General features: G+C 41.5%; 1 long non-coding RNA gene across 2 annotated transcripts; it reads right to left on the bottom strand.

The window, feature by feature from the left end:
* Positions 1-35,970: 35,970 nt before the first annotated feature.
* Positions 35,971-68,006, bottom strand: LOC142492003 (uncharacterized). 2 transcript variants are annotated; one of them, XR_012800653.1, is made up of 3 exons: positions 67,855-68,006; positions 49,606-49,683; positions 35,971-37,065 (listed from the first exon to the last, which is right to left on the bottom strand). It is a non-coding gene; the product is annotated as an uncharacterized LOC142492003 (long non-coding RNA). The 2 variants fall into 2 exon arrangements; XR_012800652.1 differs by lacking the exon at positions 35,971-37,065 and adding an exon at positions 47,744-47,810.
* Positions 68,007-72,089: the final 4,083 nt, after the last annotated feature.

Genomic DNA, 72,089 nt, shown 5'->3' with positions numbered 1-72,089 from the left:
TGACAAAGACCAACCTTTTTTAGCTTATTTATTGTTAATCACTTTTCACAGTAAGATTGTATATCATACATCTTGTTCAAAAAGTGTTATGCTGATTCAGAACCCCCCCCCCCTTTTTTCCCTTCTTTTCACATCGTGGACTTCTGATGACGAAGATATCCTCCCCCACTGCATGACAGATAAAGATGGATATGAATGGATGAAAACGGAAGATCAACTACCCCCTTTATGCCTGCAGGACCGCAGGGAGACTGGCTCACGCGTGCACAATGACTCACAAGTAGTCTGCGCTTTTTGCGTTCCAAAATTATAGAAGGGTGAAGAGAATCGAGCGGATAACTACCGCACATGCGCGAACCTGAAACGCAAGCGTTCCAACTGCTAAGGACCCGGATTGATGACGTCAGCAAGATGGATGCCAGGATACACAGAAATAATGAGAATGTAAACTCCACGAGGATTGCTAACAGCTGTTGGGGTTATCTAACAAGAGATGCAGCCTGGACATTGGCTAGAAGGACTGAATCAGCACATGAATTCCATCAGCACTAATTGAACAGGTTGCATTGTGGGGGTTTGGGGCACTATTTATATGTTGTTACAAGGGAATGTACTTATGCCATTGTCACTTGATAAAGACCATTATGGTCGAAACGTCGTGTTGGCTCAATAAATGAGTTTGATTTGCTAAATCCGTTGTGCCCTATGTTCCTTTGTTCATCTGTTCAGGACTGATTGCAGGCTTTCGTGCAAACACTGGAGCACCGGTAACTGTATCATTATTTTTCTTTTTGAGGTGTGCAGCATTTCTCTTATATTGTCTGGCCTTTCTTGGCCTGTGACATCCTCTCCATCAGCAAGCCTCTCGTCCAATAGAATCTTCCTCCATCTCATAAACATTCGCATAATTTTCAGGTCTGTAGCTGTGAATGCGCAGGTCATTGCCCTCCTTTAAATACCTATGTGATGATGTCAGGTGACTTGATGAAGTGCAACGTGTTACATTAACATATCCAAGTTGTTCACTCCCAACGTGTATCCAGTACCAATTAAAAGGATTATTTATGTGTGTTCACCAGGCAATCATGATATTTGAGAATGATGTAACGTTAATCTTTGTACAACCATTTATTGGCAAGTATTTCTGGAATGTGTAATGCATGTACCACTTCAGAACGCAACACTCAGTCATCTAATTAGGATACAACCATGACATTGACCTTGAGAAACTATGTTGCAACGTGTAATTTGGCATGTTATTGTCACCTGTTCACATGAACTAATTGTAATTTGCAGATGCATAATTTAATGCCATCAGGATACTTGCTATTGATTCAGTTTCAATCGTGTAAAAATGAGTAACTATTATAGATGTGTGTATAAGTTAGCATGAAGTGATTCTAATGCATCGTGTACAATGTAAACATGCAATGTTATTGAGTGTCCAATTGCGGACGTCATCAAAAGAGGGAGGTCACAAAGTACATGTAAACATGAAAACAAACAGCTACATTTACATTTGATCATGCGTTACACATTCAAAGCATTCTGTAATGTATACCAACATTACTATACGCTGGATCTGTTAGATGTGTGAAATCTGTTACATCATATAATACACTGGCGACACACTTTATTCGAGCTCGGCTAGTCCCACGAATTCGGGTATACCCGGGTGTATTGAGGTTTGTGACTGTTTTCTGCCCGAGTGCATTGAGGTATTTTCCAAGCAGGGATTGAAGCATTTTATTCCCGCTGGCTGCAATACTGCACAGTATATATATATATACTGCATTGCAATTCATGAATTTATGCCATCTGGTAGACACGCGAAGCATTGCAGCCTATTAAATCCTAATCATTATCATTTAACAGATTAGCCGCCTGTCAGCCAGGCATGAACCCAGGCTGGGAAGGCAAATGCAATGGGGCTTGTCAGAGGTGAGGAGCAGCGCATTCCAGGTATCTGCCAGGTACATACTGGGTATTTGCTCGAATAAAGTGTGTCGGTGCAGTAATTTGAAGCACACTTAAGTAACATGTTTCATATTATGTGACCTGTTCCTTTAAGAGTTGAGTATAGGATTTTCCATTGACACATCATAACATTAAGACTAATGTGACACGCAAATCATCATAACATATAAAAGTACAAAGTTATGCCAATAATAAACGTAAGCGCTGACATGATGAAGTGAATGACCTCGACACTGTAATGCCAAGCACATTTTTTATTATGAGCAATAGAACGTAAACAGTCCTATAATGTTATAAGTCCCCGCTCCATTGACTCCATTGATGTAGAGATGAGGTTTTTTTTCTAAGTGACGTCCCGGCAACCTTGCCGATCCTTCTCCCCTCCAACTTGCCAACTTTAGTTGGCGGGACCAATTGCCGATGAAATCTCCATTTCTGAGTGCCGATCAGCACCGATAAGCTGATCGGGGCTACTTGAATACAGCCGATTTCAAAAAGTGGCGATAAGTGCCGATAAGTGGGTTATTGGCAGCCGCATGCCGATAAATTTTTATCGGCAAGAAAAACTGCCGATTTTGAGCACTTATCGGCGCTTACTGAATCTCAAATCCAATTTTGGCGGGAAAATGCCGATAAAAGCCTTATCGGCGCTTACTGCATGAGGCCCTATGTCCCTTAGTACGCCTGTCTGCCTATTCTTTTTCTGTCTGTGAGCTCCCTTCCAGGAGCTCACGTGTATAGGGGGTGTGTGGAGTCCCTCAGACTGACGGCAGCAAGAGGGACCATATTTACAGACAGCGTTAGCGCGGAGTGACTTTTCTGCTCATTGGTACTGAAGAAGTTACAATAATGTATCAATTTAGGCTTTTCATATTAAAAACTAAATGCGCAGTGTCTGGTGTTCTATTATCCTGAGAGTTCCGAGATGAGTGCACCACTGCAGTCCGTGTTCCAAAAACCCGACATAACGTACGCTTATTTAATATGGGCCGCGATTAATGCAACAGATGATAAGATGGCAACAGTTGGTCAAATTTATCAGTATTTTATCGAAAACTATGACTTTTACAAATTTTCACCAGATGCTCATGTGTGGAAGCGTGCAATAAGGAAAAAGTTATGTATCGATCTGTGTTTTTTTTCGTATTGATCCCGCACACGGTGTTAAAGGAAGGTATTGGTGTGTAGCACCTGATTTTTCCCGTATCTTTGATCATGGAGACTTCAAAAGGTGAAAGGTCATGTTAAAACCAACTAAGAAACGTCAGTCGCAGGCAAGCAATGCACCAGCGCCAGCATTGGCTTCCAATAACGTTCCGACCGTCAGTGAAAACCTGGTGACCGGCAACCCATGCTGTCTGTCCCCGCCCGGAAACCTGCAGCCTGAGCCGGATTTCGCGTACAGATTCCAGCAAGCTTGCATGTACCAAAGCGATTTCCAGCCTCATCAGCTGTCAACTACAGGTGTAGTAGTCCCGCTGTCACCTGTCAACTACGTGTATAATCAAGAATACGGGACTGGCAGTGGCTCGGCGCCAGCTGATTGGCAAAGTTTATGGTGAGTAATGTTGCCGTATTTTAATCTTTTTTTGAAATATCAATATCAATGCACAGTCAAGCGATTCTCCTGTAAGCAATATCATTGGCTGAACAGCTTCTACAATAGATACTGAACAATTGGTGGAAAGCTAGGTGCATGCGCATTGGAACCTTCTTGAAACTCATATGCGTGTCATCACATCGACAGTAGGCGCATGCGCATGTGAACAGGAGACGCCCCCCGAGAAAATTATTGGTGGGACTGACTGTGGGAACTTCTTTAGGGGACTGACTGACCATTACAGTAAAACTTGTACTTTTATTTGTCCTCAGAAAAGAAAACTTTGTCATCTCATGTGGAAAACGGCAAATGGAGGGATTTTGATGGATAATATCGCTTTGTGTAACGATGCCTGCACATTGCTGAATCGGATTTAAAAATCCACGTACCGGAGTTTAGTGGCCGTTATTATTGATTAGGATAGAATAACTGAGAGCTTCATAGAAAAACTGAAACAGTATGTTGTTGTTTTCAGACTGTATACAATACTTTTTTTTATATACATACAGTATAATAAACCCGAAAAATAAAAAGTATGCATTTATTCTACATGTACAGTATTCCAGTACATACAGTATGTGTATTCTATACCCGTACAGCATGTATTGTTTTAATACTCTTGTGAAGTACTGAGCATGTCTAAAGTATACACTAGAGTACTGTACAGTATTCCTGGACAGTACTGTACTGTATGTTCTAGAAACACTGTACTGTATGTTGTTAAGTATAAAAGGAGACAATGGAACAATTTAAAACAAATCAACGTTTTCTTTTATTGGTGGACTAAGTACAAAAACATTTATGGAGTAAGTAAAAACATTTATTTAAAAATACAATTTAAAAACATTTAAGTGTACAGCAATTCAAAACATTTACAGGTGTATGATATACTGCTAGTAAAAATATTTATGTACAGTATGAATACAATTTCAAACTATTCAATTTCCTTTATTGAAGTGCAGAAAGTCAAAACATTTACAGTAGGATGGTGTGCTGAACAACAAGTTAGGCCTGCACATCTCCAGTCCTCAAGGGCCGCAATCAGGCCCGGTTTTCTGAAAAAACGGGCCTGTTTGCGGCCCTCAAGGTCAGGAGTTGTGCAGGTCTTGTGTAAGTAAAAAATTTATTTATTGATATGATACAATTTAAAACAAGCAACATTTCCTTTATTGAAGTACAGAAAGTCAAAACATTTAAAGCACAGGTGTACAGTATTGTGTTAGTAAAAACATTTCTTTATTGATACGATACAATTTAAAACAAGCAACATTTCCTTTATGGAAGTACAGAAAGTGAAAACATTTACAGCACAGGTGTACAGTATGGTGTTAGTAAAAACATTTATTTATGAATACAATTAAGTTAAGTTATTAAGAATACAATTTATGAATACAGTAAGACAGGCCTGCACAACTCCAGTCCTCGAGGGCCGCAAACAGGCCCGGTTTTCTGAAAACCGGGCCTGTTTGCGGCCCTCGAGGTCAGGAGTTGTGCAGGTCTTGTGTAATTAAAACCATTTCTTTATTAATACAATTTAAAACAAGCAACAAGTCAAAAATTAAACAACATTTGAACAGTCTCGCGAATTCGATCTCCACCAGATTGTCCTCCCAGGGCCGATGCCTTGTATGACGCAAAATGCCATTAATGGAGTCTTGCATGATTTTCATTACAGGATCTGTAATTAAAAAATAGCGCCGCAATCCCTCCACAATAGTCCTTCTTAAATTTTCAGGAAGCACCCTTTTTTCCTGATTTCCTTCGTAGTTTACATTGTTGGTCCACCCGCCGTACACCAAGTAGGACACGTGGTGCCTGAAAATTAACATGCCATACTTCTGGGGTAAACCAGCATTACCCTATACTTCTCCCTGAGCGGCTGGGGCAGCTCGCGCAGGATGACGTCTCAATGCAAGCGTATGTGGGTTGGATTCTGGGAGCGGGTGTGCTTCTGGGAGCGGGTTCCTCCTGTCTTGGTCGCCGTGTTGTCTCCTGGCGTGGTCTTGACGGGGTTGTCATGTCATCCTCGTCAACACCATACATGTACACATATTCTTCTGGTGGAGGTGGTGTTCTTGGTGATGGAAGGCAGTCGAAGGTCCCATTCATCCCATCCATGCCACCCTCCTGCTCCGGCGTCGGAGATACAGGGGCATGAACTCCGAGCAAATTATGTTTCCCCGCTGTGTCAGTCTCTATCTTATCCATCCGTTGATCCATCTTCTCCATCCGTTGATCCATCTTCTCCATCCGTTGATCCATCTTCTCCCTCGTTGATCCATATTTAGCATGGTCTCTAAAAGCAGATCTGTCTTTACCAGCATAGTAGAGTTCCCGGGGATATCGACACTTAACCCATTCAACATGCGGTCTAACGAGCTGGATCTTGTGCATGGGGTCCTGTGGACATCTGGGTGGATGGGTGCTAAGGAGGATGAGATGGGGGTTCCCTGGAGAGAAGCGGCAGCGTTGTCGAAGAGGGATGGAGGAGGTGACCGGTGGATTTCCGGGAGAGACGCGGCAGCGTCGTCGAAGAGGGATGGAGAAAGTGACGTGTGGATTTCCGGGAGAGAAGCGGCAGAGTCGTCTAAGCGTAATGGAGAAAGTGACCTGTAGATTTCCGGGAGAGCAGCGACAGCGGCATTGAAGAGTAGTGGAGAAGATGGGCTGTGGGTTTCCAGGAGAGCAGCGGAAGAGTCGTCTAAGCGTAATGGAAGAAGTGGCCTGCAGTTTCGATGGTTTGGCTGCCATTTGTTTTGCTTTTAGTGTACATCACCGAATTTCTTCTTGACATAATAAGGCTTAAGTGTATTAAAACCCTTAGCCTTTGGGGTCAGCAGAACATTTTCTTTATTAGCCTTAGCCTTTCGCTTTGGCCTTGGCTTGGAAATGGCTTCTGCCTTTCGCTTTTTCTGCACCACAGGCACGGCAGAGGCGAGTGGGTTCCTGCGTCCGTAGAATCGGGGTTGTTCCATGGCACAATGCAGTATCTGGACAAGGGAAAGTTCAGATACAGATCATCGAGTGGTGGGCTATGCAAAGTGTGTCACCTTTTATGCATGGAGACGAGGTACAGGTGTTAAAAGTGGGCGTACTCTAATGTGAGTCATTAACGTATAAATACACCATCCATTTTGTGGATTCACTACACATTGAATACACATCGACTAAACATCGAATATACATTCTTGTGCTTGTATTTCTTTTTTCTCGCAGATTTGCCTGTTAAAAAGATTTCAAAGGATCTCAGTATGAGAATTAAGGATATGTACACGAGCGGACAACGAATTGCAGATATCCAACGCTGGTTAGGTGCTTCTAGCCTCATTGTACCAGCAACCACCGTGAGCTATCATGCACACGGAAAAAACAAAAACGCACGATGATACCAACGGTAACTAACGCGTAAGTATATTATACTGTGTATATATCTATTATTGTTTATATTGCTGAATATTAATATAACTATATATTATACTGTAGATCTATCTATTATTATAGTTATCGTTGTATATTTATATAACTATAAAATACAGTAAATCTATCTATTATTGTTTAAATCGCAGTATATTTATAAAACTATAAAATACAGTAAATCTATCTAATATTGTTTATATCGCAGTATATTTATAAAACTATAAAATACAGTAAATATATCTATTATTGTATACTGTAAATGATGTGCTGTACTTTTGGCCTACTGCACTGTAACTTACAGGATTGTTGTTTTTCTTTACACTGTAGGGAGACAACTCTTCTGGTCGACAAAATAAGTGAAGAGAATGATGACAAGAGTGCCTTAAGGGTCAAAGTCACTCTGCTGTAAAATCACAATCTCACTGTATCCGAGACCAGCATAAAGAAGATGAGACGCAGAATTGGATGGAAATATGGACGTGTGAGGTTAGTACTGGACAGTACAGGAGGTTAAAGTGTTGTTTAAGAAACTGTACTGTACATATAAAATTATTCCTTGTCATTACAGAGCGTACCCTATGATAAGGGACGTCAACAAGATCAAGTGAGTGTTCCAGGCCCAGGCATGGATCGACAGTGGAGAAACTGTCCAGGATTGCATCTTCACTGACGAGTTGTAAGGATCTGCGCCGTGGGTATACCCACTTCCAGTGCCTCCTTTCCATGTCTCCGTGCCGCCCAGGCTCCCCGGCGGCATGCCTCACTCCTCGCGGCCCTCCCCACGGCCGCTCCCGCACTTCCGGGTCGCGTGCGTCACCCTTACGGGCGCGCGCGGACCCAGGCTTCCATTTACTGGTGCGGGGCGCCTGACTCCGCCTCCTCAGGTGCAGCACGCGCCTCACATGCTCCCCTGCCCCTGCTCCATCAGGCCCGCCCCACTGGCCCTTCTCCCCTATCAGGGCCTTCTCCGGGCCTCTCCTCTGCTCCTCCCCTTGCTCTGATAGGCCCCAGCTTTCGAAGCACTTCTCCCCTATCAGGTCCTCCCTCGGGCCGCTCCTCAGTTCCTCCCCTTCCTCTGATAGCTTCTGTACCTTATTGCTGTCTGCTGTTGCCTGGCACCTTTTTGTCTTTCAGTTCCTGTTCCTTTCCCTGGATATTCTGCTGACCTCCCTGGATCTTGACCTTTGGCTTTGGACTTCGATTATGCTGCTCTCTGGAACCTCTTGGATTTGGCTTTGGACTTACTACCCTGCAGACTTCTATATCCCCTGGACACGGCTTACGGACACTCTACTAAGCTGCTCTCTCCACTCCATGACCCAGGCTTATGGACACTCTACAACGCTGCTCTCTCCATCCCACGACCATTGGCTCACGGACTTTACCTTTCTACGCTGGAGTTGTAAAGTACGGTACCCTTTCTATTTTTGTTACCTGGATCAACTACGCTACTTCCACCCTCCAGCCGTGCCCCCGTTTACTGCTAGGTGTGTGGTATTACTCCTTTCCACCTCAGTCCCGGGGGCTCGTTTGGCTTGTGGGCAGGCCGAGCGTTACATTATGCAGAGCCCATCAGACCTAGGCCCCCCTGAGGTGGAAGATACCCTATACTATCTCCAAACATTTTACCTTTTTGGACAACCAGGTTACCGCTCTTAACCAACAGGTTGTTACCTTAACCTCTCAGATTCCCCAGGTTAATGTCTCCAGTTCTGTTATCCCTCCCACTGTCTCCCGTTTAGGAACAGGTTCTTCTGAGTTGCGTATCCCTATGCCTAGTAATCAAAACGCTGGAGACCTGCTTGCATGCCGTGGATTTTTAAATCAGTGCGAGATACAATTCGAACTGTCACCCTCTCGCTTCCCCACGGATCGTACCAAGGTAGCTTATGTTTTTTCCCTTCACACCGGGGACGCCCTGGCCTGGGCTTCACCAATCTGGGAGCTGAAACCTGAACTCACTTACAACTTCCCTAACTTTAAAAGAGAATTTCATTTAGTTTTTGACACCCCTTGACATAGTGATATGGCTGCTTCCTCCTTCTTCCACATTTTGCAGGGTCGGAGATCAGTGGCACGTTACGCTCTGGAGATCCGGACTATCGCGGCTGAGACTGATTGGAACGATGGAGCACTTTCCGTGCCTTTCTGGCAGGGACTTTCGGAATCCTTAAAGGAAGAGCTGGCGGCTCGTGAGAGGCCATCCTCACTGGAGGCCTTAATCGCTTTGTGCATCAGAGTGGATCAAAGACTTCTGGAGAGGCGGGCTGAACGTCAACGTCCTCATACTTCTGTTTCCATGACTTATAATTCCAGGTCTCCTGCTCTTGTTCTACCAGTATTGGACGCCCTGGAACCCATGCAACTGGGCAGTCATCAACTTCCTTCTTTGGAGCAAATACGTCGGAGAAACGAGGGCCTGTGCTTCTATTGTGGATACCCTGGTCACATCCTGCCGCGTTGTCCCTTGAGGCCGGTAAACGCCAACGCCCAGTGAGGTATGAGGGGATTTCACTGGGTACCATCTCTTCTTTTCCCTCTCCCGCACAGGGTCTTCCCAAATGCATCTTACTGCCTGTCCTCCTTAAGTACGCCAGCATTCAAAACACCTCTCTGGCCTTCCTCGATTATGGATCCGGAGGGAATTTCATAAATCAGGCTTTTGCTATCCAGCACAACTTTCCACTCCGGGAGAAGGCCTTTCCGGTCGGATTGGAGGCTATCGATGGTCGACCTATGCAAGGGGTCCCTTTTTATACACCATATAACTCACAAATAACCAATCACAACTTTCAAAATTGGCGCCAAAATCGGCCGTGCGCCGGTCTGACATCATGCGTTACAGCCCTGCCTGTCACGTCCATAAGGAACTGGATCGCGCATGCTCGGGCAGCACCTCCTCACAGATGCCAGACCGCGCTTTGTAACCCGGCAAGACTAGCATGGTTTCGACTGGGTGGTGGGAGGAGGGAGTCTCCACCCCCAGGGGAGGGCCTAGGCGCGCCGATGTGGCCAAATGAAAGCACAACAGCCTAACAGAGACCGGGCTGCTGTGCTCATCTATCCAGCCCAATCGGCAAAGCAACCAGGGGACCAACCCCACAAAGGGGCGCACCCCCCCCCCCAAAAAAACAAACCCACATATAAATCCCAACAGGATTAATAAAAAATGGCCATTATGTAAATGAAACACATACACAAAGGGGAACTATCCCCAAAACGAAATACAATAACTATAGCATAATATATGCTCATAAACAAAAATAAAAAGTAATGAATGGTCACTACTCCTTCGCATCAACACACGCTTGTAAGGTTAAAAAATAACTTTTATTAACAAAAACGAATGGACATCGTAAAAGGGACCACTCTGACGCGTTTCATCCCGCCATGGGACTTTATCAAAGAGTACAATCTCTTGATAACAACCACATATATATAGCAATAGCCAGATGATGATTGGATGGCTAGAAGTAGACACAGCAGATACAAATAATCACATTAAGGTGGAATCATATGCAATTAATCTCAAACTCAAAGAATGATATGAGTGAGAAAAAAACAAACAATTACATATCTATATACATGCAAACACAGTTTAAAAACAATATTTTAAAAAAACAGATCAGATGTCCAACATAAAATACAAATAAATAAACAATTGATCATGGATGTATACTCAATGGGATGAATGTGAAACAACATAAATCTAAATAGATCCTCTAAATATAATTAACCATTTGCTCAATATGAACAAAATGACATCATATATAGATTATAATAATACTCTTATCACCACTCTCTATTCCTTCAATCGTGCAGGAAATGTTTTAATTCCCAATCGGAATTAATTCCAAAGGGATGGAGAGTGGCGAGAGTATATATCCAGTACATTTCTTTTTTATTTAATGAATTCTCCCTATTACCACCCCTGGGGTGACGGGGTATATGCTCAATTGCAGAAAAGGAGAAATTCCCAATTCCACCACTGGGGCATTGGGAGAAATGCCTGGATACAGGATGGATGAGATCTTTCTTTTTAATTAAACGTGCATGTTCAGCTATGCGTAGTTTTAAAGATCTAATCGTGCGGCCTACATATCTCTGGCCGCACGCACATTTGAGTACATACACAACATAGCTTGTATTACAGTTCAAAAACTCTTTAATGTAATGTTTTTTAACACCGTCTGAACCAGTAATGAACTTAGTAGGAGCAGCATATTGACAAATAGAACAATTTGCACAACTATAGAAGCCTTTTGGGATCGTTGTAATAGATGAACGACCTGACTTAGAGTCAAAAAGACTGGGTGAAAGATGAGCGGCCAAAGTTTTTGCTTTACGAAAAGTAAATCTAGGGCCTTTCATTAGTGAAGAACCAATATCTTCATCTAATAACAATGTATGCCAGTGTTTTGAAATGATACTTGAAATTTGTGATGATTGTGAACTATAAGTGGTTATAAAAAATGGGCTCTGAGAATCATCATTATATGATAGCTTTTTTTAATTAAACCTTGAACCAGTCTTATTGATCAGAGCATCTCTATCAATGGAGTCAGCTTTCTCAAAAGCTGCTTTGACATCCTTAATCGAATAGCCCCTGGCTATAAACCTGTCAAACATTTCTTTGGATCTTAACAGGAAAATATCATTACTGGAGCAAAGTCTCTTCAGTCTCATAAACTGAGATCCAGGAATATTCCTAATCAATGAACGGGGGTAACAACTCCGTGCATTGAGAAGCATATTCCTGGAATTCTCCTTACGGTAAATATCGGTCTGGATGTTCATATCACTATCAATGTACAGAGTCAACATAAACAAATTAGAAAATGACGGTGCAAAACTTGTGCCCATAGCGGTACCCAATTTTTGTATATAAAACCGTGAATCAAATAAAAAATAATTTGATATAATATAAAATAACCTAATGTAGGATTCTCAATGTTATTAGTGTTAAGGAATGTGAATTTCTCCATTGTCCACATCCCGTGATTCCGGTATTCCACCATCTCCCAAAGATCCACAAATCGCTACTTGATCCTCCGGGGCAACCCATAGTGGCGAGTATTGGATCTTTGGGAGATGGGTTATCACGGTATGTGGACAAATTTTTGCAGCCCCTGGTACTTCAACTTCCCTCCTACATCAGGGATACAGCGGATCTCATTCTCAATCTCAAATGGCAGAAAGAATACAGGTGGGTCACACTTGATGTGACCTCCCTGTATTCCATTATTGAGCACAAGCACGGTCTTAAAGCTGTAGAACACTTTTTAGATTTATCCACTTTATCAATTTCACATTGCACGTTTATACAAGAATCAATATTATTTTTACTCACGCACAATTATTTTTTATTTGATTCACGGTTTTATTTACAAAAATTGGGTACCGCTATGGGCACAAGTTTTGCACCGTCATTTGCTAATTTGTTTATGGGTTTTTGGGAGTCACATTTTATTTATCACATTAATAATCCTTTTCGTCAATATATCGTCTTTTTTAAGAGATATATTGACAATCTGATTTTGATTTGGAAGGGGGATGAGCACTCTTTATTGTCTTTTAATAAATATCTCAACACAAATGATTACAACATTAAATTCACTTTTGAGCACAATATTAATTTTATTAACTATTTAGACTTGACTCTGTACATTGATAGTGATATGAACATCCAGACTGATATTTACCGTAAGGAGAATTCCAGGAATATGCTTCTCAATGCACGGAGTTGTCAACCCTGTTCATTGATTAGGAATATTCCTGGATCTCAGTTTATGAGACTGAAGAGACTTTGCTCCAGTAATGATATTTTCCTGTTAAGATCCAAAGAAATGTTTGACAGGTTTATAGCCAGGGGCTATTAGATTAAGGATGTCAAAGCAGCTTTTGAGAAAGCTGACTCCATTGATAGAGATGCTCTGATCAATAAGACTGGTTCAAGGTTTAATAAAAAAAAGCTATCATATAATGATGATTCTCAGAGCCCATTTTTTATAACCACTTATAGTTCACAATCATCACAAATTTCAAGTATCATTTCAAAACACTGGCATACATTGTTATTAGATGAAGATATTGGTTCTTCACTAATGAAAGGCCCTAGATTTACTTTTCGTAAAGCAAAAACTTTGGCCGCTCATCTTTCACCCAGTCTTTTTGACTCTAAGTCAGGTCGTTCATCTATTACAACGATCCCAAAAGGCTTCTATAGTTGTGCAAATTGTTCTATTTGTCAATATGCTGCTCCTACTAAGTTCATTACTGGTTCAAACGGTGTTAAAAAACATTACATTAAAGAGTTTTTGAACTGTAATACAAGCTATGTTGTGTATGTACTCAAATGTGCGTGCGGCCAGAGATATGTAGGCCGCACGATTAGATCTTTAAAACTATGCATAGCTGAACATGCACGTTTAATTAAAAAGAAAGATCTCATCCATCCTGTATCCAGGCATTTCTCCCAATGCCCCAGTGGTGGAATTGGGAATTTCTCCTTTTCTGCAATTAAGCATATACCCCGTCACCCCAGGGGTGGTAACAGGGAGAATTAATTAAATAAAAAAGAAATGTACTGGATATATACTCTCGCCACTCTCCATCCCTTTGGAATTAATTCCGATTGGGAATTAAAACATTTCCTACACGATTGAAGGAATGGAGAGTGGTGATAGGAGTATTATTATAATCTATATATGACGTCATTTTGTTCATATTGAGCAAATGGTTAATTATATTTAGAGGATCTATTTAGATTTATGTTGTTTTACATTCATCCCATTGAGTATACATCCATGATCAATTGTTTATTTATTTGTATTTTATGTTGGACATCTGATCTGTTTTTTTAAAATATTGTTTTTAAACTGTGTTTGCATGTATATAGATATGTAATTGTTTTTTTTTTCTCACTCATATCATTCTTTGAGTTTGAGATTAATTGCATATGATTCCACCTTAATGTGATTATTTGTATCTGCTGTGTCTACTTCTAGCCATCCAATCATCATCTGGCTATTGCTATATATATGTGGTTGTTATCAAGAGATTGTACTCTTTGATAAAGTCCCATGGCGGGATGAAACGCGTCAGAGTTGTCTCTTTTACGATGTCCATTCGTTTTTGTTAATAAAAGTTATTTTTTAACCTTACAAGCATGTGTTGATGCGAAGGAGTAGTGACCATTCATTACTTTTTATTTTTGCCTACATCTGATATGGAGCACACAGAGGTCCCAACATGCTAGCAGGTGTTTCCACTTTCCAGCAGAGGCGGTATCCCGAAGATCTGTGCGCCGGAGCACACTGCATGCTGTCTCCCCGGAGGTAACTCAGCTGTTGGAGTCAGAGACGCGGAGTTGGAAGTACTACATGCCGCAGCGCATGGTGACCGGGTCAGCAGACGAGCGCAGCTGAGTGACGTCATGTCCATCGACGGACCGGGGAGCTGGCTTCACCGCCAGACAGCAGAGCAGTAACGGTATCCGCTAGAGCCTTGCGCAGGAGCGCCTTCCCTTCTCAGGATCAGCTACAGTTTCCCGATGCCGACGGCAGCACGCCTACAAGTTACAGGTTACGGGTGCTAACAGCATGTAGCTCAGCTATTGGGGTGGCAGGGTACTTACCGGTTAATGGCAGCATCTATTTGGGTCATTAGGTTGCAGATTGATGTGCTGGAGGTCAGATTATGTTTGCACCCTCAGTACCCAATTGATATTCAGCCCCCGGTCGGTACATTATACCTCATTGCCACCCCATATCTATATACTGTTATATTGCTTATTTTGCCTGCATTGGGACCCCTTCCTTCGTTGTGCCTGAACATTGGCTAAATATATGCCTATATACCTACACATGATTGCTAGCATTGGAATACCGGAGGTCATACTCCATTTTTTTCTATGCTCATAAACAGCTTAGCCAAGGTCCCATTGCCCCATCCCTCCAAATTAAACAACTACAATTTTATTTCACATAAGCAAACATACATCGGTCCGTTAACATCTCCTAGCATCTAAGAAAACATATCATATTTCTGGAGGAAAACGGACCTAATAATGACACAAACAAGTTAAAAAACTTGAAGTGGAATATATAAAACTATATAATTATTCCACTCTCATTCATAAATCACCCATATGGGGTAAATAGAAGGAAAAATAGGCATGATTACAAATGTATCTTAGATTATATCTCAAGATCTATTAATAGTAGTAAAATAAACTAGCAGGTGTTCAGAACATTTTTTCAAAACATTTTTTCAAAGCATGTAACTGATAAGAGATATATATGAATATGTATAAACCAAGAGGAAAAAAGAGGGGGATGGGGGGGGTTGTGGGGAGGGGAAAGAAGAGGGAGGGGAGGGGGGAAGGAAGGGAAAGAAGAGAAGGAAAAAAGGGGACGGAAGGAAAAAGAAATCCTCTTACGGATAATTGCAACTCATATCACATTTATTCAGCATATATATTGGTTTGTGAAACACTGTTTCCCCCCTCCTTCACAACAAAAGCACTATCCTACGACAAAGACGCATATCAGAATATATATATATATATAACCAATGATGACAACTATAGAAGATAGAAGCTGAAAAATGAAAAAACAACTATATCCCTTATTTTCTTATTATAAAACTACTTATCTAGAGACTTACTGTCTCAAAAAATGACTGAGATTCCATTCAATGTTAAAACCGCAGGGAGCCCGTGTCTTAAGCATAAAAATCCAATAAGCTTCCCTGCGGTCCAACAAATTGAGCCTGTCTCCTCCCCTCTCCTGTGAGAACACTCTCTCAATACCTTTAATCGTCAATGCTTTGGTCCCCCCTTCCCTACAGTCCGTAAAGTGTTTGGACACCGGGTGAGAACAATCCTGTTTTTTGATCAATTTAAGGTGTTCCATGATCCTGACTTTCAGAGCTCGTGATGTTCTTCCTACATTGTTTGCCCCACAATGACATGTTAACAGATATATAACATATTGTGTGTTGCAGTTAATAAAGGAAGTAATAGGGAATGACTTAGTTGATTGGGAACCTGAGAATTGGGAAGAAGGTAGCATAAAGCGACATACTGTATGCCACAACTTCCACATCTAAAGGAACCCTTTGTACAAAAAGTATTAGAAATTCTCACCATGGGGGAGGCTACATAACTGGGGGAGACATAAGAAGCAATGGTTTTGGCCTTTCTATATACAAAACGAGGCCCTTGTTTGACACATTTATCTAAACTATGGTCCATTTTTAAAATGTCCCAATGTTTATGTATAATTTTTTGTACTTGTCTACTACATTAATTATATTGTGTGATCATTAAAGGTGTATCATCTTGAGTTATGTCTTTCTGTCTGTTGTCCTTAACCAAAGTTTTCTCTTTAGTATTAACTTTTGGGCGCACATTTTTCTTCCCTATAAATTGTCCCTTCGAAGGTGTATATCCCAACGTAGGGAGTAGGGACTGTCTGTCCAGTGTTCTTACTTCCTCTAGTGTTTGCTGTAACTCAGGATCATAATAACCTCTCTACTGAAAACACCTGGCCAACTCCCCTGACTGACGGACAAAACCCTCTTCAGTAGAGCAGTTCCTCCTCAGTCTGAGGAATTGGCCTTTGGGGATACCTTTAATGACCGCTTTAGGATGGCAGCTGTACGCCCTGAGCAGCATATTTCTAGAATTAGGTTTTCTGTAGACATCTGTTTGGATGTCTCTGTTAAAATCAATACAGAGTAATAGGTCCAGATAATGTATGTGGTGCCAGTTGAAATTAAAAGTGAATATTAAATTATTAGGATTTTGATTAATAAAATCAAAAAATAAGTGCAAAGTGGATAAATCACCTTCCCAAATCATAACCAAGTCGTCAATATAACGTTTATAGAATGTGATATGTTTTCTAAACGGATTAGTGCTACTAAAAATAAACTGTGACTCCCACCACCCCATAAACAAATTAGCATACGTGGGTGCAAATCTTGTGCCCAAGGCTGTCCCCTGCTGCTGTAAATAAAGTTTGTGATCAAACAAAAAATAATTGTGCGTGAGTAAAAAATGAATCGAATCTAATATAAAAGTGGTATGAAACAAATTATTATCTGGACCTTCCAAAAAGTGGCGAACAGCTGCCAATCCTTTTTTCATGTTTAATGACCGAATATAAAGAAGTGACATCAAGGGTGACCCACAAAGATTGTGGGCCCCACCTGACCCCCTTCAATTGAGTCATTAAATCCCCCGAGTCCAGCAGAAATGAAGGAAGACCCCTTACAAATGGTTGCAGATATTTATCAATGTATTTAGAAAGTCCATCTCCCAAAGATCCAATAGAAGAGACAATTGGTCTCTCCGGAGGGTCGACCAATGTCTTATGGATCTTTGGGAGATGTAGAACACTGGAATTCTAGGCTGCGGGTTCCATAAGAACACAATTTCGTCTTTACTAAGGACATTAGTAATTTTTCCTAACTCAATCAGATCTTTAAATGATTTTAAAAAGGTGTCAGTAGGGTCACCTGGTAGCTCAGAGTAGGTTGTAGCATCCTCAAGTTGGCGGTATGCTTCCTTGAGGTAGCTAGCCCTACTCTGAACCACCACCGCCCCACCTTTATCCGCATTTTTTATTACAATCAAAGATTTTTTTTGTAATGAATACATAGCTTGTCTTTCACTCTGACTTAAATTGTTCTCAACCTCTTGTGAAAAAGAGAACCCTTCTGCCAACATCCGCAGATCTCTGATCACCAGATTTTCAAAAGTCGTTAGGTAAGGACTTTTAACAAACTGGGGGTAAAAGATTGACCCTCTTTTGAGGTTAGATTTCCAGGTACTGAATTCTGGGATATCAACCCCAGAGGGCTGATCTCCCAATTCCTCCAATAATTCATTGAGATCACTAATATCCTGAAAAAAACACGCCTCTCTATAGGTGCCATCTTGACCCCTTTCATCAACTCCATCATTCTCCCCCAGGGAAGGCTCAGTAATGCAAAAATTAGGTTCTTCACTCAATAGTGAGGGAACAGTGTAATTATCATTTCTTCGGTCTGCCTCAGTTGATAAAGCACGTTTCTGAAAAAAGGATTTTAGTGTTAATTTGCGTACGAATGTATGTACACCTATGGCAGTATTAATGGTTGCTTTGCCGATTGGGCTGGATAGATGAGCACAGCAGCCCGGTCTCTGTTAGGCTGTTGTGCTTTCATTTGGCCACATCGGCGCGCCTAGGCCCTCCCCTGGGGGTGGAGACTCCCTCCTCCCCCCACCCAGTCGTCACCATGCTAGTCTTGCCAGGATACACAGCGCGGTCTGGCGTCTGTGAGGAGGTGCTGCCCGAGCATGCGCGATCCAGTTCCTTATGGACGTGACACGCAGGGCTGACACACATGACGTCAGACCGGCGCACGGCCGATTTTGGCGCCAATTTTGAATGTTGGGATTGGTTATTTGTGAGTTATATGGTGTATAAAAAGGGACCCCTTGCCCCTAACCCCCATACTCCTTGATTAAGGACCCTTATGGTCCGAAACGCGTAGGAGTTCTTTGTCTCACCCTATTGGGGTCATGTTTTTTGAGTGTTGCTGAATAAATAGATTTTTATACTTTCCCACCACCTGACTCCCTGGCAGTGCACTGTTTTTGCTTTCTTTTTCTCTCGCTGAGTTACTTCCTTGGGCAGAATTTGCGATTAACTCTCTCAAGAATGAGTCCACTCAAGAATCACCATTTTTTGTAAACTACGGATTTCATCATGCCCGTCTTCCCATGCATTCTTCCAAGTTCGGAGTTCATGCAGCAGATGATAGGGTATCCACCTTACAGGGGTAATGGAGGAGGATTCAAACAGTTTTACAGGAGTCCGTGCTAAGGCAGAAGAGACAAGCAGTTAGGCTTCGTCGGGAGTCCCATAAGTTCGTACCTGGAGAGAAGGTCTGGCTTTCTTCTAAAAATATCAAACTGAAGGCCCCAACCCCTAAACTGTCTCCCAGGTTTCTGGGTCCTTTCTCTAATCTGAGACAAATTAATCATGTGGCCTATCAGCTTCGTTTACCTACCTCTATGAAAATTTCACCAGTCTTCCATGTTTCACTCTTGAAACCGTTTATCCAAGGCAAACGATTCGCTCATCCTTCTCTTCGGCCTCCTCCCCCCATTGTACCAGGACAACAGGAGTTCGAAATCCAGTCCATCATTGACTCTCGCATCTCCAGGGGCAAGCTCCAATTTTTGGTCCACTGGAAGGGATACGGACCTCAGGATCGTTCTTGGGTCTCGCATGCGGATCTTCACGCCCCGGCTCTACTCAAACGATTCCATCAAAAATTTCCCCTCAGAACTTGGATGGCTCGTACGGAGTCCGACCCTCGAGGGGGGGGTACTGTAAGGATCCGTGCTGTGGATACACCCGCATCCAGTGCCTCCTTACCTTGTCTCCGTGCCGCCAAGGCTCCCTGGTGGTGTGCCTCACTCCTCGCGGCCCTCCCCACGACCGCTCCCGCACTTCCGGGTTGCGCGTGTCACCCTTACGGGCGCGCGCAGACCCAGGCTTCCATTTACTGGCGCCGGGTGCCTGACTCTGCCTCCTCAGGTGCAGCGTGCACCTCACACGCTCCCCTGCCCCTGCTACATCAGACCCGCCCCCCAGGCCCTTCTCCCCTATCAGGTCCTTCTCCGGACTGCTCCTCCACTCCTCCCCTTGCTCTGATAGGCTCCAGCTTCCAAAGCACTTCTCCCCTATCAGGTCCTCCCTCGGGCCGCTCCTCCATTGCTCCCCTTCTTCTGATAGGTCCCAGACACCTATTTAGTCTCCCCTCACCATTACCACCTTGCTCTGCATAGCTTCTGTACATTGGTGCTGTCTGCTGTTGCCTGGCCCTTTTTGTCTTTCAGTTCCTGTTCCTGTCCCTGGATATTCTGCTGACCTCACTGGATCTTGACGTTTGGCTTTGGACTTCGTTTACGCTGCTCTCTGGAACCCCTTGGATTTGGCTTTGGACTTACTACCCTGCAGACTTCTATATCCCCTGGACACGGCTTACGGACACTCTACTATGCTGCTCTCTCCACTCCACGACCCAGGTTTATGGACACTCTACTACGCTGCTCTCTCCATCCCACGACCATTGGCTTACGGACTTTACCTTTCTACGCTGGAGTTGTAAAGTACATTACCCTTTCTATTCTTGTTACCTGGATCACCTACGCTACTTCCACACTTTGGCCATGCCCCCTTTTACTGCTAAGTGTGTGGTATTACTCCTTTCCACCTCAGTCCCGGGGTCTCATCTGGCTTGTGGGCAGGCCGAGCGTTACACGAGTCTACTGTATCGCTGGAGAGATTTGCCACCTTTGCATTCCACAAAAATGGTCGCATATCTATGAAGCCGCGTCCAAAACACCCAGTGAAGATGCATGTGTGGGGTGCCATCTCTAGGCGTGGACAAGGATGCATTGTCATCTTTGAAGGTAAAATAAGTCACACACTTTTGCCTTATGCACTGTACTGTACTAGTGTGCAGTATTTTGAGCACTTTTCTTATCTTGTTATTGGAATCATGAATAAAGCTTTTTTTCCAAGAACAAATTGTGCCTGAGATTGTGGAATACATCACACGTGAGTTCGCAGATGGTCACCGTTTCTATCAGGACAACGATCCGAAGCACACCGCTTCAACAGCGCATATTCTTGAGCGCGGTATCAACTGGGTGAAGACGCCAGTGGAGTAAGTGCGGTAACTGTGTCTCATTTTTTCCCACTGTTTACTGTGTATCTCTTTAACTAATTCTCCTTTTTTTCCCCTCCAATGACAGATCGCCAGACTTCAATCCAATTGAAATGGTATGGCATCAGCTGAAGGATCATATCCGAAAAGTCGTGCAACCCTCCAAGAAGGATGAGTTGGCGTAAGGCATAATGAGTTTTTGGAACGATGTACTCACCGTGGAACGATGCAATAAATATATTGACCATATTGCGACTGTGTTGCCCATTGTGATCGCGCGTAATGGGCAAGCATCAGGAAGGTAGTATGGTACAGTACTGTACTGTAGTATGGTAAGTACAGGCACACCAAGTACAGTATGATACAGGTAAGTATGGCACAGATTGTTTTATAGCATGCACCTAACTGCACAATTTATTTCTTTCCTGAGAGAGCAGCACTAGCCATCTGGTTACAAAGTATTTAACAGTAGTTACAGTATACAGTAGTTCCAGTATAGACTAGTTTACAGTACTAACTGCATACTGTAGTCCAATATGGAGTAGCTATACAGTACACAATGCCATAATATGCACATATTTTTATTTCTTGTCTTTTCAGAGAAAAAAGGATGGAAAGGGGGAGTAGGGGTATCATGTGTACATTGTGTGAACTGTGTGTACAGTAAAGTGTAACTAAAGTGCAGTCATGATTTACACAAAACCTCCCCTCTCCCAATGAACTACACAGAATGAGGAAGAAGATAAAGATGGAAAATTTGTATTACTGTTTTTATTATTATCAATGTGCATTATTCATGATTATCCACCGACCCTCAATTTTCAACTGTGCTGTACTATTTTGTTATTTCTCTTCTGCGTACTTCAATAGTGTATCTCCCCCGTCTCTCAATGATTATTTGTATTTTTCCTTCCTGATAAAATAAAATGCATATTTAATTACATTCAGATTATTTTTCTTTGAACTTTCAATTCACTGTGAATGTGTGTGGGGGGGATTCTTCAAGAAGACATGCAGTTTTATTAATTGGTTACATTTTTATTAATTGGTTACATAATCAGATTAACATAAGGGATTTGCCAAGCATTTGAAAACGAATGTGAAGTTAGACACGCATGCGCATTAATCATCAACTGGCTCCCTTCCCAAAGAGGATTACACAAAGCCAACAATAGGAAAATTAATGAATGGTTTGAGAGAGGTGTCGATAAGAGGTTGAAATCCTTGGGCGAGCCTTGTGTGTGTCTGCGGGGGGAGGGGGGTAAAGCTGCATGAAGGATTTTGTGTACTGTAGTTCAAAGACATGACATATTTTCAACAAGTCATCATAATGATTTGATTCCCACACCGCCCAAATACATAAAAATCATACAAATCGTGTGCAGTCAAATGCACAGTGTGGCAGTCAAAAGCTACAGCACCGATTGAATACCATAATATCAAGATGGTTTAGGCAGCAACATGTTCAGAAAATAAAAATAAAAACTGACGAGAATTTTTTTCTTTTGTCAGTCTTGAACTTTTTCCCCCCCAATGAGCATTAATAATCAACACAGAAGAATAAATCAAACCAGGCCCTGCACTGCACTGTACGTTATACACGCAGCAATGTGATAACAGGAATGTGATTGAAGACAGAAAGCCATCCATTCAAAGGAATGGTGTGGGAGAGGTGTACTGTAGATAAGATAAGAAGATGAAATACTGCAGTGCAGTACATCAGTCTGTGTCTGTGCAGGGGCGAGCGAGGGGAGAGCGCTGTGTATACCGAAATGTGATACTGTGATACCAGAACTCCCTGCGGTTTAAATATAGAATGGAATTTGGGCCATTTCTTAAAATCTTAGTATATTAACCCTGCTAGAATATTGCAAAACTGTTTTCTGACTTTGCTTTTATCGTTGCTTGTGTTGTTACTTTTGCGTATGTACTTGGTATGCTGCAGAGCATCTATGGTTTAGAGTATACAAAATGATGTCCCACTATGCATATTAGACATGTTTGAAATTAATAGGTCAATACATGCTGTATCTATCACTCTGAACAGCTTTAAGTTGCTAAAAACTACTGCTAAAAATTACTGTTAAAAATTACTGATAATTATCTTTACCGTAAATCAGCCTTGAGAATTATGGATATTAGCAAATACATTATGTTTAATAGACTTAGATATGTTGATTCATCTATTCCTCCTCCCCTTGGAGGAAAATTCTTAAAGACTTACAATAAGAAGGTCTCAAGATTGTTTAAGTTTGTTTTTAATATCCTAATGGTGTTTTTAAGTTAGACATTGTATGTTATTTTGTTTATTATGATGTCTTATATTGGTGTGGACCTAATAATAAGGTCGTGTTTTATAATCATGTTGAATGTCTTTGTACTGTTGGGAGCTGGAGCGATGAGGTACTATGATATTATTGGGAGTTTTTATAAATTTGCTCTTGATATATGTTATATCTGTCAGTCAATCCTTAATAGGTGCTTTGCGGATCATTGCACCCTATTGTGTATGCTAGCTGGGGCCTTTTTTGATTGGTAGTCGCATCATCTGCTCATCATGTTCATTGGTGGTGTAGCAGTGCGCCTTAGCCTATCAGAGGCCCGCAGTGATGTCACAATGGGCGGATCTGTTAGCAGAGATTGGGAATAGTACTCCTGTTTACATGCCTGAGGTGGGTGTGCGCGGACTGGAACAGGGGGCGGTCCGTACCCATAAGCCCCAGGGCTGGTGTATCGGCACCCCGTGTGACGTCACGCGCATGCGCAATGGGTATCCTCGCGCGACGGTGCGCAGATTTGCGTAATTACTCTAATGGCAATACAGGTATATAAGGTAGCTTATTTCTCCATATCCCAGACTCCTTGATAAAGGACTTACCGGTCCGAAACGCGTAGGAGGTGTTTGTTTTTATCCCCCAAGGGGTGAAGATGTTTTCAGCCATGCACTGAATTAAAAGTATTTATTTTACTCCACCTGGCTTCCTGGCTGTGCGCCATTTGTTTTTTCTTCTTGCTGCTTCTGGATTTCCCTGTTTGGCTGGCACGCCAGTAATCACTCCTGGAGATGACGTGAGTGTGTTTAGAGACTTTAAGACTGCAATAGTTGAGTACTGCTACATGTGTATTATAAGTGACTCACAGGTCTATTGATTATACCCACTCCCACTGGTGTCTTCATGGATTGTATTATACTGTTATAACTGGATGAAGTTGCCTGGGGTTTGAGCACCCTAATTTCTCTTACCTCCTAGTTCCCTACTTATGGGGTTTAGCTCACTGCAGCTGATTTTGTTATCTACAATCAAGATTATTTAGGAGCAGGTGTGAGAAAAGTCTTTTTGAACATTAATATATTGGTTGGATTACCAGTTAAGGATTACCTTTAAGACTGTTCCTACTATTTGTCAGTGCATGGACATTCTCCCGTTTTTCCTGTTTTTTGGAATAAGTGGCAAAGCCATCCTTTAATCATTATGGCAGATATGGAGAAGAATGAGATGATACAAGATGAATCAACTATGTATGCTTTAAATTGCTTTGATGACTCTATGAGAAAGAAAAGAGCATTACAAGTGTTTGAACGGGTGGTAGATGTGGATACCAAGGACATCACAGATTTAAAAACCCATTTTCAGAGATTGGAGAGACTTTTGATCTTAAATATCAGAGCCTGCTGGGACATAATTTCCCTGGAGAATTATATATTGAATAAAAGGATTCCCAGGGGTTTGCATGTGAAAAAAGTCCCAACCTTTGGCTTTACCACTCCTCAGTTTGAACAGCACTGGATTTCCACACTGGACCAGTGCTCATTCAAACTAATGGAACTAATTATAGAACAGAAAGTGAATGAGAGAAAGAGTCTGCAAATCCAGATTAAAGAACTCCAATCACAACTGCAACAGTTTAAGGATCTAGAAGGTTTTAAAAATTACGATAGGATCTTGTCAGAAACAGTATTAAAAGCAGAGGAAGATATTACTGCCAAAAAACAGTCCAAGTATGATAGGGATCGTACTGATTACGAAAAGAAACAAATTTATAGTTGGCAGCGTGTTAACCCAATTCGAGAGAGGGGTATGCAGGGTCCACAAAAGAATTATCAACAGAGGGATAAAACTATGCGATCAACCCCGCGGAAGTCAATACTTAAATCTAAGAGGAATGACCAACCGAGTGGAGACTCTGACCTCTCGGATGTTGAAAATCTCTCCCACTCAGTTTCATTTTTCCAGACAGAAAGATTGGGACATCATTCTGACGGTTCAGTGGAATCCTCCAGGCCTAGGTCAACGGGAGCAGATTATGCCTGAACATTTCACGATAGTGGATCGGAACAACAAATATCTACCAGGCAACAACAGCAGCAAAAAATCTCCCCTCTCTTCCAGAAAAACCAAAAAGAACCAGAAGAGGAAAGAAGAAGAAAGGGAGGCAGATGGCCGGCCAAAAGGAAGAAGTGAGTAATTACCAAGAAATGGATGTAATAAATATCTCAGGTGAAGAATTAACCACTGCAGAGTTATCACTCCTAAAGAAGGGCCTTAAGTACGCCCCAACAATGGACTTTGACCTATTCAATACTGCCATAGATGTTCACAAATTTGTGAGGAAATTAACTTTAAAATCTTTTTTCCATAAACGCTCACATATTCTAGATCAGAAGGAGAGTGGGACATCGGACATTGTTGATGGTTCTGTTACACCTGGAGCTACACCTGGAGCTACACCTGTACCGCACCCTGATGACTCTGGTGCAACATCTGCTTCATCCTTTAGAGAGGCATGCAATCTCCAAGACATATTGGACCTTGAAGAATTATTGGAAGAGAATAATGAATCAATTGAGCAAACTGCCATTTCAGAATTTAGCACTTGGAGGTCCAACCTCAAAAAAGGTTCATTGTTTTATCCCCAATTCTCTAAGGGTCCATTCTTGACGACTTTTGAGAACTTGGTCATTAGAGATTTACGTATTATGGCAGAGGGATTCTCTCTTGCAAATGTGGCTAAACATAACATGAATAAAGATGAGAAACAGGCATTATTATCCCTACAGAAGAATTCTAAAATTGTTATTAAAAATGCGGATAAGGGGGGGGGGCGGTGGTGGTGCAGAGTAGGACTGGCTACCTCAAGGAGGCCTATCGGCAACTTGGGGATGCCACTACCTACTCTGCATTACCAGGTGATCCCACAGTAGGTTTCATGGAATCCTATAAAGAACTATTAGAGCTAGGGGTAATTACCCAAGTTTTGAGTAAAGCTGAAAGTGTATTTTTATGGAACCCCAATCCTACCATACCTGTTTTCTACCATCTCCCAAAGGTCCATAAGACATTGGTTGACCCTCTGGGGAGACCAATCATATCGTCTATTGGATCTTTGGGAGATGGTTTATCGAAATATATTGATCAATTTTTGCAACCCTTTGTGAAGGATTTACCCTCCTTCTTGTTGGATTCAGGGGACCTTATTACTAAATTAAGTCAAGTGCAGTGGGGCCCACATTCTATTTGGATGACCATGGATGTTATGTCCTTGTATTCAGTCATTAAACATGACCAGGGTGTGTCGGCGGTCAACCATTTCATTGGGGGTCCAGATAGCAAATAATTTCACACTGCATTTATTCTAGATGCCATTAATTTTTTACTCACTCACAATTACTTTTTATTTGATCACAAATTTGATTTACAGCAACAGGGCACAGCAATGGGCACAAGTTTTGCACCGGTGTATGCGAATTTATTTATGGGGTGGTGGGTGTCACTGTTCATTTTCACTAGCACAAATCCATTTTGACAATTTATCACGTTTTATAGAAGGTTTATTGATGACCTGATTATGATTTGGGAAGGGGATTTAGACACATTGCACAATTTGTTTCAATATATTAATTGTAACAATCTTAACTTATCTTTCACTCACAACGTTAACACACATCATATTGACTATCTGGACCTCCGATTGTTCATTGATATTGAAGGCCAAATTCAAACAGAGACATTCAGAAAACCAAATTCTTGGAATATGCTGTTAAGAGCAGACAGCTGTCACCCACCTGCTGTTATAAAAGGTATCCCCAAAGGCCAATTCCTCAGACTGAGGAGGAACTGCTCCACTGAAGAGGGCTTTACCCGACAGTCTGAGGAGTTGTGCCATCGATTCCAACAAAGAGGTTATAACATGAGGACTTTAACCAAGAACATCCTATTAATGGATGGGAGTTTAAAAGACTGTGTCAAAAAAGGCCCCCGTTTTGTTTATCGTAAAGCAAAAACCATCGCTACTTATGTTTCACCTAGTTATGTTGCTTCTTCACCTCCCTTCATTAGGAAATTCGTAACGAAAGACTCTTACAGATGTGGAGGTTGTAAAATCTGTCACTTCATGGTTCCATCCCGGCATTTTAGGGGTTCTATGACCAATCAGGAAATCCCTATTAAATCTTTTATAAATTGTGACACACAATATGTCATTTATCTCCTAACATGTGGGTGTGGAATCAATTATGTAGGGAGGACAACCAGATCTCTCAAGAATAGGATACTTGAACATATCAGACTAATCAAAAAGGGAGATTTATCCCACCCAGTCTCCAAACATTTTTCAAATTGCCCCAAAGGTGGTATAAAGGGGTTTAAAGTACAAGGAATTGAAAAGGTTTTTGTGAGAGAAAGAGGGGGGGATTTACTCAACATTTTGGACCGCAGGGAGGCTTACTGGATTTTCATGCTCCAGACCAGAACTCCCCGCGGTTTAAATATAGAAAGGAATTTGGGCCATTTCTTAAAATCTTAGTATATTAACCCTGCTAGAATATTGCAAAACTGTTTTCTGACTTTGCTTTTATCGTTGCTTGTGTTGTTACTTTTGCGTCTGTACTTGGTATGCTGCAGAGCATCTATGGTTTAGAGTATTCAAAATGATGTCCCAGTATGCATATTAGACATGTTTGAAATTAATAGGTCAATACATGCTGTATCTATCACTCTGAACAGCTTTAAGTTGCTAAAAACTACTGCTAAAAATTACTGTTAAAAATTACTGTTAATTATCTGTACCATAAATCAGCCTTGAGAATTATGGATATTAGCAAATACATTATGTTTAATAGACTTAGATATGTTGATTCATCTATTCCTCCTCCCCTTGGAGGAAAATTCTTAAAGACTTACAATAAGAAGGTCTCAAGATTGTTTAAGTTTGTTTTTAATATCCTAATGGTGTTTTTAAGTTAGACATTGTATGTTATTTTGTTGATTATGATGTCTTATATTGGTGTGGACCTAATAGTAAGGTCGTGTTTTATAATCATGTTGAATGTCTTTGTACTGTTGGGAGCTGGAGCGATGAGGTACTATGATATTATTGGGAGTTTTTATAAATTTGCTCTTGATATATGTTATATCTGTCAGTCAATCCTTAATAGGTGCTTTGCGGATCATTGCACCCTATTGTGTATGCTAGCTGGGGCCTTTTTTGATTGGTAGTCGCATCATCTGCTCATCATGTTCATTGGTGGTGTAGCAGTGCGCCTTAGCCTATCAGAGGCCCGCAGTGATGTCACAATGGGCGGATCTGTTAGCAGAGATTGGGAATAGTACTCCTGTTTACATGCCTGAGGTGGGTGTGCGCGGACTGGAACAGGGGGCGGTCCGTACCCATAAGCCCCAGGGCTGGTGTATCGGCACCCCGTGTGACGTCACGCGCATGCGCAATGGGTATCCTCGCGCGACGGTGCGCAGATTTGCGTAATTACTCTAATGGCAATACAGGTATATAAGGTAGCTTATTTCTCCATATCCCAGACTCCTTGATAAAGGACTTACCGGTCCGAAACGCGTAGGAGGTGTTTGTTTTTATCCCCCAAGGGGTGAAGATGTTTTCAGCCATGCACTGAATTAAAAGTATTTATTTTACTCCACCTGGCTTCCTGGCTGTGCGCCATTTGTTTTTTCTTCTTGCTGCTTCTGGATTTCCCTGTTTGGCTGGCACGCCAGTAATCACTCCTGGAGATGACGTGAGTGTGTTTAGAGACTTTAAGACTGCAATAGTTGAGTACTGCTACATGTGTATTATAAGTGACTCACAGGTCTATTGATTATACCCACTCCCACTGGTGTCTTCATGGATTGTATTATACTGTTATAACTGGATGAAGTTGCCTGGGGTTTGAGCACCCTAATTTCTCTTACCTCCTAGTTCCCTACTTATGGGGTTTAGCTCACTGCAGCTGATTTTGTTATCTACAATCAAGATTATTTAGGAGCAGGTGTGAGAAAAGTCTTTTTGAACATTAATATATTGGTTGGATTACCAGTTAAGGATTACCTTTAAGACTGTTCCTACTATTTGTCAGTGCATGGACATTCTCCCGTTTTTCCTGTTTTTTGGAATAAGTGGCAAAGCCATCCTTTAATCATTATGGCAGATATGGAGAAGAATGAGATGATACAAGATGAATCAACTATGTATGCTTTAAATTGCTTTGATGACTCTATGAGAAAGAAAAGAGCATTACAAGTGTTTGAACGGGTGGTAGATGTGGATACCAAGGACATCACAGATTTAAAAACCCATTTTCAGAGATTGGAGAGACTTTTGATCTTAAATATCAGAGCCTGCTGGGACATAATTTCCCTGGAGAATTATATATTGAATAAAAGGATTCCCAGGGGTTTGCATGTGAAAAAAGTCCCAACCTTTGGCTTTACCACTCCTCAGTTTGAACAGCACTGGATTTCCACACTGGACCAGTGCTCATTCAAACTAATGGAACTAATTATAGAACAGAAAGTGAATGAGAGAAAGAGTCTGCAAATCCAGATTAAAGAACTCCAATCACAACTGCAACAGTTTAAGGATCTAGAAGGTTTTAAAAATTACGATAGGATCTTGTCAGAAACAGTATTAAAAGCAGAGGAAGATATTACTGCCAAAAAACAGTCCAAGTATGATAGGGATCGTACTGATTACGAAAAGAAACAAATTTATAGTTGGCAGCGTGTTAACCCAATTCGAGAGAGGGGTATGCAGGGTCCACAAAAGAATTATCAACAGAGGGATAAAACTATGCGATCAACCCCGCGGAAGTCAATACTTAAATCTAAGAGGAATGACCAACCGAGTGGAGACTCTGACCTCTCGGATGTTGAAAATCTCTCCCACTCAGTTTCATTTTTCCAGACAGAAAGATTGGGACATCATTCTGACGGTTCAGTGGAATCCTCCAGGCCTAGGTCAACGGGAGCAGATTATGCCTGAACATTTCACGATAGTGGATCGGAACAACAAATATCTACCAGGCAACAACAGCAGCAAAAAATCTCCCCTCTCTTCCAGAAAAACCAAAAAGAACCAGAAGAGGAAAGAAGAAGAAAGGGAGGCAGATGGCCGGCCAAAAGGAAGAAGTGAGTAATTACCAAGAAATGGATGTAATAAATATCTCAGGTGAAGAATTAACCACTGCAGAGTTATCACTCCTAAAGAAGGGCCTTAAGTACGCCCCAACAATGGACTTTGACCTATTCAATACTGCCATAGATGTTCACAAATTTGTGAGGAAATTAACTTTAAAATCTTTTTTCCATAAACGCTCACATATTCTAGATCAGAAGGAGAGTGGGACATCGGACATTGTTGATGGTTCTGTTACACCTGGAGCTACACCTGGAGCTACACCTGTACCGCACCCTGATGACTCTGGTGCAACATCTGCTTCATCCTTTAGAGAGGCATGCAATCTCCAAGACATATTGGACCTTGAAGAATTATTGGAAGAGAATAATGAATCAATTGAGCAAACTGCCATTTCAGAATTTAGCACTTGGAGGTCCAACCTCAAAAAAGGTTCATTGTTTTATCCCCAATTCTCTAAGGGTCCATTCTTGACGACTTTTGAGAACTTGGTCATTAGAGATTTACGTATTATGGCAGAGGGATTCTCTCTTGCAAATGTGGCTAAACATAACATGAATAAAGATGAGAAACAGGCATTATTATCCCTACAGAAGAATTCTAAAATTGTTATTAAAAATGCGGATAAGGGGGGGGGGCGGTGGTGGTGCAGAGTAGGACTGGCTACCTCAAGGAGGCCTATCGGCAACTTGGGGATGCCACTACCTACTCTGCATTACCAGGTGATCCCACAGTAGGTTTCATGGAATCCTATAAAGAACTATTAGAGCTAGGGGTAATTACCCAAGTTTTGAGTAAAGCTGAAAGTGTATTTTTATGGAACCCCAATCCTACCATACCTGTTTTCTACCATCTCCCAAAGGTCCATAAGACATTGGTTGACCCTCTGGGGAGACCAATCATATCGTCTATTGGATCTTTGGGAGATGGTTTATCGAAATATATTGATCAATTTTTGCAACCCTTTGTGAAGGATTTACCCTCCTTCTTGTTGGATTCAGGGGACCTTATTACTAAATTAAGTCAAGTGCAGTGGGGCCCACATTCTATTTGGATGACCATGGATGTTATGTCCTTGTATTCAGTCATTAAACATGACCAGGGTGTGTCGGCGGTCAACCATTTCATTGGGGGTCCAGATAGCAAATAATTTCACACTGCATTTATTCTAGATGCCATTAATTTTTTACTCACTCACAATTACTTTTTATTTGATCACAAATTTGATTTACAGCAACAGGGCACAGCAATGGGCACAAGTTTTGCACCGGTGTATGCGAATTTATTTATGGGGTGGTGGGTGTCACTGTTCATTTTCACTAGCACAAATCCATTTTGACAATTTATCACGTTTTATAGAAGGTTTATTGATGACCTGATTATGATTTGGGAAGGGGATTTAGACACATTGCACAATTTGTTTCAATATATTAATTGTAACAATCTTAACTTATCTTTCACTCACAACGTTAACACACATCATATTGACTATCTGGACCTCCGATTGTTCATTGATATTGAAGGCCAAATTCAAACAGAGACATTCAGAAAACCAAATTCTTGGAATATGCTGTTAAGAGCAGACAGCTGTCACCCACCTGCTGTTATAAAAGGTATCCCCAAAGGCCAATTCCTCAGACTGAGGAGGAACTGCTCCACTGAAGAGGGCTTTACCCGACAGTCTGAGGAGTTGTGCCATCGATTCCAACAAAGAGGTTATAACATGAGGACTTTAACCAAGAACATCCTATTAATGGATGGGAGTTTAAAAGACTGTGTCAAAAAAGGCCCCCGTTTTGTTTATCGTAAAGCAAAAACCATCGCTACTTATGTTTCACCTAGTTATGTTGCTTCTTCACCTCCCTTCATTAGGAAATTCGTAACGAAAGACTCTTACAGATGTGGAGGTTGTAAAATCTGTCACTTCATGGTTCCATCCCGGCATTTTAGGGGTTCTATGACCAATCAGGAAATCCCTATTAAATCTTTTATAAATTGTGACACACAATATGTCATTTATCTCCTAACATGTGGGTGTGGAATCAATTATGTAGGGAGGACAACCAGATCTCTCAAGAATAGGATACTTGAACATATCAGACTAATCAAAAAGGGAGATTTATCCCACCCAGTCTCCAAACATTTTTCAAATTGCCCCAAAGGTGGTATAAAGGGGTTTAAAGTACAAGGAATTGAAAAGGTTTTTGTGAGAGAAAGAGGGGGGGATTTACTCAACATTTTGGACCGCAGGGAGGCTTACTGGATTTTCATGCTCCAGACCAGAACTCCCCGCGGTTTAAATATAGAAAGGAATTTGGGCCATTTCTTAAAATCTTAGTATATTAACCCTGCTAGAATATTGCAAAACTGTTTTCTGACTTTGCTTTTATCGTTGCTTGTGTTGTTACTTTTGCGTCTGTACTTGGTATGCTGCAGAGCATCTATGGTTTAGAGTATTCAAAATGATGTCCCAGTATGCATATTAGACATGTTTGAAATTAATAGGTCAATACATGCTGTATCTATCACTCTGAACAGCTTTAAGTTGCTAAAAACTACTGCTAAAAATTACTGTTAAAAATTACTGTTAATTATCTGTACCGTAAATCAGCCTTGAGAATTATGGATATTAGCAAATACATTATGTTTAATAGACTTAGATATGTTGATTCATCTATTCCTCCTCCCCTTGGAGGAAAATTCTTAAAGACTTACAATAAGAAGGTCTCAAGATTGTTTAAGTTTGTTTTTAATATCCTAATGGTGTTTTTAAGTTAGACATTGTATGTTATTTTGTTTATTATGATGTCTTATATTGGTGTGGACCTAATAATAAGGTCGTGTTTTATAATCATGTTGAATGTCTTTGTACTGTTGGGAGCTGGAGCGATGAGGTACTATGATATTATTGGGAGTTTTTATAAATTTGCTCTTGATATATGTTATATCTGTCAGTCAATCCTTAATAGGTGCTTTGCGGATCATTGCACCCTATTGTGTATGCTAGCTGGGGCCTTTTTTGATTGGTAGTCGCATCATCTGCTCATCATGTTCATTGGTGGTGTAGCAGTGCGCCTTAGCCTATCAGAGGCCCGCAGTGATGTCACAATGGGCGGATCTGTTAGCAGAGATTGGGAATAGTACTCCTGTTTACATGCCTGAGGTGGGTGTGCGCGGACTGGAACAGGGGGCGGTCCGTACCCATAAGCCCCAGGGCTGGTGTATCGGCACCCCGTGTGACGTCACGCGCATGCGCAATGGGTATCCTCGCGCGACGGTGCGCAGATTTGCGTAATTACTCTAATGGCAATACAGGTATATAAGGTAGCTTATTTCTCCATATCCCAGACTCCTTGATAAAGGACTTACCGGTCCGAAACGCGTAGGAGGTGTTTGTTTTTATCCCCCAAGGGGTGAAGATGTTTTCAGCCATGCACTGAATTAAAAGTATTTATTTTACTCCACCTGGCTTCCTGGCTGTGCGCCATTTGTTTTTTCTTCTTGCTGCTTCTGGATTTCCCTGTTTGGCTGGCACGCCAGTAATCACTCCTGGAGATGACGTGAGTGTGTTTAGAGACTTTAAGACTGCAATAGTTGAGTACTGCTACATGTGTATTATAAGTGACTCACAGGTCTATTGATTATACCCACTCCCACTGGTGTCTTCATGGATTGTATTATACTGTTATAACTGGATGAAGTTGCCTGGGGTTTGAGCACCCTAATTTCTCTTACCTCCTAGTTCCCTACTTATGGGGTTTAGCTCACTGCAGCTGATTTTGTTATCTACAATCAAGATTATTTAGGAGCAGGTGTGAGAAAAGTCTTTTTGAACATTAATATATTGGTTGGATTACCAGTTAAGGATTACCTTTAAGACTGTTCCTACTATTTGTCAGTGCATGGACATTCTCCCGTTTTTCCTGTTTTTTGGAATAAGTGGCAAAGCCATCCTTTAATCATTATGGCAGATATGGAGAAGAATGAGATGATACAAGATGAATCAACTATGTATGCTTTAAATTGCTTTGATGACTCTATGAGAAAGAAAAGAGCATTACAAGTGTTTGAACGGGTGGTAGATGTGGATACCAAGGACATCACAGATTTAAAAACCCATTTTCAGAGATTGGAGAGACTTTTGATCTTAAATATCAGAGCCTGCTGGGACATAATTTCCCTGGAGAATTATATATTGAATAAAAGGATTCCCAGGGGTTTGCATGTGAAAAAAGTCCCAACCTTTGGCTTTACCACTCCTCAGTTTGAACAGCACTGGATTTCCACACTGGACCAGTGCTCATTCAAACTAATGGAACTAATTATAGAACAGAAAGTGAATGAGAGAAAGAGTCTGCAAATCCAGATTAAAGAACTCCAATCACAACTGCAACAGTTTAAGGATCTAGAAGGTTTTAAAAATTATGATAGGATCTTGTCAGAAACAGTATTAAAAGCAGAGGAAGATATTACTGCCAAAAAACAGTCCAAGTATGATAGGGATCGTACTGATTACGAAAAGAAACAAATTTATAGTTGGCAGCGTGTTAACCCAATTCGAGAGAGGGGTATGCAGGGTCCACAAAAGAATTATCAACAGAGGGATAAAACTATGCGATCAACCCCGCGGAAGTCAATACTTAAATCTAAGAGGAATGACCAACCGAGTGGAGACTCTGACCTCTCGGATGTTGAAAATCTCTCCCACTCAGTTTCATTTTTCCAGACAGAAAGATTGGGACATCATTCTGACGGTTCAGTGGAATCCTCCAGGCCTAGGTCAACGGGAGCAGATTATGTCTGAACATTTCACGATAGTGGATCGGAACAACAAATATCTACCAGGCAACAACAGCAGCAAAAAAATCTCCCCTCTCTTCCAGAAAAACCAAAAAGAACCAGAAGAGGAAAGAAGAAGAAAGGGAGGCAGATGGCCGGCCAAAAGGAAGAAGTGAGTAATTACCAAGAAATGGATGTAATAAATATCTCAGGTGAAGAATTAACCACTGCAGAGTTATCACTCCTAAAGAAGGGCCTTAAGTACGCCCCAACAATGGACTTTGACCTATTCAATACTGCCATAGATGTTCACAAATTTGTGAGGAAATTAACTTTAAAATCTTTTTTCCATAAACGCTCACATATTCTAGATCAGAAGGAGAGTGGGACATCGGACATTGTTGATGGTTCTGTTACACCTGGAGCTACACCTGGAGCTACACCTGTACCGCACCCTGATGACTCTGGTGCAACATCTGCTTCATCCTTTAGAGAGGCATGCAATCTCCAAGACATATTGGACCTTGAAGAATTATTGGAAGAGAATAATGAATCAATTGAGCAAACTGCCATTTCAGAATTTAGCACTTGGAGGTCCAACCTCAAAAAAGGTTCATTGTTTTATCCCCAATTCTCTAAGGGTCCATTCTTGACGACTTTTGAGAACTTGGTCATTAGAGATTTACGTATTATGGCAGAGGGATTCTCTCTTGCAAATGTGGCTAAACATAACATGAATAAAGATGAGAAACAGGCATTATTATCCCTACAGAAGAATTCTAAAATTGTTATTAAAAATGCGGATAAGGGGGGGGGGGGGGCGGTGGTGGTGCAGAGTAGGACTGGCTACCTCAAGGAGGCCTATTGGCAACTTGGGGATGCCACTACCTACTCTGCATTACCAGGTGATCCCACAGTAGGTTTCATGGAATCCTATAAAGAACTATTAGAGCTAGGGGTAATTACCCAAGTTTTGAGTAAAGCAGAAAGTGTATTTTTATGGAACCCCAATCCTACCATACCTGTTTTCTACCATCTCCCAAAGGTCCATAAGACATTGGTTGACCCTCTGGGGAGACCAATCATATCGTCTATTGGATCTTTGGGAGATGGTTTATCGAAATATATTGATCAATTTTTGCAACCCTTTGTGAAGGATTTACCCTCCTTCTTGTTGGATTCAGGGGACCTTATTACTAAATTAAGTCAAGTGCAGTGGGGCCCACATTCTATTTGGATGACCATGGATGTTATGTCCTTGTATTCAGTCATTAAACATGACCAGGGTGTGTCGGCGGTCAACCATTTCATTGGGGGTCCAGATAGCAAATAATTTCACACTGCATTTATTCTAGATGCCATTAATTTTTTACTCACTCACAATTACTTTTTATTTGATCACAAATTTGATTTACAGCAACAGGGCACAGCAATGGGCACAAGTTTTGCACCGGTGTATGCGAATTTATTTATGGGGTGGTGGGTGTCACTGTTCATTTTCACTAGCACAAATCCATTTTGACAATTTATCACGTTTTATAGAAGGTTTATTGATGACCTGATTATGATTTGGGAAGGGGATTTAGACACATTGCACAATTTGTTTCAATATATTAATTGTAACAATCTTAACTTATCTTTCACTCACAACGTTAACACACATCATATTGACTATCTGGACCTCCGATTGTTCATTGATATTGAAGGCCAAATTCAAACAGAGACATTCAGAAAACCAAATTCTTGGAATATGCTGTTAAGAGCAGACAGCTGTCACCCACCTGCTGTTATAAAAGGTATCCCCAAAGGCCAATTCCTCAGACTGAGGAGGAACTGCTCCACTGAAGAGGGCTTTACCCGACAGTCTGAGGAGTTGTGCCATCGATTCCAACAAAGAGGTTATAACATGAGGACTTTAACCAAGAACATCCTATTAATGGATGGGAGTTTAAAAGACTGTGTCAAAAAAGGCCCCCGTTTTGTTTATCGTAAAGCAAAAACCATCGCTACTTATGTTTCACCTAGTTATGTTGCTTCTTCACCTCCCTTCATTAGGAAATTCGTAACGAAAGACTCTTACAGATGTGGAGGTTGTAAAATCTGTCACTTCATGGTTCCATCCCGGCATTTTAGGGGTTCTATGACCAATCAGGAAATCCCTATTAAATCTTTTATAAATTGTGACACACAATATGTCATTTATCTCCTAACATGTGGGTGTGGAATCAATTATGTAGGGAGGACAACCAGATCTCTCAAGAATAGGATACTTGAACATATCAGACTAATCAAAAAGGGAGATTTATCCCACCCAGTCTCCAAACATTTTTCAAATTGCCCCAAAGGTGGTATAAAGGGGTTTAAAGTACAAGGAATTGAAAAGGTTTTTGTGAGAGAAAGAGGGGGGGATTTACTCAACATTTTGGACCGCAGGGAGGCTTACTGGATTTTCATGCTCCAGACCAGAACTCCCCGCGGTTTAAATATAGAAAGGAATTTGGGCCATTTCTTAAAATCTTAGTATATTAACCCTGCTAGAATATTGCAAAACTGTTTTCTGACTTTGCTTTTATCGTTGCTTGTGTTGTTACTTTTGCGTCTGTACTTGGTATGCTGCAGAGCATCTATGGTTTAGAGTATTCAAAATGATGTCCCAGTATGCATATTAGACATGTTTGAAATTAATAGGTCAATACATGCTGTATCTATCACTCTGAACAGCTTTAAGTTGCTAAAAACTACTGCTAAAAATTACTGTTAAAAATTACTGTTAATTATCTGTACCATAAATCAGCCTTGAGAATTATGGATATTAGCAAATACATTATGTTTAATAGACTTAGATATGTTGATTCATCTATTCCTCCTCCCCTTGGAGGAAAATTCTTAAAGACTTACAATAAGAAGGTCTCAAGATTGTTTAAGTTTGTTTTTAATATCCTAATGGTGTTTTTAAGTTAGACATTGTATGTTATTTTGTTGATTATGATGTCTTATATTGGTGTGGACCTAATAGTAAGGTCGTGTTTTATAATCATGTTGAATGTCTTTGTACTGTTGGGAGCTGGAGCGATGAGGTACTATTATATTATTGGGAGTTTTTATAAATTTGCTCTTGATATATGTTATATCTGTCAGTCAATCCTTAATAGGTGCTTTGCGGATCATTGCGCCCTATTGTTTATGCTAGCTGGGGCCTTTTTTGATTGGTAGTCGCAACATCTGCTCATCATGTTCATTGGTGGTGTAGCGGTGCGCCTTAGCCTATCAGAGGCCCGCAGTGACGTCACAATGGGCGGATCTGTTAGCAGAGATCGGGAATAGTACTCCTGTTTACATGCCTGAGGTGGGCGTGTGCGGACTGGAACAGGGGGTGGTCCGTACCCATAAGCCCCAGGGCTGGTGTATCGGCGCCCCGTGTGACGTCATGCGCATGCGCAATGGGTATCCTCGCGCGACGGTGTGCAGATTTGCCTAATTACTCTAATGGCAAGACATCCAAAGGAAGGAGAGATGGAGCACAGCTGGTAACAAAATGAACTACTAATGAGAGTGGGACCCAGATAAAATATTAGTTTATTGGATCAGTGCAAAAATACAAAAAACGGAGCCCTCATGCCCCCACTAACGCGTTTCGAGCCGGTGGCTCTTTCTCAAGGTGCATAGTGATGCCTAGTACTAACTTACCTAATACACTCTAATTTCCCGCTCTTGCCGCCATCCATCCATCGCGGGGAACGCGTCAAAAGTGACGCGCCATGCGCAGCATGGACTGGTGACGTCAGCGCGCAATTTGAGTATAAACAAATTTTTTCAATTTTTTTCTTTTCAACAAAAGTTTACTGTCAAAAAAACTTTATCTAACATTTCATACATTGATAAAATGCTCCATTTGAATCCTAAAACTTTATTACTTTATAACAACAGGACAACCTTAAAACTACCAAGTGATGGTAGTAATAGTTTAAAAATATTAATTTTAAAAACAGATATATAAAAAAGCATCTTGTGTGTGAATTTTTGAAATAACACTCCTTAGATATAAATCCAATGAACAAAACCGGGTGCACTTTATTTTTGTGTTTTTTTACAAGTTATATTTTGTATGTATATACTGTATGTATATATTTAAGTGCACATTTCCTAAAACATAGGATTTCATTAATGTATATTGATAGAGTGTCAATACCAATAATTCACCTATAGTGATTGTCTAGATGCACATAAAATGGAGGATAATATACATATGTGTGCACGAATTTGTTCCCTTTACGTTGCATTATGATTTTTATTTTATTTGATTTATAGTTGTTCAAGTCTATATACTTACTTGTTACGTCTACATATGTTCATATAAATGTTAATAATTAATATCAATAAAGATATTTACAATAAAGTTGTTCTTAATAAAGTTAACCTAATATGACTTGTGACAACTGGAAGACATGATCTATTCTGCAAATAAAAAAGGGGTTAAATTCTCCATGCCAGACTCTGAATTGAGATTGCAATATCAAAAAGAGAAGTTGCATGTAACAAAGACCAATATTGTGAAATAGTACATGAGTTAATTAGATTCTCTATATAATTACTATTCAGAAGGTTTGCAGAAAGGAATTGCATAAGGAGGGAATTACGTTAGAAATGGGCCCAGATCCCACTCTGTATTTAAACCATGAGGTATTCTGGTATTCAAAGTGAATATCCAGTGAAGTTCCCCTTTGTCTAATGTTTCTAGCCTGTTTCCTCCCCTTAATGATTTTGGTACATGTTCTATTCCTCTATATTTTAGTTGTTTTAGGTCTCCCTTTTTACATGTTGAGAAATGATGAGACACCGGATGGGTTAAGTCCCCAAGTCTAATTAGTCTAATATGTTCCCTCAACCTTGTTTTCAAAGTACGTGATGTACGTCCAACATATTGTTTGCCACATCCACAGTCCAAGAGATAGACTATGAATGTGGCATTACAATTGATGAATGAAGTGATAGGAAATTTCTTTCCTGTGCTGAATGATGTGAAATAGGATGAGGGCTCCATGTAACCACATGAAATACAGTTTAGGCACTTAAAGCATCCTTTTGGGAGATTTTCCCTTTGTGTGTTACATGTGGGGGTAAACAGACTTCTAGTTACATAATTTGCAATTGTTTTTGCCTTTTTAAAAACAAAGCGTGGGCCTTCAGAGTGTACTTTTCTGAGTAAAGGGTCAGCTGACAAGACATTCCAGTGTTTTTTTACTATGTTTTTTATTGCTTTAACTTGTGTGTTATGCTGAGTCACAAAAACAGGACCGTCTTTATCCCATGTGTTATTATTTTTATTTGTTTTTCTTTCTCTTTGTTTGTCCAAAAGTTCAACCCTATTCATTGCTGCCACTTCCTCGAATGACCTCTGGAGAACGTTTTTGGAATATCCTCTTTTTTCAAATCTATTTAGAAGTTCATTAGATTGAATTAGAAAATCCTCATGGTTAGTACATATTCGTCGCAATCGAATTAATTGTCCCTTTGGGATGGAGTTTAAGAGGGACCTAGGATGGCAGCTGTCAGCTCTCAAATAAGTGTTACGTGAATTTTCCTTTCTATATACATCAGAGCAGATCATCATATCCATATTAATAAATAACAATAAATCCAAATATTGAATATGATGAAAATCATACGTGTACGTGAATTTTAAATTGAAATTGTTTGTGTTAAGGTGATCTATAAACAATAAAAGTGAGTCAACCCCTCCATCCCAAATAAAATTAAATCATCTATGAACCGCCTATAAAAAGTGATAAAATGTCGATAGGGATTGTCAGCTCCAAACACGTGGACCGACTCCCACCAACCCAGAAACAGGTTGGCATAGGAGGGAGCAAAGCTGGTACCCATTGCGGTTCCATGTGTTTGGAGGTAAAAAGACCGATCAAACAAAAAATAATTGTGGGTCAATACAAAGTGAACCAAGTACCAGGGAGTCTGTCGTGCGCTTCAGTGTATTACACAGGTCTGGAGGTATCAGACACTGGAGTAGGTATGAGGGAGCTATGCAGGGCCACGGAAATAACCGGTGCAGGGGGATAATATTGTTACATCACCTGCTCCTCCGGTTTGGGACCCACTCTCCTCGCCTACTCCTGCGTGCCACCGTCAGAAACGATTCAGGGAAATGGAGGAAGTTCGGCGCAACTGCGCATGTCTGAAAGAAGGATGTTTCTTCAAAAAACTTTATATTTCAAAAAACTTTATTATTCACACACCAGGGCTAAACCAGCGTCTCCCCCTCAACGCGTTTCACCCTTACACAGAGGGCTTCGTCGTTTTTTGAAGAGACATCCGGGAGCCTTCTTTCAGACATGCGCAGTTGCGCTGAACTTCCTCCATTTCCCTTTCAATAAAAAGTGAATACAATCTAGAATGAAAATGTTTTGAGTTAGTGACAGTGTAGAGTGATCTAAGTAATGTCTGACAGCTGCCATCCCGTGGTCATGTTCTATGACTGTGTATAGGGAGGTCACATCCAGTGTGACCCAGATGTAGCCCCCCTTCCATACAGTATTGGTTAACTGTTCCAGAAGGTCATTTCTGTTTCTAATGTAAGACGGTAAAGAATGTACAAATTTCTGCAAATAATGATCTATGTATCTAGAGACACCATCTCCCAAAGATCCAATGCTAGAAACTATTGGCCTCCCAGGTGGGGAGACCAACGTTTTATGGACCTTTGGGAGATGGTGGAAGACAGGAATGATGGGTTGTGCTTTGAACAAAAACTCACACTCTTTGTGATCAATGACTCCTAAGTGTAAACCCTCATCTAAGAGTGCTCTTAGTTGTTGTAGAAACCCTGGAGTGGGGTCCCCCCGCAGGACAGAGTAGGAAGATTGATCCATTAGTTGACGAATGGCCTCGTCCCTATATTGTGTCCTGCTCTGCACTACTACGGCACCCCCCTTGTCTGCCATTTTGATTATCAAATCTTTATTCAATTTAAGTTTGTGTAAGGCATCTTTCTCTAACTCGCTGAGATTGTTGACTCTGCTCTGCAGGGGGGACAAGTCAAAGGTGTACCCCCTGGAGAGCAAGGCCAAGTCCCTCTCAACAAGTTTTTCAAATGTCATTAAATAATGCCCTTTCATATGCCTGAGGGCTCCGTTTTTTGTATTTTTGCACTGATCCAATAAACTAACATTTTATCTGGTTCCCACTCTCATTAGTAGTTCATTTTGTTACCAGCTGTGCTCCATCTCTCCTTCCTTTGGATGTCCGGTCATTATGGAGTAACGGCAGCACGCACCCATGGAGGAATTCCCACAAAAGACCCTACAAATGTGAGTTACTCCAACCTGTTTATTTGTATGCACCTATACTTACCCAACCGATGTTTATGTCTGGTCACTAGCCAGTGAAGGTCCCACATCATTACAGTGGGATCTTTTCCAGCTAATCGGTATCTAGTGGAAGTGGTTTTATTGCAAGGGTTGGAGTATTTTGGTCTGGACTGTCTGGGACCTCCAGGGACACTGTATAATGTGCTTATATTCTTGGGCTATTTAGCCAGTGGTTCATGTTGGAGCACCATACAGCTTCTTGTGACTGTTTACAAATATCATCTGTGAGGTGGCTAACGTGGACTGATACACTCATTCATTCACTACGGAGAGAGTGGGAGACTACCCAGTTTTTTAGACACTTTTATATATATTTTTAATAAGAGTGTCTATAGTTATTGTTTATCTATCCCTACGAAATGGATCCCAACAACATTGAAATTGAGGATGATGGAGATTCTGAAAATGAGATTTTTACCCAATTTGCCTTTTGTTGCTCTGATAACTCCAAATGAGCTAAAAGGGCAGAGCAAGTGTTTGACAACACTCTGGAGCTCAATTGTGAGGATGAATCTGACCTAAAAATACAATTTTCAAAATTGGAGAAATTATTATCCCTTAAGATTCGCACATGGTGGGACATTATCACACTACAAAATATGTAAAAACTAAAAGAATACCCAAAGGGTTACGAATAAAAAAATCTCCAACATTCGGGTTTACTACTGTTGAATTTGAAAAGGTCTGGAAAGATGCTCTAAACACTTGCTCATTCACACTTATGGATTTAATCATACAACTAAAAACTAAAAACTAGTTGCTGCTAGACAAGGACATTTCTACTTTACAGAAGGACTTACGCCAATTCATAGAAATGGAGGGTTTTAATGAACTTGATGAGGCACTGGCTAAAAATATTGAAACAATGGAGAAGGAAATTATGACGAAGAAGCAAATAAAATTTGAGAGAGACAAGCAGGATTACCTGCGTAATCAAGTTTATGTGTGGCAAAGAAGTGCACCAGTTAGGAAATTTGGTTCCTCCACTCCTAAAAAGAACATGGATATACAACAGAAAAAATCAATTCTAAAGAAGAATATTTTATTCACACATACTACAAGTGGGGAATCAGACCTATCAGATGCAGAAATGACATCACATGTTGCACATACAGATCATTATAACCTAAGATCCCACAAAGATACCAGAGGAGGTGCTACTAGTTCAGGACATTTTGATCAAGACAGCGATAAAAGAAACAGAGAATTTCAATCAACTACTTATTTTGGGTCCTCAAAAAACGGGGAACGCACAGGAGAACCAGGAGGGGAAAGAAAAGGAAAGAAGAAAAATCCCACAAAAAGGAAGAAGAACTCCTAATTGAGGACACTGGGGTCATTAATTTAACAAATCTTCCCCTTTCACAGGCTGAACTTTCAGTATTAAATAAGGGACTGAAATTCGCACCTATGTCTAGATTTAAATTATTTGATGTGGTTATTGACCTGAACAAATATGTCCGGAAACTAACTCTCAAACGGTTCTTTGAGGGAAGGGACAGTAGGGATGAGAATGTGAGGGTGGTTGATCTGGGTGGCTCCACTGACCAACAGGAATACCATCCTTCAGGTTCAGGAGGAGCCATCGGTACAGCACACAACTCTATTCTGCCTCCCTGTGCCCCAACCTTCAGGGAACAATGCTGTATTCATGATATGAATTCTATTTTAGAAGATAATGAGAGATCTGATATTGTTGATTTAGCCAATGTGGTTGGTAGAGAACAATCTGGTTTGAGAGAAAAAAATCGGTATTTTTCCCAGCCCATATGAAAGGGCATTATTTAATGACATTTGAAAAACTCGTTGAGAGGGACTTGGCCTTGCTCTCCAGGGGGTACACCTTTGACTTGTCCCCCCTGCAGAGCAGAGTCAACAATCTCAGCGAGTTAGAGAAAGATGCCTTACACAAACTTAAATTGAATAAAGATTTGATAATCAAAATGGCAGACAAGGGGGGTGCCGTAGTAGTGCAGAGTAGGACACAATATAGGGACAAGGCCATTCGTCAACTAATGGATCAATCTTCCTACTCTGTCCTGCGGGGGGACCCCACTCCAGGGGTTTCTACAAAAACTAAGAGCACTCTTAGATGAGGGTTTACACTTAGGAGTCATTGATCACAAAGAGTGTGAGTTTTTGTTCAAAGCACAACCCATCATTCCTGTCTTCCACCATCTCCCAAAGGTCCATAAAACGTTGGTCTCCCCACCTGGGAGGCCAATAGTTTCTAGCATTGGATCTTTGGGAGATGGCGTCTCTAGATACATAGATCATTATTTGCAGAAATTTGTACATTCTTTACCGTCTTACATTAGAAACAGCAATGACCTTCTGGAACAGTTAACCAATATTGTATGGAAGGGGGGCTACATCTGGGTCACACTGGATGTGACCTCCCTATACACAGTCATAGAACATGACCACAGGATGGCAGCTGTCAGACATTACTTAGATCACTCTACACTGTCACTAACTCAAAACGTTTTCATTCTAGATTGTATTCACTTTTTATTGACCCACAATTAGTTTTTGTTTGATGGGTCTTTTTACCTCCAAACATGTGGAACCGTGATGGGTACCAGCTTTGCTCCCTCCTATGCCAACCTGTTTCTGGGTTGGTGGGAGTCGGTCCACGTGTTTGGAGCTGACAATACCTATCGACATTTTATCACTTTTTATAGGCGGTTCATAGATGATTTAATTTTATTTGGGATGGAGGGTTTGACTCACTTTTATTGTTTATAGATCACCTTAACACAAACAATTTCAATTTAAAATTCACGTACACGTATGATTTTCATCATATTCAATATTTGGATTTATTATTATTTATTAATATGGATATGATGATCTGCTCTGATGTATATAGAAAGGAAAATTCACGTAACACTTATTTGAGAGCTGACAGCTGCCATCCTAGGTCCCTCTTAAACTCCATCCCAAAGGGACAAGTAATTCGATTGCGACGAATATGTACTAACCATGAGGATTTTCTAATTCAATCTAATGAACTTCTAAATAGATTTGAAAAAAGAGGATATTCCAAAAACGTTCTCCAGAGGTCATTCGAGGAAGTGGCAGCAATGAATAGGGTTGAACTTTTGGACAAACAAAGAGAAAGAAAAACAAATAAAAATAATAACACATGGGATAAAGACGGTCCTGTTTTTGTGACTCAGCATAACACACAAGTTAAAGCAATAAAAAACATAGTAAAAAAACACTGGAATGTCTTGTCAGCTGACCCTTTACTCAAAAAAGTACACTCTGAAGGCCCACGCTTTGTTTTTAAAAAGGCAAAAACGATTGCAAATTATGTAACTAGAAGCCTGTTTACCCCCACATGTAACACACAAAGGGAAAATCTCCCAAAAGGATGCTTTAAGTGCCTAAACTGTATTTCATGTGGTTACATGGAGCCCTCATCCTATTTCACATCATTCAGCACAGGAAATTAGACTTGGGGACTTAACCCATCCGGTGTCTCATCATTTCTCAACATGTAAAAAGGGAGACCTAAAACAACTAAAATATAGAGGAATAGAACATGTACCAAAATCATTAAGGGGAGGAAACAGGCTAGAAACATTAGACAAAAGGGAACTTTACTGGATATTCACTTTGAATACCAGATAACCTCATGGTTTAAATACAGAGTGGGATCTGGGCCCATTTCTAACGTAATTCCCTCCTTATGCAATTCCTTTCTGCAAACCTTCTGAATAGTAATTATATAGAGAATCTAATTAACTCATGTACTATTTCACAATATTGGTCTTTGTTACATGCAACTTCTCTTTTTGATATAGCAATCTCAATTCAGAGTCTGGCATGGAGAATTTAACATTTTTTTATTTGCAGAATAGATCATGTCTTCCAGTTGTCACAAGTCATATTAGGTTTAACTTTATTAAGAACAACTTTATTGTAAATATCTTTATTGATATTAATTATTAACATTTATATGAACATATGTAGACGTAACAAGTAAGTATATAGACTTGAACAACTATAAATCAAATAAAATAAAAATCATAATGCAACGTAAAGGGAACAAATTCGTGCACACATATGCATATTATCCTCCATTTTATGTGCATCTAGACAATCACTATAGGTGAATTATTGGTATTGACACTCTATCAATATACATTAATGAAATCCTATGTTTTAGGAAATGTGCACTTAAATATATACATATATACATACAAAATATGACTTGTAAAAAACCACAAAAATAAAGTGCACCCGATTTTGTTCATTGGGTTTATATCTAAGGAGTGTTATTTCAATAATTCACACACAAGATGCTTTTTTATATATCTGTTTTTAAAATTAATATTTTTAAACTATTACTACCATCACTGTGTTAGAATCAAATTGTTATCACTTTGTTATTAGTGTACTATATACTGTTGCTCGTGAATCCTCTTTTAAAGTAGTGTTGAATAAAAAAACTTTTTTTTAAGGTTGTCCTGTTGTTATAAAGTAATAAAGTTTTAGGATTCAAATGGAGCATTTTATCAATGTATGAAATGTTAGATAAAGTTTTTTTGACAGTAAAGTTTTGTTGAAAAGAAAAAAATTGAAAAAATTTGTTTATACTCAAATTGCGCGCTGACGTCACCAGTCCATGCCACGCATGGCGCTTCACTTGTGACGCGTTCCCCGCGACGGATGGATGGCGGCAAGTGGCGGGAAATTAGAGTATATTAGGTAAGTTAGTACTAGGCATCACTATGCACCTTGAGAAAGAGCCACCGGCTCGAAATGCGTTGGTGGGGGCCTGAGGGCTCCGTTTTTTGTATTTTTGCACTGATCCAATAAACTAACATTTTATCTGGGTCCCACTCTCATTAGTAGTTCATTTTGTTACCAGCTGTGCTCCATTTCTCCTTCCTTTGGATGTCCGGTCATTATGGAGTAACGGCAGCACGCACCCATGGAGGAATTCCCACAAAAGACCCTACAAATGTGAGTTACTCCAACCTGTTTATTTGTATGCACCTATACTTACCCAACCGATGTTTATGTCTGGTCACTAGCCAGTGAAGGTCCCACATCATTACAGTGGGATCTTTTCCAGCTAATCGGTATCTAGTGGAAGTGGTTTTATTGCAAGAGTTGGAGTATTTTGGTCTGGACTGTCTGGGACCTCCAGGGACACTATATAATGTGCTTATATTCTTGGGCTATTTAGCCAGTGGTTCATGTTGGAGCACCATACAGCTTCTTTTTACTTTTTACTCTAATGGCAATACAGGTATATAAGGTAGCTTATCTCTCCATATCCCAGACTCCTTGATAAAGGACCTACCGGTCCGAAACGCGTAGGAGGTGTTTGTTTTTGTCCCCCAAGGGGTGAAGATGTTTTCTGCCATGCACTGAATTAAAGGTATTTATTTTACTCCACCTGGCTTCCTGGCTGTGCGCCATTTGTTTTTTTCTTCTTGCTGCTTCTGGATTTCCCTGTTTGGCTGGCACGCCAGTAATCACTCCTGGAGCTGACGTGAGTGGGTTTAGAGACTTTTAAGACTGCAATAGTTAAGTACTGCTACATGTGTATTATAAGTGACTCACAGGTCTATTGATTATACCCACTCCCACTGGTGTCTTCATGGATTGTGTTATACTGTTATATCGAACGCTCACCTGAGTTTTTAGACGGTATTGCAGTATTGCAGACAGCGCTAATAATACGAGCGCTAAAATACCGTAAAATACCGGAAGATATTCCGGAAAAAAATAAAATATACTGCATCTGCCCACGGTTATCAGAGTTACGCCGCTACGGCCGCATTAGGATAAAGGGGGTCGCAGCTGTAGGATCTAAAGAGAACAGAGACTTTCCCAAAGTCTCAATGCTATTTTGTTTCATTTTTCTAGGTGTACTTATCCTATTGATTTTAAGAACTTTTCTAAGGATCTAATCCCCATCTCCACTATTATAACTATAATTTGTATATTCTCCAGGAATCGTGAATTTATTTAGTTTAGCAGCTTTATGGTGTTCCTTAGTAGCGAAGGCAAATATTAATCTTTGTAAAAAAAAAGGGTTAGGAATTTAGATGATAAGAAGTTTGGAGGTATGAATATAAAGGAGTCCATGGGCAGAGTTCAGAGGTCCTGAAGTCTTCAATGTTTGTGATTTCTGAAATCAACTTTATAAGAAATGAGGGAGTCCCCCTCAGGGGATATAATATTTAGATGAGATTTTAATATGACCCTGAACCCCGATCTGGACAGGTCCTCATCACCAAGACCAAAGATAGCGAACAATGTATTTAACAAATCAAAACATTTTAGGAAACTCATAAAATAATTTACACACGAGAACGCTTGGCGCATGAAGAATAAAAAACAGAGATTATACATTTTATTCTCCTCCTCACAATATTTATAGAAGAATTGATTATTTATTTGTCTCTTTGAATCTTTTAGATCGGGTCGCTCAGACAAATATAGGTCCTATAACATGGTCGAACCACGCCCCAGTGGAAATGGTCCTGAAACCCCCTTTTATTAGGCCCAAGATTTTCGAGTGGTGTTTTAACGAGTCACTTTGAATCAGACGGGGATCGAGAAGCAGATAGGAAATACCTGTATATTGTTAGATTATTTTAGGCTAAATAAAGGCTCAGTTGAAAGCCTGACCACTCTTTGGGAGGCCCATAAAGCCTCCATTAGGGGTCAATTAATCTCAATGGCTTCATATAGGAAAGGAATAAAAAATCTTAAACAGGGAAAACTTACGGCAAACAAAATTGAGCTAGAACAGGAACATAAAAATTCATCCATGCAGGACGATCTATAAGCTTCTTTGCCAGGCCAGAGAGGAATTACATAAATTAAGATTTGAAGACACAGAGAAAGAATTAAAGTGGACTCGTCAGACCTATTATGATATGGGTAATCAAGCAGATAAGCTGCTCGCAAGTAAGTTAAGATGAGTCAAATCTAAAATGCAGGTCTCAGCGATGACAGGGTAACGCGGAAGTCACACATAACCCTCTCCAAATTGCAGAGGAATTTTATAAATATTCTAATAATTTGTATAATCTGAACTCATCAGACCCCAATTTAAATAAAACATCCAGCGAACAAATAGATAGCTATCTACAGGCTTACGAGCTGCCAAAATTGTCTGCGGAAGATGTAAAGGGTCTCAATGGTAAAATAAATATTTTAGAGTTAGAACAGGTTATTAATGATTTGAAACCCCCAAATGCTCCAGGCCCGTACGGATTTTAAAACCTATACTATAAAAAATACAGGGGAATTTTAGTACCATACCTTTTAGATATGTTCAATAGTTTTCTTTTGGGTTCTCAGATTCCCATGCAATGTCAAAAGCAAATTTAGTAGCGATACCTAAAGATGGAAAAGACCCAATGAGTTGCGCAAGATACAGGCCAATTTCACTACTTAATAAAGGTTTAACAATTGACAGTAAAATATTGGTGAATAGATTAAATCCAATTCTGCTCTGCCTAATACATAACGATCAGGTAGGATTTATAAGCATTCATCAAGCCTCGGACAATATGCAAAAGATTATCATTATAATAGATTACATACAGTCTTCTAAACCCAAAGCAATGTTATTGAGTTTAGATGCCGAAAAAGCATTTGAGATAATTAAATGGGATTATGTCACGGTTGCTCACCACAAACCAGGACCGGACCACGAGGCTGATGTGGGGATATGAAAACACCGACCGGGTCCGGGTTGTGCAGCTCGTGGTCGTGGGTTGCCGGGTCTGGGCAGGAGAGTGTAGGATCGTAGGAGGAACTTGCCATATCAGGATTGGAGAAGTCGAGAGTAGTCAGAGTCCGATGCCAGGGTCAAGGATAGGAGAGAGAAGAAGTCCGATGGGTGAGCCGAGGTCCAAGGGTGCCAGAGGTCAGGAGTCCAGATACAATGCTGGGGTCTAAGTACAAGGAGACAAGACAATACAGAGAAATGGCTTGTAGCAAGCCCAACTAAGGACTAACTATGCTCAGCAATCAGCCTAGGGCTGATTGAACTAAAAACTGGTGAGGAGCTAATGAGAATCCTTTGGTGAGGTCACAGGTAAGTGGACCGCTGATAGGCTGAGGCTGGGTGCAGGGCAGGTGCTGAAGATTCCAGGAGATTAGTGAGAGCAGCAGTATATATGCGTGTGTGCGCACGCGTGCGCGTGCCCGTGACTGTGGATCAGAGCTGGGGCAGCTGGCAGGAGGTGCTGGTGTTTGCAGTGGTCTGCCCCGGCGGCACATGCAACCCGCAGCCGGAGCGTGGATCACCACTAACCCGGAAGGGGTGGCGATCCGGGCACGGCATTCACGCGCCTCTACGATGGGAGATGCAGACACGCGAGGATGCGGGAGGAGAGGGGCAACGTGAGAGGAAAGTACCGCCCCCTTCATGGTCGACCTCCAGGCAATCCATACAAGGCTTAAGAGGAAATTTCAGATTAAATGCTAGGGTCAACCTGGGAGCATGTACCTGGTCTTGCGGAATCCATGACCTCTCTTCGGGGCCAAAACCCCTCCAATGCACCAAATATTGTTGTCCTCCTCTCGAGAAATGAGAGTCCAAGATGAACCTCGAACTCCTCTTGTCCTTTTACCAGTCTAGGATGAGGTGTGACATCTTGAGTATGTGGGTTAGGCAAGAATGGTTTAATTAGAGAACAATGAAACGTGGACGGGATCCTCATGGTTGCGGGCAATTTCAGTCGATAAGTAACTGGATTAATCTTTTCCGGTATAGGAAATGGTCCGATATATCTGGGAGCTAGTTTCGGAGATATGACCTTTAGGCGAATGTTCTTGGTGGATAACCATACCTTTTGACCCGGAGTGTAAATGGGTGGTTTCTGACAGTGGCAATCGGCCTGTCTCTTTTGCATAATATTGGCCCATCTAAGGTTATCCTGAATCTTCGCCCACGATGCCTGGATGTCCGAAATCCTTTCCTCAGCAGCCGGAACTCCTGTACTGGGACTTGACTTGGGAAGGGCAGAAGGGTTAAACCCATAGTTACAGAAACATGGGGACTGTAAAGTAGACTCGCTCCTGAGATTATTGTGCACAAACTCTGCCCATGGGAGTAGATCAAGCCAGTTGTCCTGGGAGTCAGAGACGAAACAGCAAAGAAACTGCTCTAGGGACTGGTTGGTCCACTCCATTTGACCATTAGTCTGCGGGTAGTACCCAGAAGAGAAATGAAGAGCCACGTTGAGTTTTTTACAGAAAGCCCTCCAGAATTTGGACACAAACTGTGAACCCCAGTCAGAAACTATAGTTTTGGGAGACCCATGAAGCCTGAAGACTTCCCTCGCGAATACCTCGGCTAATGTAGGAGCACTGGGTAAGCTCTTGAGGGGAATAAAGTGTGCCTGTTTAGTGAAGCGGTCGACCACTACTAATATCATATTCATCCCCTTTGTTTTAGGAAGGTCGATGATAAAGTCCATCAAGAGATGTTCCCATGGTCGATCAGGAATGGGAAGATAAAAGAAAAAGAAGTGAATACCCTAACTCAAGTGCTAAACCTATTAAAGTGTAACATACACGTGATAAAACAAAACAATTGTGATTAACAAGAGGCCAAAGCTGCCGTAGGCTTCCCACAATGCAAATAACCTCAATTTGCAAACAAGACTGTGAAGGTGAAATAAGGATACCTGGCGCTTAAAGAGTCACTGTGTCCATAAGAAACAATCCAGTCTTTAAAGAGTGTCTCAAAGTCCAAAACTTGAAGTGGATGGCTGTAGTGTTTCTTTACTGCTGCTGCTCTTCAATACACCTGAAATTGATAGAAGGGTACACCATTGCGCAGTACTACTGATGTTTGATGTTAACCCCTTAATATCAACTTCCCCAGTGTGGACTGAATACACTTACAGGAGTGTCTTTTTCAGGGTACAGTGGAGACAATCTGTGCTTTATTCCCTTTTTGTTCTTATGTACCACGAATCCCCTGGGTACTTCCTTTATCTCTTGGGATTTCGTGATTCCCAGAATCACCCGAACTCCACGAGCCCACAGACAAGGAAAGTGAACAATTGCAAAAAAGGGGGGTCACAAATTTATTTAAAAAGGCTTAAACAAGCCTGACAAAACCGGCTGATTAGCCTGCACTAAAAACAAGTGAATGATTACTCACATGTACTCACATGAATACATGCGTTTCAAAACGTCATGAGGATGCCGTCCGCAGCTTGTAATGTGCCTCCTGTGCTTGCTCCGGATAGGAAGGGCTCTCTCACAGCATATCTTCTCCGGTTAGGTGTAATTAAAGTCTCTCCCCCACTCGGCTGCATTCCGGTTTGTAGCCAAGGGTTCTGGCAGACTCCTCACCTCTCCGATGGGTGAGCCGAGTGGGAGAGAGACTCTAATTACACCTAACCGGAGAAGATATCGTCCAGGTAGACCACCATGTGCTGATCTAGCAGATCTCTGAAGACGTCATTAACGAAATCTTGGAAGACTGCAGGGGCATTACAAAGACTGAAGGGCATTACCAGATACTCGTAGTGCCTGTCACGCATGTTGAAAGCCGGCTTCCATTCATCCCCCTACGGATCCGATATAGGATGTAGGCCCCTTGAAGGTCGAGGTGTAGAAGATAGTGGCTCCTTCCAACCTGTCGAAAAGTTCTGCAATCAGGGGTAGTGGGTACCGGTTCTTAATGTTCACCTTGTTGAGTCTGCGGTAATCGATACATGGACGCAAAGTACCATCCTTCTTCTTCACAAAAAAAAACCTGCCGCTGCTGGAGATGAGGATTTGCGAATGAAGCCCCTCTGTAAATTTTCCTGAATATAGTCTCATGGCCTTGGTCTCGGCAGGAGACAGAGGGTAACAACAGCCTCTGGGGGGAATGGTGCCTGGGAGAAGATCTATATGGCAAATGTAGGCGCAATGGGGTGGCAATTCTTCGGCTTGGGTCTTGTCAAAGATGTCCCTGAACTCACTATAGATCAACGGGAGTTGGGACTTACTTGGTTCCAGAACCGAGGCCCCTACTAGAGCTTTGGGAGCATCTAGACAAGTCTCGACACCGATATCCCCATGTGATGGGCTGTGACTAGAGCCAATCGATCTGGAGGTTGTGGAACTGGAGCCAGGAAAGACCCAGGATCAGATCTACCGCCGGCGTGTGGATGGAGTCTAACTGTATCCATTCGGAATGGCCACTGGTCATCTTGAGGCAGAGAGGCACGGTCTGTAGGTTTATGAAAGCGGGCTGTAAGGGCCTACCGTCAATGGATATGAGACCTATGGACGATCCTTGGTTATCAGCGGAATACAATTCCTTCCAGCAAAACCCTGATCGATGAAGTTTCCGCTGGAACCGGAGTCCAGGAAGGCCTTTGTTATGGTGTTTCCGAAGTCTCCCGCTAATGTGATGGGCCTTAGAAGGCAGTTTGGGAGATGACGGAGAGGTTACCATGCCCAATGTAGTCCTCCCGATACACACTGGGGTTTGGCGTTTCCCGACCTAGATGGACATGCGACTGCCAGGTGTCCGCTATTTTCACAATAGAGGCACAGGCCTGCACGACGTTGGCGCTGCTTCTCTGCCAGAGACAGGCGAGTACCTCCCAGCTGCATGGGTTCCTCAACAGTTAAGGCAGCGGCATCCCTAAAGACTGTATGACTAACAGAAGTCGGTTGCATACCTTTTGGGCGCTTTCCCCTCTCTGCCTTTTGCTCCTGTAGCCGCTGGTCCATACGAATGCAGAGAGCGATGAGCTCCTTAAATCCAGTGGGACGTTACAGAGCAGTCAATTCATCTTTAAGGGATTCAGCTAAACCTTGACAGAAGATAGCGGCCAGCTCTTCGTCATTCCAAGTAGTCTCTGCCGTGAGGGTGCGAAATTCAAGCGCATTGCGGGCCACGGAACGGTTTCCCTGTAAAATATTGAGGAGAGAAGAAGCAGCATTTAACCTCCTTCCTGGTGTGTTGAACACCTTACGGAACTCCCCGCAGAATCAATACAGATCGGAGGTTAGATCCGGACGTTGCTGCCAAATAGGTGTGGCCCAGGCCAAGGCGTCATTGGTAAGTAAGGAGATGATATAAGCCACCTTGGAGCGGGAAGAGGGAAAATGAGAGGGTAGAAATTCAAACTGCCCCAGGAAGCTGCGACAGGCTGAAGGATCTCCTGCGTAGCGATTGGGAGTAGGTAGGCGGGGTTGAGAGGATACTGTTGGAACCAGCAGCTGTGGAGGAGGGGAAGCAGGTGTGGCAGGGATGGAAGGAGCTATGAGATTCTTAAGTTGGTCAGAGATGGTGCCTAGGGAGCGTTGAAGCAGTTCCATACGCTCCTCATTTTGCTAGAGGCAAGCCTCTACTTGTTTGAATAGGCACTAATGCTCTTGTAGACGTCAACCCACCTCAGCGGGGTCCAGGTTTGTTGGGCTGAGCATAATGTCATGGATGCTCACCACAAGTGTAATTAAAGAGAAAAAGAACCCAGTTTCCTAGCACTCCTTCACAACAAATGTATAATGATAATATTAAAATTACTTTATTAATAACTAATGAATAAAAAAAGGGGTGTTAAAACGTAATTAAATACTCTATAGAACAGCACGTGACTGTATCTGTTGGTAACCCACCCGGATCTAGGTGGGTAGATATGGTATGATCCCTGATAGATATTCGGGATCAATAGCTATATGTTATAGCTACCTGTAATGCAGGAAAGGAGTCAGAGAAAGCCCACTTAAGAGACTGTCTCTATGTGAGTGTATCGTGGCGTGTAGTGCGCTCTAATGGATACACTCTAATATCTGGTATATAATGCGTAAGGTTAGACCTAAATGTATCTACCCCGGATAGAGATTGCACTGGTTGCTATATAATCACCAGCGTTGACAAGGTTAAATCTCTGTGTGTGCTGATAGTGTGGCGGGGGAGTGAGGCCTTGTTAAAACACTTTATAGAAATCCTAAACAAGAATGACCTCAACCTCCGCCCGACCCTTGAATACAGTTCACAGCAAATCTGCTTCCTTGACCTATTGATCACAAAGGATGACAATGGCAATCTGGAAACAACCATTTATCGCAAAAAGACAGCCACCAACAGCATACTCCTAGCTAGTAGCCATCACCCAAAATCATTAATCAAGGGAATACCGGTGGGGCAATTTCTTCGCTTAAGGAGAAATTGCAGTAAGGACGAAGACTTTGAAGAAAAGGCAAGGGACATGAAAGACAGATTTACCGCAAGGGGATACAGTCAAAACAGTATAAAAAGAGCATACAAATGGGCTAAGCAGAAAGCTAGATCAGAGCTGGTTATGGAAAAGAGAATGCATCCAGAACAAAGAACAGTGAGATTCATAGGCACCTTCAATAAACAATGGAGGGTGGCTAGGGAAGTCTTACAGAAACACTGGCACATACTCAGGGCGGACGAAGACCTTCGTGACTCCATACCACCCTATCCAGCAATGGTCAGCAGACGGGCCAAAAGTTTGAGAGATCATTTGGTCCATAGCCACTACACTGTGGCAACACCGAGGGCCACATGGTTACCACCCCGTGTAAATGGAAACTATCATTGCCAAAGATGTAAGGCTTGCCAGTATATAACAGTTTCAAAAACATTCAGTAATCACAACAATACGAAACAATATGATATACGCAAATTTATAAACTGCAATACACAAGGAGTGATTTACATGGGAACATGCAAGTGTGGGAAAAAGTACGTGGGAAAGACCCGTCGCCCCCTAAAGATACGGATACTAGAACATGTGGGTTCAATCCGTAATAAACTGGATACCCCTGTGGCTACCCATGCTAATAGGTGTCAACCGGGTGACCCAAAAGCTATCACCTTTATGGGGATAGACCAATTCTACCCAGGAATTAGACGCGGGGACTGGGACAATGAACTATTGAAGATTGAATCAAGGTGGATATATACCTTAGGAACACTGAGCCCATGGGGACTGAATGAGGGTTTTGTGTTCAGCCCCTTCATATAAATCCAACAATCTCTGTTCATTTCAACCCACAAACATGTGTCCATCCCTGAATAGGGATACATGGATAAACTCCCGTGTATTTAACAATATTCTCAATAGTATTAATTTAGTATTAGACCAGCCGTCCAAAACCTACATTCAAAGAATATATCATATCACAATATTCATAATTTCAACAACTTGATAAAAATGACACACTTTGTTCTAAATATCATTTATCATATATTTTTTATCTATATATATATTTTTTTCACACTCAAATTGATGGAACACAGTGTATATACAAGAGGTATAGTCAAAGAACATACCTCATCACTATTAGTGATTAACCATCACAAATTTTAATGAATATCAAATCTGACATACAGCACTACCCCATAGCCTATGTGAGCAATTATGACAGTTAAGCATCACATATACAAACACTATCATAGCCATAGTTATTCAGTCCAGTATACTTTTGCATTAGGATTGACACATTTGCAACAGTCTATGGACACATTGTCTCTGGCAACAAGGCAGTTACTTGGTTGCATACCACAACTAGTGCACTTCTGGAAGTGGGATATTACATCTGTTATGCAGCAGTGATGAAGGGGTTAAGTGAGACAACAGAAAATTTCACGTTGACTATAAAAACCCACCTCCACACGCAGGGACCTCCCCCTACGTGCCCTGAAGAAGCGTTTTTACACGTGAAACGCGTGCGTCGGCAGTTCTCTCTCTGCACACGCGGGAAGCTTGTTTATTTAAACATTAGAGTCTAAGGATATTGATCCGCCTTACCGCAATTCAGCTTCCCTAGCTGTGCTTGTTTGACACGGGATCGCGCTGTATACCAGTACCGCGCGACTCTCTATGCTTTCAAGGAGTCTTTGCTAAACCCACCTTACAGACAGGCATGTCCTCGAGCACATCGGCACTGATATAACCAGGATCAGTGCTGATGTAGGGGACTATGCGATTACCAGTCAGACCGGCTCCCCACGCTATCATTGAGTGCATATATATTGCTCAATACTCTGAGGGAAAGGGGGGGAGGGGTGTTATGGGGTATTGACCTCATCCTATATTAACCCCTTGTGTACCCCACCACATTTGGCTGTATTTGCTAGCTAGTGTATCTCCTCATTGATGAGCAGCCTCCCAGCTGCTCATGTGCATGTAATTAGCCCTAGTAGTCAGTGCTACCACCATACCCACCCTCTCTATACTGTGGGGGGGGTGTCTTCACACTAGCCCCCACCACCTACGCAGTATACCATTCTGCCAATTGTAAGGGTGACTACAAATGTGCTGAGAGTGTGCATATGTGGCATTTTAGATATTATTCTATCTGAACTATTAGATGCTATACACAAACATCTTACAATTACCCACACCATACTGACAGTAGTGAGGGAGTGCCTATTTGGGCTTACATCACCTCCAAGGTGTATGGGTAACTACATGTAGATGCCTTAGCCTTCTGATACTGCATTATCACACTTTAGTGCTTGACTATTAGTCTGCGCAGAATAGTATGGGCAATTTGTGTCCTCTATAGAGATTTAACCTTGTCAACGCTGGTGATTATATAGCAACCAGTGCAATCTCTATCCGGGGTAGATACATTTAGGTCTAACCTTACGCATTATATACCAGATATTAGAGTGTATCCATTAGAGCGCACTACACGCCACGATACACTCACATAGAGACAGTCTCTTAAGTGGGCTTTCTCTGACTCCTTTCCTGCATTACAGGTAGCTATAACATATAGCTATTGATCCCGAATATCTATCAGGGATCATACCATATCTACCCACCTAGATCCGGGTGGGTTACCAACAGATACAGTCACGTGCTGTTCTATAGAGTATTTAATTACGTTTTAACACCCCTTTTTTTATTCATTAGTTATTAATAAAGTAATTTTAATATTATCATTATACATTTGTTGTGAAGGAGTGCTAGGAAACTGGGTTCTTTTTCTCTTTAATTACACTATTATGTCCTCACCCAGTTAGCACCTCACCAGGTTCAACACCAGCAGTGCGGGTTTTTCTTTACGTGTATGCTCACCACAAACCAGGACTGGACCACAAGGCTGAGGTGGGGATATGAAAACACTGACCGAGGCCGCGAAGCCGGGTCCGGGGTGCGCAACTCGTGGTTGTGGGTTTTCAGGTCCAGGCAGGAGAGTGTAGGATCGTAGGAGGTACCTGCCGTATCAGGATTGGAGAAGTCGAGAGTAGTCAGAGTCCGAAGTCAGGGTCGAGGATAGGAGAGAGCAGAAGTCAATGGGTGAGCCGAGGTCCAAGGGTGCCAGAGGTCAGGAGTCCGGATACAATGCTGGGGTCTAAGTATAAGGAGACAAGACGAAACAGATAAGTGGCTTGTAGCAAGCACAACTAAGGACTAACTATGCTCAGCAATCAGCCTAGGGCTGATTGAACTAAATACTGGTGAAGAGCCGATGAGAATCCTTTGGTGGTGAGGTCACAGGTAAGTGGACCGCTGATAGGCCGAGGCTGGGTGCAGGGCAGGTGCTGAGGATTCCAGGAGATTAGTGAGAGCAGCAGTATGCGTGCGCGCGCCCGTGACTGCGGATCAGAGCTAGGGCAACTGCCAGGAGGTGCTGGTGTGCGCGGCGGTCTGCCCCGGCGGCGTTCACAACGCGCAGCCGGAGCTTGGGTCACCACTGACCGGGAGGGGATGCCGATCCTGGCACGGCGTTCACGTGCCTCTGCGACGGGAGATGCAGACACACGAGGACCCCGGGAGGAGAGGGGCATTGTGGGATGTAAGGGATGCGGCGCCCCTTACATCTGGATAAAACAATGCAAGAGTTTGTTTTTCCGGTCAACTTTTAAAAGGGGTCCATGCCTTATATGATGCCCTAACAGCTTTTTTTTAAATGCCAGGTGGGAAGTTAACCAAAATTAAAATCACAAATTACACTGGGCAGGGTTGCCCATTATCTCCTTTGCTTTTTTGCATTAAGCCGCTTGCAATTAAAATTAGGAAGAACCCTAATATATAGGGTATTAAGATAGGCCAGGAAAACGTCAAATTATATTTGTTTGCGGATGATATTATTCTGACAATTTCTAATCCCCTGACTTCTCTTCCCAATTTATAAGAAGAGCTTTTGGGGTTTGGTTTGCATTCGGGCTATAAAATTAATTCGGCCACCAGAAGCACTAAATTTAACTTTATCAGATATTGAGGTAAAAATAATCAAATTAAATTTCAATTACCATTGGAATTCTGTAAGATTGAAATATTTAGGGATCTTTCTCACAAAAAACTACAAATCTCTTTACAAATATAATTACAATATGGGCATAGATTGCCACAATGGTAATGAATGGGCAAACTAAAAATGAAAAACAACAACTAAACATAATAGTGTATATAAAATTTTGTAATCGTGTGCTCACCACAAACAAGGCGTGTCTGCGAGGCCGAGGTGGGGATTAGATAAACACCAAGTCACAGCTGTGTGGGCGTGTCTAGAGTTTAGATTGGTTGAGGTAGCCGGGTTGGTGTTGGATAAGTCAGGATAGTTAATGATATTTGCCAAGGTCTGGATTGGAGAGGTACAGATTGTTGCAGGTACTTAGCCAAGGTCGGGAGCGGAGAGGTGCGGATTATCATTGGTAAGCCGGGTCAGGAGTGGAGAAGTACAGAATCCAAAAGCAAGCAGGGTCAAGAACCCTGGACAAGGCTAGACACAGACAGCAGTCAGGACTATAGTGAACACAGCAATGTGCAAGAGGGCAGGCTGAGCATATACTGTGTAGGGAAGATAGTCCAATGAGGAGGATGCATACTCATGAGTAATCTGGACTGTGGTTGGCTGCTGGAAACAGCACAGGTGTATCCCATTACACAGAAGAGTGAGGAAGCATCTGCGCACATGCGCGGGGGCGCGCATAGCGGTTGCATGCTGCGCAATGTTAACGTCACTGCGCGATTGAAGCCTGGAGGCGGGACCTGCAGGAATGGCAATTAGTGCCAAGTGTGGTCCGCGCGCGCCCCTAGAAGGAGGTTTTTTTAGACACAATTGGATACAATATATGTGTAACATATGAGTTATTACAATTTATCTACGCAAATCAGTCACTAGGTCTTACACCTGGTAAAATTGCATCATTGTACCTGGTACAAGTAGATAATGAGTGGGTACACCGCTCAAACCACTGTTAATAACTATTTTGCTATTATTGGTGTGTGCTACCAGGGTAATGAATAGTACTGTACGTCAAAAAAGGTTACACGTGAAAGACTTCATCTGGAGCATTCACTGAAGTCTTTCACAGACGAAACGTGTAGGGTGAGTGTCTCTGAATAGATCTCCCTTTCTGTCTGAAGTAAGGACATTTCATTCTCCTGCCTGTGCTGTAAAACCTTATTCAAGGCTATTTGGACTATGTAGTTTACTTTCAACCAAGAAAACTTCAGTGCTTATGGACACAGTGTGTCACCTGAGAGGAGTTCCTGACACCACCAGCCCCTCTGCTGCAGTCACAGAAAAGATTGTATCCTTACATAAAAAACACAAAAAAACTGCACACAACGCTCATAGTGTATTAAAAATATATAATGTGAGGCACAATAAATGGTAAGTAAACTGCGTACATCAAGGATGAATTAATGAAGCATTCCAAGGGACAAATTACCCAAGCACCAACCAGCCGAATCGCATCTACTTAGATGTCATCTGGTATATCATGGGGTCTCCGCATGAAGGGTTCCACATCTGCCACAGGGCGCTCCAGCCCGATCGATCTGTGGCTCAGTCACCAGTGGCGCCGAATGGGTAAATGGTGGGTAGGTCCCAGGTAAGCAATAACCCTCTTAGTCATAAAGGAGGATAGTAGCACAAAGTCAGTTCCACTGCAATAGATCCGGGCTGTACTCTATGCTGCCGCTACTCCATCCACCTCGGATGACGTCACTCGGTCGCGCGGTCCAACACCAAGATATCACAGTAATAGCTACTTCAGAGGGGTACTGTACGGATGTGATAGAATCAGCTCACTAAAGTCTTAGAAGTCTTCCAACGCGTTTCGAAACGAAAGCGTTTCTTTATCAGGCTATTGAAATACTCCCCGTTCACTCCTGCCTGTTTATTGCAGCTACATTGTAAGTAGACACTTTTCTTGTGCTTTATTTATATGATAAAACGTACTTCACCATATTGGCATTTTTCTCTTTTATATATCGTATCTCGTCATGAATTCTTATAAGGATATTCTACGTATTTATCCCAAAGGTGTTAGACATTTAACCACCTGTTGTCTCTGATTTGCGCCTTTTGGATTTTGTCTTTTTGTATGCTATTGGTGTTGTGTACATCCATTACATTACGGCAGCACTCATTTGACACCATTTAACAATTGTTGATAATTAGTTTTGCGCACCTTATTTTGCCCTTTTCATATATATATATATATATATATATATATATATATATATATATATATATATATATATATATATATATATATGTATATATATATGTATATATATATATAACAAAAACAAAACAAAAAACAACGAAGTAGCGCCTCTAAAACAGCCTATACAAAACTGTGATTTAAGTAATCCAACTATGAATACATCTAATGGGGTAGCATAAGTGGGTAAATTAAATTAAAACCAGTATTGACCAAGGGTAATGGGTTCTACAATGAATTTAAAATGTTCAATAACAATAACCTAATACTTTAATATTTAGAAATAATATCGTATAACCATAACATGTGTAAAAATGTAATAATAAAAATATAAAAGTGAATAAAAAACCTAAAAATCCTCGGAAAACACAAAGTCCTGTTCCAAATTAAAGCATCCAGATATATGGCAGCCCGTTTCAAAGGGGTCATTACTCCCTGTTGATAATTATGAAAAAAGAAAAGAAAAGAAACAGGCGCACACCTAGTGCATTAAAGTATAACAAATAGTTTATAGAACAATAAAATCAGTCAAATGCCCACTCACAAAGGTACAGGGTTTAAAAGCAGGTATGAGATAGGCTCTCATAAGCCAGTACTGCCGTCCGATATCAGCAATGGAGTTCTCTCCTGTCTGCTCTCTGCATGGTCCAAGCAACCGGAAATGACGTCCCTCCGGTCGGGTACCCCGCACAGGAAATCCCTCCGGGAAACAACACCTCCAGTTCCTTGCTTCTGGTCAGTGAGACATCGGGGGAAAAGGATCCAGTTTTTTTTCCTCTCAGCCTCACACAGCCTGCAACGTCTAAAAATCTCCAGAAAACACAAAGTCCTGTTCCAAATGAAAGCATTTGTGAGTGGGCATTTGACTGATTTTATTGTTCTATAAACTATTTGTTATACTTTAATGCACTAGGTGTGCGCCTGTTTCTTTTCTTTTCTTTTTTCATATATATATATATATATATATATATATATATATATATGTATACAGCTCAACCCCGTTATAGCGCGATCCTCTATAAGGCGGATCCGCATGTAACGCGGTTTGAGAGTGGACCCGAATTTAAAAAAATAAATTAAGAAATACATTTTTTTTGCACGCAAACTGCACACACTCACTGCACACTGCATACACACACTGCACACTGCATACACTCACAGCACACTGCACACACTCCCAGCTCACTGCACACACTCACAGCACACTGCATATACTCACAGCACACTGCATACACTCACAGCACACTGCACACACTGCACACACTCACAGCACAATGCACACACTCACTGCACACACTGCACACACTCACAGCACACTACACACAGCCCCCCCCTAACTTTGTTGTCAGCTTCTGGAGTATTGTGGGGCTGCTGGCAGGGATCGGCGCGAGGCTGAGGGAGGGGGGGGGGTCGGTGCAGGGATTGGTGCGAGGCTGGGGGGGGGGGGATTGGTGCGAGCCTGGGGGATTGGTGCATTTTTATATTTAAGGGAAGCAATAGGTGTGTGCATTTAAGTTGGTGATTATTTGTGGCTTAGTGTTAATATCAGATACATTGGTATTCACCTAAATGGTACTGATATGTCTTTAACATCACAACACAATAAAACTTTGTGGAGAGGCTCTATCTGCCTACACATGCGCTGTATGTCTACTAATTATGTATTATGTTGCACATGTGCAGAAGTCGTCTCTGGTATCAAGTGCAGGAGTTCTATCTGCCTAGACATGCACAGTTAGGATATGAATTGCTTACTAGGGGGCGCATGCGCAACAGGCACTATTAGCTCTTGGGGAAGATTCTATCTCCCTGCACATGTGCAGGAGCGCTACAGGGGGACTTTGACCCGGTTACATGCGCTGCAGATTGAGGCGCTTTTGGGCAGAAGGAGTCGGACTCTCCAGCAGGTAACTTTAATGCTAATGCTGCCTGCTATAAAGATATTTTGCCATTACTCCCAATAAGAATTGCTTTATTTATACACACTAATTTGTGCATGCGCAATGACAGTATATTGGACAACTAAGCATGTGCTGGGGGGGGATTGGTGCGGGGATCGGTGGGTGTGGAGCTGCTGAGGGGATGCGGAGAATGCTGGGACAATTACAGTGGCTGCTAGGGGACATATAGGGCTGCCGGCACTCACTCCACCTCTTCCTCCCTCCTCCCGATCAGGAGGACGGCGGCCATTTTTTTTCTTCAAATTAGCGCGACCCCGGTTATAGCTCTCGGATCGGGTGGCCCCGAGGACCGTGCTATAACGGGGTTGAGCTGTATATGTGTATATCTATATATATAGCAACTGTAAATATTCCTGTATAATCATTTGCATGTCTTAGACAGGTCTGCAACCCTGTATTTCACCATTATCACCCAGCACACAGCACTTCCACTGCAGCAAGGGATTCTGGGAAATGACATGCAAATGAGCACACAGTGCCACCTTTTATCTCAAGCTCCTATTACAGAGCTACCCTTAAGCCAATGTATGCTGCTTTAAGCACAGCTTTTAAGCAAAGGCTGGGGTAAGATGCAAAGCCAGTAAACCCACTCACAGACATGTTTCAACCTTGATGGGTATCATCAGTGTGAGGTTGGTTGCTGGCTCTGCTGGTTTGAGATTAAGAGTAGGTATTCACCACACTTATTAAGGTGGGTAAAAAAAGTGACAAAACCCCTCCACAGTAAAGCATATAGCAACTGTAAATATTCCTGTATGTTCATTTGCATGTCTTAGACAGGTCTGCAACCATGTCTTTCACCATTATCACCCAGCACACAGCACTTCCACTGCAGCAAGGGATTCTGGGAACTTAGTTAAGTTATGGTGGGTAAAAAAAGTGACAAAAACCCTCCACAGTAAAGCATATAGCAACTGTAAATATTACTGTATGCTTATTTGCATGTGTTAGACAGGTCTGCAACCCCACCTTTCACCATTATCACCAAGTACACAGCACACAGCACTTCCACTGCAGCAAGGGAGTCTGGGAAATGATTTGTGCATAGCCAGTATAACCAACCCCACACTGATGAGACCCATTAAGGTCGAAACAGCTGTCTGTGTTTGGGTTTAATGGCTATGCATCTTAACCCTGGCTGTGCTCAAAGCTGTGACCATGCAGCAAGCTTAAGCCTATAGGGAATCATGTTAAAAATTGTTTTGAAGCAAAAGGTGGCACTGTGTGCTCATTTGCATGTCATTTCCCTGAATCCCTTGCTGCAGTGGAAGAGCTGTGTGCTGGGTGATAATGGTGAAAGGCGGGGTTGCAGACCTGTCTAAGACATGCAAATGAGCATACAGTAATATTTCCATCTGATATATATATATATATATCATCACCTTCTTCAGCTCTTGTTAATCCACTACCCCCAATAATCTTTCAAGTACTACTTTTTCAAGCCACTCCCATTTTCACCCACTTTTGGTAGTTGTTTTGGTCTTTTAAATTCCCATGGAATTTAGTAGAGTACCATCTTTGTCCAACAGTGGTCATTTTTTCTTCCGATATGTCTGGCAACCACTGCCATTTTAATGTATTCACCCTTGTGATGACGGCACCGACTTTTGTTTGGTTAGAAAATAATTCATTATTTTGCCTACAGATGCAGTGGCCGTTATTCGAACATTTCACCTAGCCGTTTTCATGTGCTCTGCTGTATTCCACATGGCATTTGCGCCTGTGTATACCGCAGTTGAATTGTTTAAATTTCATGGATTATGATTACTTTGGGTGCAATTCTTCACGTATCCGTGGCAGAAATGAATGAATTGCAATGTGTACAGTACTATGCTACTGTGCTACTGTCATTGAAATGCATTTTCTACACTCGATAAAAAAGAGTCAACACGCGGTAAGGTTGGAAGAAATCACGCGCCATGACATGGGTATTCCGAGGTATACAACTTGTGAAATGTTTGAATAACGGCCGCTGCATCTGTATCTCTTCAGATAATACCCAGCATAGCAGTACATCTCTCCATACTTATTGAGTTGTCTAAAGCTCCTGAATTATTTTTGCATTCAAGGTCCATGTTTTACATCCATACACAAGCAAAATACACTGGTAAAAATAAACTTTCCTTTTATGGCTTGTAACCCCTCCTCTGAGAGGAGGAGTAGCTTAGAAAGATACACTTCTGCTCAAAAAGGAGCATACCTTAGATAGCAGCAAAGTGAAGGATCAAAAAAGGTACAGTACTCACCAGTAGGTTAAAGTAAAAAAACTTTTATTAAACTATATAAAAACAGATACGGTCCATAGACAAGATAAGAGAAACCTCCTCCCACGTGTTTCGAACAGCTAGTCTTCTTTCTCAAGGAGTATAGTATAGGGGCAGGGGAGGGTACTATTTAAACCTCCCTTCCCATAATCTAATTGGTGTGTAACACCTGAAGGTAATCATGATAACAAAAAATAGAGTGAATGGGAACTGGAGACAATACTGTCACTCCCTATCTATCATTAAACATAAACTCATTAATACAAGTACAACATTGCAATGGCATTATAGTTAAGAAAAAGTTAATTACATATTATAACAGTATTTTAATATATCTTTAAGGGTCCAAAATAAATATATATAAAGGACACAGTATAAGTACTTTAGTTCTCTCTCTTATGCATGAATTATATGGCGTCCAATAAGAGTATATCAAAACATAACAAATCAGACAATATGATTGATATAATCAATCAATATAGACCATGTAAATCATCATAAGTGATATATATTAGAACCAATATTGTGTCATATCAAAAGAGTAATGTAAAATGGATATAGAGCCCAACCTGGCCCCTGTGTGTATCATCAATTTAAGGTAGATGCATATGTGGTCTGAAATAGCCAAATAAACCATCCCTTGCAAGGGGAATGCCTATAGGCCATTCTGTAAACACTCATATTGAACCCTGTTAGGGGAGATAGCTGCTAATCCAAATATAAGTAGATATGTTACCTGGAAAGAACATACATTATACAATACATTATAATAAGATTCACAGAAAATACTTTAGATCCCATTCGGTGTTAAGACCTTTTGGAATTAATGAATCCAAAGCAAAAATCCAAAAGACCTCCCGTTGGTAAAGAATTTTAACTCTATCATCTCCCCGAATGTGTGGTTTGATGTATTCAATAATCATACATTTGAAATTGGTCAAACTGCCCCTCTGACACAGCTTAAAATGATAAGAGACCGGATGTGTGATATCCATGTTGGAGATGTTTCTCATGTGCTCAAGCATTCTGATTTTAAATTGTCTGGTTGTTAATCCTATATATCTCTTGTCACAGCTGCAGGTGACCATATAGATCACATGGTCAGTTCTGCAGGTGACAAAGGACAACATACGATAGGACCTAGAGCTATCTTTATTAGACTAAAAAGTTTTTGTCTTTTGAACATGTTTACAGACTTTACATCTCCCACATGGAAAGCACCCAAGTACCCCGGGAAAGAAACCTTTAGTATGGGAAATGAGCTTCTCTAAACGAAAAAAGTGTGTTTTTAAATCTTGTGTATCCTCACAAAAGATGTTATTTTCCCCTTCAAAAACGGAAGCTGCTTTGTTCATACTGGCAGATAGATTGAAGCAGTTAAATGCAAAATGAGTGTCTGTATATTGGAGTGCAGGTTGGGATTTATCCATGTTGAGTTGAAATAACAGGAAAATCTAGGGATTTGAACAGAGTGCACTAATCCAGACCCAAATAGAAAAAAGGAAAAAAAGGAAATATATGTGGAAAATAAAACGTATCACAAAGCTTGTAAAAACCTAAGCAGAGGGTGTCATGTAGACAAGACCTGTGCATAAACTGGTGAGTTAACTGTATATGTCCCCAGAGCAAATATATTTGTAAAAGCAGTATCCAAGCATGAGTAGATAGAATACAATGTAGAAAAGAATTCTACTTAGCTCCAGGAAACCTGTTTGACCATAGCACAGTAGGGATAAGGTAAGTAATACGGAGCATATGAAGTCAAGGTCAGCCTGATATTGGGGGTAAGTGACGGGGTAGCGGGGGTAGATAGCCTTGAAAAGCGGTTTTGTAAAACTCCCCAGCAATGTCAGTGTGGAGAACCAAATGTACTCACGATCAGCCACTGTTCCCCTGTGTCCTCCTGGCTTCAGGTGCACCTGCATCGTGCACCCTCCCTCCGTGGCGTCTCTCAGATCTGGAAGTGATCTTAAGTGATATTAAGGAGTGGCTGCCTTTTTTGATCCTTCACTTTGCTGCTACCACTTCCGGCTCTGAGAGTATATAGGTTTTTGTATTTATTCTTTATTGCCCATTAGAAAATTTAGAACTATCACAATATTATACACTAATACACATTATTCATACGAAGCAAAAAGGGACCCATACATTTATTGATAAATAGGTAACTTTATTTATTGATGTACATATTAAAATCATTATTACCATGAATTTTACTTCCTCAACGATGAAATGACATAAAAACTAAGATGATATATCTATATTATATTGGCTACTAGGGGGACACTAACCTAAGTAATAATTTATCAGAACTAGGTATCCTTATATTCACTGATCTATTTATGGCCACACTGCACTTAATATACCTATCACTGTAGTTGGAGTGTATATATACGCAACTACTATCATCAATATTAATGGTCACAGCGCCATATACATATATACGCTATCAATACCTTATGTTATAGTCTATGGTTATACAATAAAGGAGTGGATTATTTTAACACATTATGACCTGTTTGGATCACGGGTATAGGTTCCGCCTTCATGAGTCATTAGAGGGCGGGACATATTCTCTAAGAAGAGTATAAATACTCACCGGTTTGATCAGGGATTTTAGACTCCTCCCCCTGAAGAATCGTGGTGTATACGCGAAACATGCGTCGGGAAACGTAGGATGTCACGCATGTGACGTCATCAGAAGTGGCGGCATCTTCCGATTCAAGCAGCAGACAGGCGGCATCTTCCGATCGAGGCAGCAGTCAGGCTTGTATTGTTGGCTGTTTTTTCCACACTACTTGACCCGCTGCGGTCTACTGTATCTCTGTTATATTTGCCTACTGTATCTATGATAGACATACTCCGTCTAGGCTACACAGCTATCAGATGTCGTGGCACTGATTACGGTGCAATATATGGTTAGACTACAGAGACTAAGAGGAATTTTGTTTGATGTGGAATGCTAATTAACAGTGTATATATGTCATACATCACGAAGATTTATGTGTTACTAATGGTATACATCTTTACTAACTGTGTATATGGATTTGCTTTTGGGTACCATATATGACAAATATATCTATTAAGAGTATACACCTGTCTTTTTCCATCGTCGGATATACCATGAAGTGTATGCATATGAGATTGAATCAAGCTATCATCTAATACATGTGGGATACACACATTATCTGACTACAGATCCCATGTGAGAATATATTTTCCTAACAGGAATGTGTTCATGAAAAAGGACAAATCCAATCTGTATCTGGTACAATTTATGCACTGTACTTCCTTACATTTATTCACAATCAGATGCCACTGAATACCTGCTGACCTGAACAGCATTTGATACAAGAGAATTAGATGTCTATATAGAGCAGCCAGAATCTATTGTAGAGAGTCACACTCACCTTTGACGGCTGCGCACATAGCCACTTCACTATGGGGATTTTTAATGTATGAATGTATATATGTGTTTTTAATCAATATTTGAATTTAATAAAACTTTATTATTTTTTCATGATCTTTCCGGTTTCAATGGGTCAATAGACCAAATAACAGTAATTATCTGTTGGACCATTGTTGTCCACTTATTGATACCAAGCATGGAGTGCTAAAAATAGGGGGAACCTTTCTGATCCTTCTTGGATCAACTCTGTTAATATACTTCCACTACAAAGACAAGTTTATGTCTCGCTGATTTTTCAGCAGTGTTTACTGTAAGGTCCTCAGTACTAACTCTACGGTTACCACCTTAGAAAGAAATGTACTGCATACTGATGTATCCATTGCGGATTCCTATGCTCCGACTTTCAAGACAGTTGCCCTTCTCTCTGATTCCCCTGCAGTACTGTATCTGATGCATCCTCTGCTGATTTTATGACACCCCTTCCAAAGACCAATTTTCTGCACACTGATTCTCCTGCAGAGCCTGATGTATCTACGGCAGATTCCAACGCTCCCACGTCAAATACAAGTTTACTACCCACAGATTCCCTGGTATCTGTGTTGATATATTTCAATACCCAGCTGCCCAAGGTTGCTGACTTCCTACTGACAGCCAATCCAATGGCAGAGACCTACTGTACTTTGTCACCTCAATTATCACAGATAAATGGCTACTGTATGTATAAGGGGACTAGACTTTGACAAAAGGATTGTATCTGGCCTTTCATTTGATGCCCTCTGTCTCTGCCCATTCTATCCTTTGACCAGATTCAACTTGTTGCAGAACATTTTCATGAACTTTTACATTATAATCAGAGTAATAAAAATGACTCCACCAGAACTTCTGCCTTATGATTCTGACTAATTGTCTGTGCTTCTTACTTCATACTCTGGAACTATTACAGATACATTTGCATCTGTCTTGCGGGCTTCTGACAGACTTATACACTGGCGACACACTTTATTCGAGCTCGGCTAGTCCCACGAATTCGGGTATACCCGGGTGTATTGAGGTTTGTGACTGTTTTCTGCCCGAGTGCATTGGGTTATTTTCCAGGCAGGGATTGAAGCATTTTATTCCCGCTGGCTGCAATACTGCACAGTATATATATATATATATATATACTGCATTACAATTCATGAATTTATGCCATCTGGTAGACACGCGAAGCAATGCAGCCTATTAAATCCTAATCATTATCATTTAACAGATCAGCCGCCCATCAGCCAGGCATGAACCCAGGCTGGGAAGGCAAACGCAACGGGGCTTGTCAGAGGTGAGGAGCGGCGCATTCCAGGTATCTGCCAGGTACATACTGGGTATTTGCTCGAATAAAGTGTGTCAGTGCAGTACAACCTGTGCCTTAGCCCCCAGCTTTTCTACCACTCTGCATGTCAGTGTATTCAGACTCATCATGAGCTGGTACTGTATCTACGTATACTCAAATGGCTGAGCAGCATGTCTTGGCCTTTGTGTTTATGATGTCTGTGACCTTAGTCTTCCTATGATGCATTTTGATTATCAAGACTTACATTACCACTGCTGTCTGTCTCAGGGGTGATACTCACCAAGATCACCAAGAAAGCCAGGTTCTGATCACCCGGGGGTCTATTCTGAAGGGGGGATACTGTAAGGGTTCTAGTCCAGGGTTATGCTGGATCTTGCCCTTACATGGCCATTGTGGCGATCTTGTTTCTTGACAAACCTCTTCTAGAACTTGGTATTTGGCTGCACCTTTTCCAGGACTTTAAATAGCAGTCACTCACTCCCAGTCCCTGGGAGTATTGTATTTTGCATGGTATTTTGTTCCTGGGCCTTGTCCTGTAGATTCCCTGTTGCCAACTCAGACCTTGCACCTCTGCCACCTGCCTGGACCCCAGCATGTTATCCTGACCTTGCATGTCTGCTGCCTGCCTTGACCTCTTCCTGCATCCCAACTACAACTACTCTAATAGGACTCTGTGCTCTAACTCTGGTCAGAGATCATATACCCCTACCTCAGCTCTGTGAGTCTGCTTCCTGTCGGAGACGAGCATTATTATAATTAGAAACCACAACCTCTGTGTTGAGCATGGTGAGCTACAACAGTTGCTGGGTAGCATCACTGTCCCTGTCAATTAGCATATCTCTATGGGATCTATTTTGTATATACTGTATTTCAATGTCTTATGTATGTAATTATTTACATATTTTTACATTGGTCTACAGTCCTATGAGCGACCTAATTTCTGTAGAGGGGGCTTAATGTGTTGAAGGCTGGGGGCAGGGGGAGCTGGTGGTGGGGTAGGTTCCCCACAATGGGTAGTTAGGTGCACTGGGGGAGGGTAGTAGGGTTTAAACCCTTGCATGCATACTAACCTTTTAGCTAAGCAAGGGGGATAGGTAGTGTAGATGAAGTTGTGTATAAATCACTTGATACCTGTGATAGGCGTTGCTTTCCTCAGGCATCAAACGGGTTAAAGCCATAGAGTTTGTAATAATTCTTATTACATAACCCTATGGTATAATTACTGTATACAGTATGAGGCAGTTCACCTCCCCTAACACCCCCCCCCCCCCCCACACACACACACACACACATTACATTGTAGGCAGTAATTAACTCCTATTTACCAATGAAGTTAATTGGCATATAGCTATCACAATTTTCATATCGCTCGCTG

Source organism: Ascaphus truei, chromosome 4 (genome assembly GCF_040206685.1).
Source record: "Ascaphus truei isolate aAscTru1 chromosome 4, aAscTru1.hap1, whole genome shotgun sequence".
NCBI lineage: Eukaryota > Metazoa > Chordata > Amphibia > Anura > Ascaphidae > Ascaphus > Ascaphus truei.
This window is presented reverse-complemented; position numbering and strand designations above follow the sequence as displayed.